This window comes from Triticum urartu, chromosome 2A (assembly GCF_056163025.1).
Source record: "Triticum urartu cultivar PI428250 chromosome 2A, HENAU_Tu73, whole genome shotgun sequence".
NCBI lineage: Eukaryota > Viridiplantae > Streptophyta > Magnoliopsida > Poales > Poaceae > Triticum > Triticum urartu.
In genome coordinates this window covers 239336166-239408254 of record NC_141874.1, presented here as the reverse complement: position 1 = coordinate 239408254, position 72089 = coordinate 239336166, and the positions used below count along the sequence as shown (strand labels likewise).

The window sequence follows — 72089 nt, the reverse complement described above, 5'->3', positions numbered from 1 at the left end:
TTTAAGTTTTCAGCAAAGATTATAACTAACCACATTCATAATAACGCTTAGGTCTCAAGTTTACTCATATCAATGGCATAATCAACTAGCGAGCAATAATAATAAATCTCGGATGACAACACTTTCTCAAAACAATCATAATATGATATAACAAGATGGTATCTCGCTAGCCCTTTCTGAGACCGCAAAACATAAATGCATAGCACCTTTAAAGACCAAGGACTGACTAGACATTGTAATTCATGGTAAAAGAGATCCAGTCAAGTCATACCCAATGTAAACTAACAATAATGAATGCAAATGACAGCGGTGCTCTCCAACTGGTGCTTTTTAATTAGAGGGTGATGACTCAACATAAAATTAAATAGATAGGCCCTTCGTAGAGGGAAGCAGGGATTTGTAGAGGTGCCAGAGCTCGGTTTTTTAAATAGAGGCGAATAATAATTTGAGCGGTATACTTTTATTGTCAACATAACAACCAAGAGATGGCAATATCTTCCATGCTACACACATTATAGGCGGTTCCCAAACAGAATGGTAAAGTTTATACTCCCCCTTCCACCAACAAGCATCAATCCATGGCTTGCTCGAAACAACGAGTGCCTCCAACTAACAAGAGTCCCAGGGGGAGTTTTGTTTGCAATTATTTTGATTTAGTTTGCATAAAGCATAGGACTGGGCATCCAGGTGACTAGCCATTTATCTCGTGAGTGAGGAGCGGAGTCCACTCCTCTTGAGAATAACCCGCCTAACATGGAAGATACGGACAGCCCTAGTTGATACATGAGCTATTCGAGCATACAAAACAGGATATTTATTTGAAGGTTTAGAGTTCGGCACATACAAATTTACTTGGAACGGCAGGTAGATACCATATATAGGTAGGTAATGGTGGACTCATTTGGAATAACTTTGGGGTTTATGGAGTTGGATGCACAAGCAGTATCCCCGCTTAGTACAGGTGAAGGCTAGCAAAATACTGGGAAGCGACCAACTAGAGAGCGACAACAGTCATGAACATGCATTAAAATTAATTGACACCGAATGCAAGCATGAGTAGGATATAATCCACCATGAACATAAATAACGTGAAGGCTATGTTGATTTTGTTTCAACTACATGCGTGAACATGTGCCAAGTCAAGTCACTTAAATCATTCAGAGGAGGATACCACCCTATCATACCACATCATAACCATTTTAGTAGCATGTTGGCACGCAACGTAAACCATTATAACTCATAGCTAATCAAGCATGGCATAAGAAACTATGATCTCTAGTTGTCATTGCAAACATGTTTATCCATAATAGGCTGAATCAGGAACAATGAACTAATCATATTTACAAAAACAAGAGAGGTCGAGTTCATACCAACTGTTCTCATCTCAGTCAGTCCATCATATATCATCATAATTGCCTTTCACTTGCACGATCGAATGATGTGAATAATAATAGTGCACGTGCATTGGACTAAGCTAGAATCTGCAAGCATTCAATAAACAGGAGAAGACAAGGCAATATAGGCTCTTTTGTCAGATCAACAATAATGCATATAAGAGCCACTTCAACAATTTAATTTATGGTCTTCTTCGACCCCCAAAGAAAAGAAAAGAAATAAAACTATTTACACGGGAAAGCTCCCAACAAGCAAAAGAAGAACAGGAAATCTTTTTGGGTTTTATTTTTAATTACTACTACAAGCATGGAAAGTAAATTAATTAAAAGCTAAAACTAATTTTTTTGGTTTTTCTTAAGTTTAATTAAACACACAAGAAGAAAGCATAAATAGGAAAATAAACTAGCATGGATGATACAATGAAAAAGTATGAGCACCAACATCTAGCAATGAGTGTGTGAACCTGAATGTAATGTCGGTGGGAAATACATACTCCCCCAAGCTTAGGCTTTTGGCCTAAGTTGGTCTATGGCCACGGCTGGCCTGGCGGATATCCGTAGTAGAAGTTGGGGTTGTACTGAGATGCAGCGGCTATCGCCTCCTGAGCTCCAGCATGGCGACGAGCGGCCTCCGCTCTCCTCTCGTACTCATCTGCCTCCTCCCTGGCAATAACATATCTGCCTTTTGCCTGATGATCAAAGAAGGCAGGAGCAGGGAGAGTAATATGGACAGCACGGCGTCTGTCAATGATTAGTTGATACTGGAGAGGTGATTCATTCCTCTTGACAAACTGGTGGTGAACCATAGCATTAAAGTCTAGGTAAGCAGGAGGTAATTCAATATCATCTTCGCGTATGGCTACACCAAGAAAATTAGCTATGCGGGTTGCATAAATTCCACCAAAGAAATCTCCATTAAATCTATTAAGATGCAACCTACGTGCAACAATGGCTCCCAGATTATAAGATTTGCCTTCTAACACAGCACTCCTAAGAATACTGAGGTCAGGGACACACATGTGACATGCCTCATCTTTACCGTTAATGCATCTACCTATGAAGAGAGCAAAATAATGTATGGCAGGAAAGTGAATGCTCCCTATGGTAGCTTGTGTTATATCTCTAGATTCTCCCACAGTTATACTAGCAAGAAAATCTCTAAATTCAGATTTGCGAGGATCCCTTATACTACCCCATTGTGGAAGTTTGCAAGCAGTGCTAAAATCCTCTAAGTCCATAGTGTAAGAATTTTCATAAAGATCAAACAGGACAGTTGGAGAATTACATGAAGATGAAAATTCAAACCTCCTCACAAAGGAACTAGTGAGATTGTGATACTGGCTGCACTTCTCTTCTTCAAAGCTCACAAGATCAGCGTTACGCAAATATGCATTAAATTCTTCCTTAATTCCCACTCAATCCATAAAGTTCTCAGAAGGCCATTCACAAGGACGCACTGGAGCGTCTCTTGGTGGCTCATCATCAGCATCACGCATTGCAAGCCTGGGTCCTTGCTTCCTTGAAGAACCACCTTGGAACATTTCCCTAAGCATATTTCTTCCTCAAAGAACAATCTCCCCAAGCAGTTTTGTGAGAGGTGCTTTGAGCAAGGAGATCGAAAATGGCAGCAAAACGAGCTTGGACACGGGTTTGAGCTAGTTATTCATGTTTGGGGGAGGAAGAAGAAGTGTATGGGTGAAAGGATAAGTGGAGGAGGGCCACCAGGGGCCCACGAGGCAGGGGGCGTGCCCACGGGGTAGGGCGCGCCCTCCACCCTCGTGGGCAGGTGGTTGACCCCCTGTTGTGTTCTCAGTGCCAAATATTCTCAAATATTCTGGAAAAAATCATATTTAATTTTCAGGGCATTTGGAGAACTTTTATTTTCAAGGTATTTTTATATTGCACAGATAATCAGATAACAGACAGAAAAATATTTATTTTTATTTTATTTAATATGAATAACAGAAAGTAAAATGAGGGTACAGAAGGTTGTGCCTTCTAGTTTCATCCATCTCATGATCATCAAAAGGAATCCACTAACAAGGTTGATCAAGTCTTGTTAACGAACTCATTCCGAATAACATGGAACCGTAGAAATTTCGAATAACACTATGTTACCTCAACGGGGATGTGCACATCCCCAATAATAAGGATATCATATTTCTTCTTGACAGTAGGAAGAGGAAATTCAAAACCTCCAAATATAATCGATGGAATCTTTCCAATAGAGTTGATACTATGAACTTGAGGTTGTTTCCTCGGAAAGTGTACCGTATGCTCATTACCATTAACATGAAAAGTTACATTGCCTTTAGTGCAATCAATAACAGCCCCTGCAGTATTCAAAAAGGGTCTTCCGAGAATAATAGACATACTATCGTCCTCGGGAATATCAAGAATAACAAAGTCCGTTAAAATAGTGACGTTTGCAACTACAACATGCACATCCTCACAAATACCGACAGGTATAGCAGTTGATTTATCAGCCATTTGCAAAGATAATTTAGTAGGTGTCAACTTATTCAATTCAAGTCTACGATATAAAGAGAGAGACATAACACTAACACTGGCTCCAAGATCACATAAAGCAGTTTTAACATAGTTTCTTTTAATGGAGCATGGTATAGTGGGTACTCCTGGATCTCCAAGTTTCTTTGGTATTCCACCTTTAAAAGTATAATTAGCAAGCATGGTGGAAATTTCAGCTTCCGGTATCTTTCTTTTATTTGTAATTATATCTTTCATGTACTTAGCATAAGGATTGGTTTTGAGCATATCAGTTAATCGCATACGCAAAAAGATAGGTCTAATCATTTCAGCAAAGCGCTCAAAACCCTCGTCATCCTTTTTCTTGGATGGTTTGGGAGGAAAAGGCATGGGTTTCTGAACCCAAGGCTCTCTTTCTTTACCATGTTTCCTAGCAAAAAATTCTTTCTTATCATAACGTTGATTCTTTGATTGTGGGTTATCAAGATCAACAGCAGGTTCAATTTCTATATCATTACTAGGTTGAGCATCATCATGAACATTATTATTAACATTATCACTAGTTTCAGGTTCATTACCAGATTGTGTTTCAGCATCAGAAATAGAAATATCATTTGGATTCTCAGGTGTTTCAGTAATAGGTTCACTAGAAGCACGCAAATTCCTATCATTTTTCTTTTTCTTTTTAGAAGAACTAGGTGCATCTATATTATTTCTCTGAGAATCTTGCTCAATTCTCTTAGGATGGCCTTCGGGATACAAAGGTTCCTGAGTCATTCTACCACCTCTAGTCATAACTCTAACAGCATTATCATTATCCTTACTATTCAATTCATTGAGCAAATCATTTTGAGCTTTAAGTACTTGTTCTACTTGAGTGGTAACCATAGAAGCATGTTTACTAATAAGTTTAAGTTCACCTTTAACATTATCCATATAATCACCCAAGTGTTCAAGCATATTTGAATTGTATTTCAATTGTCTACCAAAATAAGCATTAAAATCTTCTTGCTTAGCCATAAATTTATCAAACTCATCTAAGCATGGGCTAGCAAACTTAGTAAATGGGATTTCAGCTTTATCATATCTATAGAGAGAATTTACCTTTACTACTTATGTTGGGTTATCAAGACCATGAGTTTCTTCAATAGGTAAAGGATTAAGATCATATGTTTCTTCAACAGGCGGTAAATTAAGACCATGTATTTCTTCAATAGGAGGTAAATTCTTAACATCTTCAGCTTTAATACCCTTTTCTTTCATAGATTTCTTTGCCTCTTGCATATCTTCAGGACTGAGAAATAGAATACCCCTATTCTTCGGAGTTGGTTTAGGAATAGGCTCAGGAACTGGCTCCGGAGGTGTCCAATTATTTTCATTTGCCAACATATTATTCAATAGAATTTCAGCTTCATCCGGTGTTCTTTCCCTGAAAACAGAACCAGCACAACTATCCAGGTAATCTCTGGAGGCATCGGTTAGTCCATTATAAAAGATATCAAGTATTTCATTTTTCTTAAGAGGATGAGCAGGCAAAGCATTAAGTAACTTGAGAAGCCTCCCCCAAGCTTGTGGGAGACTCTCTTCTTCAATTTGCACAAAATTATATATATCCCTTAAAGCAGCTTGTTTATTATGAGCAGGGAAATATTTAGCAGAGAAGTAATAAATCATATCCTGGGGACTACGCACACAACCAGGATCAAGAGAATTAAACCATATCTTAGCATCGCCCTTTAATGAGAACGGAAATATTTTAAGGATATAAAAGTAATGAGTTCTCTCATCTTTAGTGAATAGGGTGGCTATATCATTCAGTTTAGTAAGATGTGCCACAACAGTTTCAGATTCATAACCATGAAAGGATCAGATTCAACCAAAGTAATTATATCAGGATCAACAGAGAATTCATAATCCTTATCAGTAACACAGATAGGTGAAGTAGCAAAAGCAGGGTCAGGTTTCATTCTAGCATTTAGAGATTGCTTATTCCATTTAGCTAATAATCTTTTGAGTTCATATCTATCTTTGCAAGCTAAAATAGCTAAAGAAGCTTCTTGATCAAAAACATAACCCTTAGGAATAACAACTGACTCTTCATCATCACTTTCATCAGTATTATCAGATTCAATATTTTCAATCTCTCTAGCCCTAGAAAGTTGTTCATCAAGAAAATCACCAAGTGGCACAGTAGTATCAAGCATAGAAGTACTTTCATCATAAGTATCATGCATAGCAGAAGTGGCATCATCGATAACATGCGACATATCAGAACGAATAGCAGAAGCAGGTTTAGGTGTCGCAAGCTTACTCAAAACAGAAGGTGAATCAAGTGCAGAGCTAGATGGCAGTTCCTTACCTCCCCTCGTAGTTGAGGGATAGATCTTGGTTTTTGGATCTCTCAAGTTCTTCATAATGATAAGCAGATATATATCCCAAGTGACTCAAAGAATAGAGCTATGCTCCCCGGCAACGGCGCCAGAAAATAGTCTTGATAGCCCACAAGTATAGGGGATCGCAACAGTTTTCGAGGGTAGAGTATTCAACCCAAATTTATTGATTTGACACAAGGGGAGCCAAAGAATATTCTCAAGTATTAGCAGCTGAGTTGTCAATTCAACCACACCTGGAAACTTAATATCTTTAGCAAAGTGTTTAGTAGCAAAGTAATATGATAGTGGTGGTAACGGTAGCAAAAGGTAACAGTAGTAAAAGTAGTGTTTTTGGTATTTTGTAGTGATAATAGCAATAGCAACGGAAAAGTAAATAAGTGAAGAACAATATATGGAAAGCTCGTAGGCAATGGATCGGTGATGTAGAATTATGCCGGATGCGGTTCATCATCTAACAGTCATAACCTAGGGTGACACAGAACTAGCTCCAATTCATCAATGTAATGTAGGCATGTATTCTGAATATAGTCATACGTGCTTATGGAAAAGAACTTGCATGACATCTTTTGTCCTACCCTCCCGTGGCATCGGGGTCCTAATGGAAACTAGGGGATATTAAGGCCTCCTTTTAATAGAGTACCGGAACAAAGCATTAGCAGATAGTGAATACATGAACTCCTCAAACTATGATCATCACCGGTAAGTATCCCGACTATTGTCACTTCGGGGTTAACGGATCATAACACATAATAGGTGACTATAGACTTGCAAGATAGGATCAAGAACTCTCATATATTGATGAAAACATAATAGGTTCAGATCTGAAATCATGGCACTCGGGCCCTAGTGACAAGCATTAAGCATAGCAAAGTCATAGCAACATCAATCTCAGAACATAGTGGATACTAGGGATCAAACCCTAACAAAACTAACTCGATTACATGATAGATCTCATCCAACCCATCACTGTCCAGCAAGCCTACGATGGAATTACTCACGCACGGTGGTGAGCATCATGAAATTGGTGATGGAGGATGGTTTATGATGACGATGGCGATGGATTCCCCTCTCCGGAGCCCCGAACGGACTCCAAATCAGCCCTCCCGAGAGGTTTCAGGGCTTGGCAGCGGCTCCGTATCGTAAAACGTGATGAATCCTTCTCTTTGATTTTTTTTCTCCCCGAAACACAATATATAGAGTTGGAGTTGGGGTCGGAGAGGCACCAGGGGGCCCACGAGGTAGGGGGCGTGCCCCCCACCCTCATGGACAGGTGGTGGGCCCCCTGGCCTTCATCTTTTCCAAGTATTTTTTATATTTTCCAAAAAGTTGCTCCGTGAAGTTTCAGGTCATTCCGAGAACGTTTGTTTCTGCACATAAATAACACCATGGTAATTCTGCTAAAAACAGCGTCAGTCCGGGTTAGTTCCATTCAAATCATGCAAGTTAGAGTCCAAAACAAGGGAAAAAGTGTTTGGAAAAGTAGATACAATGGAGACGTATCATCGAGCATGTCATTAAGTCCTCGAAAGTGGCTATGAAGTGGGTGGTGGGTGGGACGTAAAATTCCCCGCTCTCAGCCCCTAGTCCACGATGGGCATAGTTCGGACGTTGCTCCTCTGTAATGACGAGGGATCGCATTAAGTCCAGAGCCTCGCTTAAAGGCGAGGTTCGGTCAGGGAGAAGAGAGATCATGGAGTGTGGCAAGAAGAGAACTCTTTGGCCGAGCTCGCACGATGATGACTCCGAGGGTTCGGGGCTAGCATTCGGAGAGGAGTCCAGCTTCGTGATGATTGCGGGTGATACTGCTTCCTCCGGCTCTCCCGTACCAGGCTTAATAGTAGCAGAGAGTCCAACGGGCTCGGGAATCCCGTCTTCGGACCTAGGGATGTGCTCTGGATTTAAGGCCAGAGCAGAGGTTGGGGTCGCGAACCCTTGGAAGATCAAGTCTCCTCGGATATCAGCGACATAATCCAGATTTCCAAAACTAATCTGGTGACCTGGGGCATAGTTGTCGATTTGCTCTAGATGGCCAAGCGAGTTGGCCCGCAGTGTGAAGCCACCGAACACAAAGATCTGGCCGGGGAGAAAGACCTCCCTCAGGGCCGCTTTGTTGTAGATGACTGATGGAGCCATCGAACCTTCTGGCGACGACACAATAGAACTCTCAATGAAAGCACCAATGTTGGTGTCAAAACCGGTAGATCTCGGGTTGGGGGTCCCGAACTGTGCGTCTAAGGATTGATGGTAACAGGAGACAAGGGACACGATGTTTTACCCAGGTTCGGGCCCTCTTGATGGAGGTAATACCCTACGTACTGCTTTGATTGACTTTGATGAGTACAGGGGTTACAAGAGTTGATCTACCACAAGATCGTAATGGCTAAACCCTAATTGTCTAGCCTGTATGATTATGATTGCCTCTACGGACTAAACCCTCCGATTTATATAGACACCGGAGGGGGCTAGGGTTATACAGAACTTGTTTACAGAGAAACGAATATTCACATCCGCACGCTAAGCTTGCCTTCCACGCCAAGGAGAGTCCCATCCGGACACGGGAGGAAGTATTATGTCTTGTATGTCCATGGCCCATTAGTCTGGCCCATGTCACATAGCCCGGACGCCCGAGGACCCCTTAATCCAGGACTCCCTCATCAAGGACCTCCACGTAAGCGGAGCGGCGCCGAAATCAATGAGCTGTTGAAAAACTGGGAATAGTGCCCCGCGCCGGGAAAGACAATGAAAAAGGTGCCAGAGCCGCTGCTGAAGGTATGGAAGACGAGGTCTGTGTTCTGGGACTTGGAGTACTGGCACAAACTCGACACACCTCATTGCCTTGATCAAATGCATATCTGTAAGAATGTCCTTGAGATCTTGCTCGCGACACTGATGAACATGCCGGATAAGACCAAGGATGGGCCGAAGGCAAGAAAAGACTTGCAAAATTTGAATATCAGGGAAGATCTGCACATGCCGCCCCCTAAAAAGACAGACAAGACAGAGACGGAGACAGGGGCGCGGGAGAAGAAGGGCAAGAAAGTAAAGGAAGAGGATTATTGCCCCCCTTCTTGCTTCACCTTAAGTCAGGCTGAGATCGATCAATTCTTTAAGTGCCTTATCGGAGTCAAAGTTAGTTCCGGTTACTGTGGCAAGATAAGAAGATATCTAGACACGGACAAGAAAAGGTTCAGCGGGATGAACTCCCATGACTGTCATGTGATGATGACACAGATACTATATGTTGCCCTTAGAGGGATAATGGACAAGCACGTCCGTTACACGCTTATTGGTCTCTGCAACTTTTTTGACGTCATCTCTCGAAAGTCAATCAATGTGAAGCAGCTCCGCAGGCTACAGGAAGAGATCGTTGTGATACTGAATGAGCTTGAGATGTACTTCCCGCCCGCGTTCTTTGACGTCATGGTGCATCTGTGTGTCCATATTGTGGATGACATAATAGATCTGGGGCTGTCATTCCTGCACAACATGATGCCGTTTGAGAGGATGAATGGGATCATCAAAGGATTCGTTCGTAACATGTCCCGTACGGATGGAAGCATCGTCCAGGGCTATCTGACACAAGAGTGCATCTTTTTCTACGAGAATTTTCTATATGGTGCAGACCAGCCGCCTGGTGTTGGTGTTGGTTTGCCTGTTAACAAGCACGATGGGAGACTCGAAGGAGAAGGTCACTCCAACGATCGCAGGGAACTGCATGTGGCATACTCAGATAGACGCAACGACTTTGACAGAGCAAACTTGGTAGTGCTACGACACCTAGACGAGGTAGATCCTTTCGTGGCACTACACAAAGAAATTATCGCAAAGAAGTATCGTGACCGGGGGGTATGCAGGACGAACGCTGAAGTTACTAGAGAGCACAACTCCACTTTCCTACATTGGTTCAAAGAGCATATTATTGCTAATCCCCCGGAGGAGGGCTCTAAGGACGGATTGCTCATATACGCCTTAGCACATGGCCCCTTGCCAAACCTCGTCACCTATCAGGCATATGATATCAACGGATACACGTTCTACACAGAGGCCAAAGATATGGACAGTGATGATTAGAACTCAGGAGTGACGATGGAATGCATGACCGGCAGCGACCACAACGCAACTAAGAGATTTTACGGAAGGGTCGAGGAGATCTGGGAGCTTGACTACTCTGAACTACACAACACGACGATGTTCCGTGTCAGATGGGCTAAGAATGTCGAAAGAGAAAACCGGTATTTCACTACCATGACTATACCCAACGCCAAGAGCGTTACCGTGAATGCTATCGCAAAAAATGAGCCACGGGTACACGCTAAGCACGTGACACAATGCTTCTTCATAACCGACCCGCGCAATCCCAGCCGTGTTGTCGTGAGGAGAGGCAAAAGAAACATCATTGGAATGGATGGAGTCGCCAACGAAGAAGACTACGATCAATACGGCAACCCAATGAGGGAAGATGACGATGACGATGAAGTATACGTCAAAAGAAGAATCAATACTACATTACCTAAGAAAAATCGCACTCCATGGAAACGCAAAAGTCACAATGAGGGGCTCAATTATTCTTCAACAAATAAGAAGGGAAAGAAGCTCACTAAAAAACAAAAACGTCAACGCTGAGGAACCTAATGTTATCGGTCAAATGATGTAATATATATGTTCCTATTTTGTATACACACTTAGCCATTATGCATGGGTCCAATGATGTAATATATATGTTCCTATTTTGTATACATACTTAACCGTCAAATGATGCAATATATATCACCTTCCCTTCGTTCACTGCTCTCAGAAAAAAAAAAGTGAGAGAAAATAAAGGAAAAAGAAAATAGAAGAAAACAAACAGGAAAACTGCTATAGGTACTGGTAATGGCATTAGCGCTTTTCTGAAAAATAGCTACAGGTAGTCAAGGTAGCAGTAGCGTTCACCGCTATAGCTACCGACCCCGACCTCGACCCCGGCCCCAGCGCTCGACCCCGACTCCGACCCTGGCCCCGATCCCGACCCCGACCCCTCCCAACTTCAGCCGTCGTCGGGCCTGCACCCTCTGTAAGCCCCCACTGCTCCTCCTCTCTCTGCTAGCTAGGGTTCTTTGGTTAATTTACTTAGGTTTTAGTTAGGGCAGTAGGTTAATTAGGTTATCTATTTAGTTATGAATTTAGCTAGGTTTTTTAGTTTAAGTAATTGTTTCTATTTAAATTTTATAGTGCTAGTTAGTTAATTAGAATTAGTATTTTTAAAAACAGAATTAGTTTAAGCAATTGTCCAAATCAACATCCCTTGTTAAAGCAAATTAGTTTAAGCAAATTTGAATTTTACTTTCAAATATTGTTATGACTTCTTGCATTTTTCTTCAAGTTCTATATTTTTCTTCCTTTTATATGCAAATTTGAAGTGGACATGTGATATGTGGACATGTGATGTTTTGGACATGTCATATTTTGAATTTGGATATGTCATTTGGACATGTGATGTTTTGGACATGTCATATCTGGAAAATGATGATTATGTGCAGGGTAAATGATCCGACTGGCCTATGTTACGCCGGAATGTTGATTCATTTCCGTTCTGGTGAATTTCAGGCGCTCGACATGTCCATTTTTTAGCGAAGGTCATGCCGAAATTTTCCATGAATTTTGGCATGACCTATGCTAGATAGTAGGCATATCGAGTGCCGGGAGTTGCTGGGAAACGGCATTCCAGCAAACATAGATCTTTCTTATGTCATTTCCCTTTTTATTTCATAGTTTTAGAATTAAACGAGGAGACTTAATCATAGGAAAGATGTCGAACAACGAAGAAACCGGGCCTTCTGACCAAGATGCAGACGAGATGGATTATGATGGTGAACAAGAGTACCTCGACTATTTGTCTGCTGAGCACATTCAAGGTTTGCAGGTCGGCCTCGATGATGGTACTGACATCGACATCGACACCGACGGCGCCGGTACCGATGGCGGCGCCGAGACCAGCGGGGGAGGTACCGGTGGGGAAGATACCGGCGGGGAAGGTACCGGCGCTGATGCCGCTACCGAAAAGAAGAAGCAGAAGAAGCAGAGGATACGAAAACCTAACAAACTAGGCATTGGACAACTAGTGATCACAAAGATGGCACCTGGCAAGTTTGAGCCATTAGAGCCGGAAGAACCTCGCAAGTGCTATGGGAACCAAGTAGGATGCATCCTACAGGAATGCGCGAGCATCAACGATGATGACTTAAGGAGTAAAGAACATTTGAGGCAGTTGCTCCTGACGAAGTTGCACAAGAGATTCAAGTTCCCCGACCGGGATGATAACATAGAACAACCGTGGGATGATCCGAAGATGAAAAAGATTAACAATCACTCCATGGGCATGTTCAGCAATGATTTGGCCTCCTGGAAAGGGAGGGTGAAACAAGCTATTGAGGCTAAGGAACCCCTGTCCAAGATTCTGGAGGAAAATCCGACACTTATGGAAGAGTAGTTCAAAAAGTTCAAGGACACTTATGCTACCGAGGCAACCAAGGCTAAGGCTGCGAAATTCAAGAGCCTTCAGCAAATGAACACGGGAAAGCATTGCCTGAAAAGTTGTGGCTACCTCGGTAAAAGGCCCATATGGGATAAGGAGGACGCGAAACATGAAGCCGCGGGTCTCCCAGACCCCTTCACAAAGTTCAACAACCCCTTGGAGCGTGACTTCATCAGGGCCCGCTACAAGTGGGACAAGGAAAAGAAGGTTTTTTACACGGACCAGATCACGAGGAAATTGATTAGACTACTAGTAATTATTCTTTTACCACCTTACATTTAGCTCCAGATCTAGTCGACTATACATTCGTAAACGGTTCATGTTCCTTCTGCAGGAGAAGCAACACCAGCTTGCGGCCGAAAGCCCTACTTCTCCGATGAGGCCCAAGTGGGACACCCCTATCAACCGGGCCTTGAACGAACTTAAGGGACTCCCTTTGGGACATCGGCCGCAATATGGTCATGTGCACGGCGCCGGAGACGGTGCCACGTGGAAGATGTTTTACAACGAGGGCCCGGAGGCCAAGAAGCAGAAAAGGAAGTTTAGTTAGGCGGACATCGACGAGAAGGTGAAGCTTGCGTTCGAACAAAAAGCAGATGAGGACGCAAAAAAAGCAGAGGAGAAAAATGAGTTGCTACAGCAGGCAGTCAATGCCGCTGTCACTGCCTGCAGAAATGATTTCGCTACTAACTTGGTCCCGTCTATCATCAACTAGATCAAGGAAAGTCCAGACAAGAACGTACATGATTTCCCATTGCCCAGTTTCGTCGCGAGCAACTCCGTGAACAACAACACCACCGCACCATCACTTGCTCACGCAAGCGGGCCTCCTCTCGCACCCGCACCTGCTCATAGCAGCTCGTCCTTAGTCTTTGGCGCGCTAGGCAGGCCTTCGTCTTTGGCTGAGCTCGACGCCCTCACGGTAATTACATGTCGCACGAACATATATATCTAGAATATTCCATTTCTGTTGCCTTTCGGATGTTTAACGCTGCAGACATGTGTTTGCAGGCCGACGAAACCCCATGCACCGTACTCTACTTGATCAAAGGCCAGAAGGTGGACGTGGGAAAGGGGTGATAACGAAGCCCTTGGATCTCATGTTCCACAACCAGCTGATGCCCGCTGGGCACTTCAGGGTTACCTTGTCGAGTGTGACATCGGGGCACGAGGATTTTCCTCCTCCATTACGCCTAGGGGAGACGATGACGAGATCCCGCCACGGATTGGAAGCTGCAAGGGTTGGGTGCTGCTATGGCCGAAGAATCTTCTTTGTCTAGAGTCGGCCGAGAGCACACCAATAACCACACATCAACAAGCATGTATGGAGACCACCACCCCACCTACGCAATTACCAGCTCCTGTAGTGCCGGGTGAGAGCGGCGAACGATGTGATGAAGGGGGTGCAATAGTACTAGCTGATGTAATCGGTCCCGTAGAACAGAGAATGGATGATGAGACGGAGGAGACAGAGGACCCAATGGGTTTCTTCAATACAAACGCGTATGAGGGTGACTTAGATATGATGAGTCAACCATATGAAGAATCGGGCTATCAGCATGCTAATGAGGATATGGATGATCTGCCCGGGCAAGAACGTCGTAGTAGGGATTGCAAGAAGTCTCTCTCCATGAAATCCTCACAGGACACGCCTGAAGATGCCGCCTCAACACAGTCTCAACTAGCCGGGGGGTCGTACAGTGCTTAGCCCGGCAACACTGGGGCAGGGGTTAAGGAAGGGTATGGAAGGTGTGCCCAAGAAAAAGGAGAGGAAGAGACCGGGGAAGATAGCTGCCTCCAAACAAGCCAGAGCACATAGCAGCTAGACGGTGGATTCTGAAGAGCGTGTACCCATGAAAGGTGCGGCCATGTTCCATCTCATGCGCGAGCCGATGCTACCGTCGAAACCGCTAGAGGCACTATTAGGGGGTCTCAGGAGACTGCACGACCATGTGCTGTTGACTGAGAAAAGCCTACTAGCCTCGAAGGATCCAAGATATCTGATATACGTAGCTCGTGAGCCTGAGGGGAAGTGCTACGTCGACACACGGCCCACGGAGGTGTTCTTCATGCGGTTTGACCATATGTTTGAGATGTTTCTGACAAGGCGGCTCGATTTTACAATCGTCCACCTTTTTGCACTACATATGAGCTCCGTCATGAAGAGAGAAGAAGTCTCGCAAATCTGTGTTGCAGATCCGTACTACATGCACGAGTCTTTCTTAAGTCTCGACGACTTTGAGCGTGATACTGCTAGGGACTACCTCCAAAACTTCATGGTACAGAATAAGGACCAGGAAATTGTCCCCCTGCCTTATCATCCAAAGTAAGTCAGTTCCGGACAAGTACATTTCAATCATTCCTTCTCGCTCATATGGAGAATAATTTGAGGTGTCTTTTCCCCGCAGCAACGGGTGCGCCGTGCTTATCGTTCTTTACCCGCGAGTCTCCCACGCCGTGTATTTTGACCCTACCAGAGACTACGAAAATAAGGACTACACCCACATAATGAATATTCTAGATGATGCTCTCCAAGGCTTCAGCATTAGGGGTGGCCACCTGCAGATCAGGAAACAAAGGAACAAGAAGTTGGGTTTCTCACATAAAACTAACTTTTGATGCATCCATGTCCCAAAACCAAGCAAGAAAGATGGATTCTACCTCCTCCATCTCATGATTGAGTCCAACACGGATCACCAAAAGCTTCGTATGACAACCAGAAATGATGATCATATCCGCAAATGGGTTGAATCTCATGGAGAAGCGGATTATAAACTTAGAGATGACTTCTTTCGCATCCAAAGGGACATTGCGACGATCATCATGAAAGAAGTCGTCGATGAGAAGGGGATGTTCCACCACGGCCCTATATCGCAAGCTGACGTCCGAACTCACATAGGCATGCAATGTCATGACCTCACGCCATTCAAGAAGCTAGGGTCCATCCTTGATGATATGGAAGGATGGAACTTCTAGTGATTTACGATGCCGATGATGATGATATGTGTCAGTTGAACTTGTATACTTTCTGTAGCGATTAAACTTTGTGATGTCCGCGGTCCCTGCTGAACTTGCGTAACACTACTTTGTTAGTTTGGGTACGATGACATGCTTACCTCTAGTTAATTAGTTTGCGTACTATATGTTGCATCTAGTTGCTAACCCTTCGTTTTCGTGTTGCTCTGGTATATTTTGTTGCATATGATCGTACATTCTCTTGATGAAGATGCATCTCTAACAGGTACCTAGATTCTTGATGGCGAAGCAGTGCTATGTCATGTACGAAGGGAAGGTTCCGGGAGTGTACGACGAGTGATATGAGTGTCAGGCGCAAGTGGAGGGGGTCTCGGGAGCCAGACATAAAGGCTTCAAAAGTGAACAAGAAGCACAAGCTAGTTACTTGAGGTTCATGCTAGCGCGAGAGAGGCCTCATAACCGCCGCCTCATGTACTGCATAGTTCCGCTATCACTCATAGTGATAGCACTTCTCGCGTATATCATTGTTTAGATGGATGACGTTGTAGTTGCAAGTATTCGAGACTTGCATGTATCGCTATTTTCGAGATGATGACGAGAGACCACTTTGTGTTGGATGATGATTATGATGAGACTATTTGTATATATATGCTATGATTACATTTGTGGTCCCGCAGCCATTTGTATGTGTATGATGATGACATTTGTATGTGCTAAAGATTCTTGTATAAAGCCTGTTCAAATACAAAACAAATATGCAGAAAAAAAACTAATAAAATTAGCAGTAGCGGGTGGAGAAAAGTTAGCAGCAGCGTGCCGCTAGCAGTAGCGCGGCCTAATTAAGTGCGCTAGAGCTATTAGCAGTAGCACGCTTCCGTACTGCTCGCTGCTGCTACGCTTGCATAGCATTAGCGCGGGCGAACACGCGTTGCTGCTACAGGTTAGCTGTAGCGCCGTATCAGTAGCGCGGGTCCCCGCGCTACTGCTATACCTAAAACCCACGCTGCTACTAGGCTTTTCCCTAGTAGTGGTTGTAGCATTTTCGTGTGATAAATAGTGTCGAACCCAGAAAGAACTAATAGGAAGACACTATCAACCCCGCAACTATGTTGTCTACGTAGCTACATTCGCACCCAAACCTTAGTTCAGAAATAGCGGGATGATAATAAACGGGGGTTTTAACTAGACTACAAAGTAGGAGAGAAAATATACTAAACTAGAACACAAAGTAGAAGAGATTGTACGTGTATGATTGCATAGAGCAAAAGGCGGTATCCAGGCTTTCGGTCTCACTAGTACTAGAGGAGCGTCTTAGTGGCATACAAGTATTATAAACTACTAAATGTTCTCCTAGGGTTTGCATCCACAGGGCTGTCAATAATACACAATGGAATCAAAGGATCATGAAGTTCATCTATCTACACCGTGTAAGTGCATGTAACATACATGCAACGCGAAAGAGAGTAAATACTAAACTAAGCTACAAAGAATAGTTGTGCTTACTAGATCATACCTCAACCTAGAAACGAATTAATTACTCCAACATAGATGAACGGCACACAAAGAGGAATGATTTATTGTTGCCATCAACATGTTTAATCTTACAAAATACAAGTACGAGGATGGAGATGGAGATGGCCACCGGCGCGCCCGGCCTATGGCCGGCGCCCAGTGATGGCGGCGGCGCCTCCTTCTCCTCCTCTCGCGTGGCCTTCATGGTGATGGTGATGGAGAGAGAGAGAGAGAGAGAGAGAGAGAGAGGCCTCCCACAAGGTGAGATGGGAGAGCCTCCCGGCGGCCACGTGGACTTGTGTGGGAATGAGGATGATGGTTACAATGGCTAGGGTTGGAGCTCTTCATATACGAGGCCCCCTCAGGGTCTTCTCCATTGATGTAGCATCCTCCCTTTTATCCAAGGATTCTAGGGGAGTCAAATCTACGTTCAAAGGATGCCTTATCTGCCAAGGATACCATGGAAACAAACCGGGATGGAATTAGAGCAAGATCGGCAATACGAAGCTGTGTGGAGATTGTATGAGCGGCTTTGCTCGCATGGAAGGGTGCCATACGTTCTCTATTCCGGGAGCACTTTCGTATTTTGGTTGTCATTCCTTCATATGAACTTTGATTTTGACGTTCTTGGGCTCGTTGGATTGGTAGAGAAAAGCCCGATGTGTATGGGGCCCGGGATCTTCAATATGGGCACCTTAATAAATGTCAAAACATCAAAATACTCCATAGGGCCTTCATCTGGTGCCTGGAATTTCTCAGGTTTGACTCTCAACTTGGTTATTTTGATGTGCCAAGTCCATGAAGATGCCAATACACCTACAAAGACCACGATAGCGTTGGTAGGACGAATAGGGTAGATGTGTGTATACGTGGTACGCACGCACGGAGCCCTGGGCATGCACGTACGAGCGCATACACCGTAGCCGTATTTATGCGTGCGTACGGTACAGGGCGATGTCCGGGCAAGGTCCTCAGCCGCACGCGCGCGTGGCCGGGTGAAAATGGATCGGGTCCGGCTGATAAAACCCGCAGGAAGGCGTAAAGACCAACGCGCGGAATAGGTCAGGGTTTTTTGTTTTTTGCGTACAGTGTGCCAGTGTGCGTACGGCCTGGCTAGGGAGTGGTACAGTACAGTACCAGCCAGCGAGTCGGAGTCTATTGGCGGTGGGCACGGGAGAGAGAGAGGGAGACCAGCGACCAACCAGGCCTCGGGTCTGGGCTGAGCTCTAGCTAGGCCTAGGCCTAGGCGTAGGCCTGCGGTTGCACGTGATCCAAGGCCGCTTTGTCAGTCGCTCGCTCGCTCGCTGCGATCACTCACCGACTGAATAAAGTTGCTCTGCTGCCACAAGTGAAAGGCCTTCATATACTCTTCGCTTCGACTCTCACCTCACCTCACACAAACACGCTCTCGAGATTTTTTCTGCCATGCATGATCGCCCCTCTCTCTCTCTCTCTCTCTCTCTCTCTCTCTCTACATCTTTTTCCCACTGCCCTCTCGGTGTCAGTCACTGTGCGATCCGGGGGGCCCTGGATCGATCGATGGCCTGCCTCCGCGTGCAGACAAGGTTCCCAGTTACGATCCTCAGCACTTTTTTTTTTGGTGAGTGCGATATGGTGGTGTCTGGCGTGGCGTGGCATGCGCCAGTGCACCATCCTTAACACCGTGTATGTCTCGCGAAAATAATGATGCTCCAAATCCTACCCCGTCCCAAAAAGAAAACGAAAAAAAAATCTGTGTTTATGGTGAAATTTTCAGGCAGCGGGCATAGTGGTAATTTCCACCAATTCTCAGCCTCCAGTTGCTTTTGAGTGGCACCACTTCTTTTTTTTCGAAAAGGAGGCATACCCTAGCCTCTGCATCTCTTGATGCACACAGTCATTTATTAAAATTAAGTTACTTCTACTCTTTGGAGCAGTAGATATACAGTAATAATGGAAGAGGGCAAGAGGGGAAAAATACTTACTGGAGTGTGGAGTCTACAGGAGACTGGGTGCGTAGGCTAGGACAAGAGGAGAGATGAGACTTGTGACCATGGTTAAAAGCTGGGGTAGCATAGCTGATGAAAAAGGTCACGGGACAAAGGGGCCGTACTAGGAATCTACAGGAGTTGCACATGACCCCACGTACACGTACACCACACACACCAGTCAGTGGCCGTGCCCACCATGCCACTGTGTGCGGTCCGCTCCCCTTTCAGGTACCACCTATACAGTAGACAGACTGGACCCCAACCAATCACTTCCATGTTCCACTCTCTTTTCGCTCCTCCTTTTTCTCTTCACTTCTCTTTCGCACTCTCACAACATACTATGCGAGTGATCCATCCAAACCACACCGCAACATACTCTCTGCAAAACCACGAGCACCAGGGAGCTCCTTTTCAAAATAGTACAATTTTCCACAACGTGAGAAAAATCGAAATATCCTGTCAACACTCGTACACATGTTGTATATCACGTGTGCAAAATTTCTTAACAACATACTCCCTCAGTTTCTAAATGTAAATCTTTTTAGAGATTCTAGTTTGAACTATCTATATAGAATTTTTCAGGCAGCGGGCATAATGGTAATTTCCACCAATTCTCAGCCTCCAGTTGCTTCATATGTATTAGTTCATATTGAAATCTCTAAAAAGACTTACTCCCTCCGTCCCATAATATAACGCTCTTATATTATGGATGGAGTATTTAGGAATGGAGGAAGTACTTTCACACAAGGCATACAAAAGAAAAGACAAATATGTATTTCTAAAATGCCTTCTCAACTTTTTAAAATTTAAAGCACCAAGCTCCTTGGAGCTCGGTCACCAAAAGTCCACACTCCTGAAAAAAAAACACCTTATGTAGTGCTGCGTTAAGTTCAGCAAACAACATGGACACACCATGATTTCAACACGAAACCAACATTTATTCAGGACTCCACTTCGGAGCGGAAAAAACTCCAAAATTCTCCTTATTCGGGCATTACATAGTTTCACAGCGCAGATAACGGTGGCATTCCTCTATGTTCCTGATCATCTCGTTTTTCTAATGTTCAACGTATAACAGCTCACTCTACACGTGCCCATAAGGAAGTACTCATGTCTACTCCCTCCCTTCCTAAATACTTGTCTTTCTAGGCATTTCAACAAATGACTACATACGGAGCAAAATGAGTGAATCTACACTCTAAAATATGTCTACATACATCCGTATGTAGTAGTCATTTGAAATGTCTAGAAAGACAAATATTTAGGAACGGAGGGAGTATAACATATCCCCAGCACATACACACAAAACCATACAAGAACAAGCTGCTTATGTTGCTTGGCGGGTCATTCATTCTTCTTCTCGAATTTTGCCTTGTCAGCGCCACTGTACGGAGCAACGTGATACGCGTACTGCTGGAGAACTGAGAAAATGACCATTTCCAGGATAATCAACACATTCTGGATTGCCTCCTGGATGTGCTCCACGTCCAGCCAGAAATGGTGAGATTGAATAACCCCTACACCAGCCAAAACATCCAACGCACAACCCTGCAAAAACACAATACCATTCAAGATTCAGGAGTTTGATCATATTTCATTTGATAGAGAAAGTAACTGTGTTACAAAATGGAACAGGTGTTGTATTCGGATATTGCTTTTAATTCCCTACAGTGAACAAGTGCATGTTAGAATGTTGCGTGAAGCATCCATAGACAATAGGGTTCACTCACAGCTCACAATAAAAGTCCACAGGAAATCTCTACTGCAACGAAGTTGTGCGTTAAAAAGGTGAACCAGTTAACTGATTTATACTCGTAAACATTTACGGCAAGGCATGGGAAACTAAACTGCAGATGAAACTCCTAGATTGATAATCATCAGCTATAACAAAATAAGGTGATTAAATACCATGCAGAGCAAAATCCAAAGAGTGAGTGAGAGAAGAAGCTTTGCGCAAAATCATCACAAATATGGAAGGAACATAAGGTCTAAACTATCAATCAACATTACTAAACCAATATCGCTTCCTCAGCCAAATGTTCAGACGCAATAATTAAGACAAACTGGTGTACATTACATCAATAGCATTCAGATACACAGAAAACTAACCCCAAAGATATTTATAAGAAAATTAAGTCTTTCCAGCCAGCAGAGGATGTGATTTTTACCTGCCAGAAAGAGAAGAAGACTATCCCTTTGATGCACAAGAACTTAGCAAGAGGCTTGTGAGGTGCCAGCTCCTTAGCAAACAAGTGATAGAATATGACCAAGGCATATAATGCCATGGAGACTGAAAAGTTAAGTATAATTGTGAAGGTCCAGCTGACCCAGCTGGGGTACAACCCAAGCAGCTGAAGTGCAACAATCAGAATGGAGCATACTGGCCTAACAACAACAAATTGCCAGGTCCAGTACTTCAGAAGCTTAAGTGTCTTGTGCTCCAACCGAACATTACGGGGCTGCCAAAGTGAAGCATATAGGTTACTTTCAGTACACACAAAGTAAAACTACTGGACAAGGTGTAAAGCCTAAATCAACAGTATTGCCAATAGCTTCCAGATTACATATGCCGGTTATAGGTGCAAATATGCAATTATGGACAAATGATGCAAAGGAAGGTTCAGAAGACAACAACATTCAAATGCATATATGAAAATTTAGTGAACAACACATGAAGAAATGGAGGTTAAAATCATAATTTAAGCATGCATGACTACACATAGGTACATGCTTCAATTAAACAGATATTACTAACTGAATTAGTACTTTGTGGATGGAATATATAAACCTTTCTGTTAACACCATGAATCCTTTTAATATTATTGAGTAATACAGCATCCTTCAGATATGGTAAGGCTCAGTATGGGTATGCACCTAGGACCCCTTATTAATTTGTCATTAATAGTGCAGGTTGCATTACAAAAATTCAAGAGCAGATTACCGGAACACTCATCAAATATTCTATAAGTGTATAGAAGGGTGTAAGAAAGATACCAGGAAAAGAGAAACAGGGAAAGAATGATGAAGCACCCTCCCTTTGATTTCATCAGGTACAATGTTTCTACTGATAGATATATTTAAGTAGCTGTACATCAATGCCAGAAACTTAGCAATAACCTGCAGAATTGAAATAAAAAATAGAAGGAAAAGTGAGTGAAATCACAAACCTCAGGTGAAAAAATGCCATCAACCTAAGAGGACTCACCAGTGCTTCATAGCATTCTTTAACAGACTCCAAGCATGTAAAAAATGTTTTGCTTCCCTTAATATCCAGAAGACCAGCAAAGGAAGTTATAGCATACAATGGAGGCATCAGCACTATAATGAGTATAGCCTTCTGCTCTTTGGGATTTTTCCAATAGAAAAGATGCTGTGATACCAGCTGTACTGTGAAATGCATAGACAACATTACACAACAAGCTGCTCCAAGGAGGGTAAGAGTTGGAGGATCCATTTTCGTAAGATCCATCCCCGGGAACATCGACATAGTGCCTGAAGATATAGATACCCATATTAATTCATCAGTGATATGAACTTAAGCTAATGATTATTCAAAAATACATAGCATGAGAACAACAAAACACCAAGATCATTCCATTTGTATGATCATTTTTTGAACGCAAGTTGGGTTCTAGGTTCATACTCTAAACTGCTTCACATAATAATGTTTCTGTGATTAAGTTTGGTTGGCGAGGCATTTTTTAACTCCATTTTCATAAGCATGGAAGCAAACATAAAGCAGAACACAATGAACACATAACTCAAAACGTAATGAGCCGATATTCAAATTATCTTATGCCATACTAACAAATGCATAGCAAGATATGTCAGAGATTTTCTACACTAATGAAAGCAGGTCAAGATATTCCTCAAAGAACTTCCACCATGTGCAGTAATTACATCACCAACCCAGTGATTACAGGTAGGTGGACTGAACTGTCAGTTGATTGGTATGAAACAACAAAAAAGAAGGCACCAGGTGGGAATGAAATACCTTGCAATTGTGATATTTTTATTGATGAAAGTTCTCTGGAAAATGAGCAAATAAAGAACGGACACTTTATGATACTATTATTCATTTCCAGTATTAATATTTTGATAATGGACGCTTCTATTTATAGAAGGGGAGCCTCGGCGCAGCGGTAAATCTGTTGCCTGGTGACCATGAGGTCACGGGTTCGAGTCCTGGAAACAGCCTCTTGCAGAAATGTAGGGAAAGGCTGCGTACTATCGACCCAAAGTGGTCGGACCCTGCGGAAGCAGGAGCTACGTGCACCGGGCTGCCCTTTTTTATGCTTCTATTTATCTCATCCCCGCGTCAAGCCAATACAACCACACAAGACTTTAAACAGACATGTCGCTCCCGCGGGCGACTCCGGGAGCCAACCCTAGCACCGCCTCTTCTCGACCCCCACCCCAGCCTCTTTCTCCCGCGTGCTGGAGGTGTATGTTGCGGGGCGCGACCTCCTGCGGCGACGGCGTCTGGCCCTCCCCTCGACGGCCTGGCGTCCCGGTGGTGTTGCTCCCCCTCCCTGCAGCAGCTCGTGGGGTTCCTGGGTGGGGTGGGGGGGGGGGGGGCGTGTGGGTGGTGGCGGGGCAGCCGGCGGGGTGCGACCTCCCGCGGCGACAGCATCTGGCCTTCCCCTCGACGGCCTGGCGTCCCGGTGGTGTTGCTCCCCCTCCCTGCAGCGGCTCGTGGGGTTCCTGGGTGGGGTGGGGGGTGGGGACTCGCTGGCGGCGGATCTGGTCCCCCCATCCTAGATCCGGGTGGTGGCGGGGCAGCCGGCGGCCAGGCTCCTCCTTTCAGGGTGGAGGGGCGTTGGGCGTCCATGGCCGAGGGTGGGGGGGGGGGGGGGGCTGCGTCTTCGGCAGCGTGCCGCAGCTGCTGCAAGGTGGCTCGGGGCTGCTCCTCGGGGACTCGGCGTGGATGTGGGTTGTCACAGTGTGGTGGTAGCTCATGGTGGTGGCCTGGATCGTTTCACGATGGCGGCTGGTCTCCTCCGGCGTCAGCCCGTCGATGAGCGGCCTGTGTCGCCTTCGATTCCTCTCCTCGTCATCCGGGCTCTACCTCCGTCGAAGGGCTGGCCCGCTCCCAGCTGCAGTCCATTGCTCGTCTCACGCCCGTGGCTGCGGGACAGAGCTCGTCTCGCGCCCAACAGCAGGACCGAGCTCGTCTCGTGCCCGGCGTCTGGACCGAGCTCGTCTCGTGCCCGGCGTCTGGACGGGTCGATGGAGGCCAATTTTGGTCGGCCTTTTGGGTCTCGGCGTTCGGGCCGCCCAGGGGTGTGAAAGGCAAGGCCTTTCCACTCGTCTCTTTGGTTGGGGTAGTGACGGGCCTCGGGTGAGGTGGTGTCAAGGTCTTGGATGCCGGGGCGGCGGCCCTGGTGGTGGTAGCACGGTGCTCATGGGTAGAGCCCGTGGCTTGGTGCTGCCCGGTGACCATGGCCGTGTGGGCGTCATGGTGGACGGGGTGTGGCGTTTGATGGCAGTAAGTGCTGGCTGGGGTGAAAACCTGTTCTATCTTCGGACGGACCGGCGGCGGCGTAGCGCGTTCCCTTCTTGAAGGTGTCGTCGCGGCTCTCATCGGTCATCGTGTTGCTCCAGGGGAAACTCTGACCTCCGGGTCGGGCAGTGGCGGCGCGTTGGCATCGTAACCTTCTTGGAGGCGCCGCCTTGCAGCACACGGTTCGTCATATGCGGCTTCATCTCTTCGCGGTGGCGTGTTCACGGTGGAGGACCACGATTGCTCTTGTAGTGTTAGGGGTGGTGTTGCTGCGCTTAGCGCCTATGTATCCTGCCTTGGGTGTGTGTATGTGTTGTCATGGGGTGCGTTTGTACTTGGGCTGTGGTTGATCATTGCTTTATATATAAAGTGGGGTGAAAGCCTTTTTCGATAACAGACATTTTATGGAAGCACAAACACCCAAAGCCCAATGAAGAAAAAACTAGACTAGTAGGGGGAGAAGCCCCTGCTGATTTTTAATAAAGAAGGAGATGTGAGACCCATGTAAGAACCGAGGGAAAGGCTGCGTACTATAGACCCAAAATGGTCGGACCCTTCCCTGGACCTTGCGGAAGCGGGAGCTACATGCACTGGGCTGCCCTTTTTTATGCTTCTATTTATCTCATCGTCGCGTCAGGCCAATACAACCACACAAAACTTCAACAGACATTTCATGGAAGCACAAACACCAAAGCCCAATGAAAAAAAAAACTAGACCAGTAGTGGGGAGAAGCCCCTACTGATTTTTAATAAAGAAGGAGATGTGAGACCCGTGTAAGAACCGAGGTTCGAACCCGCACAGGCTAGGAGGCAGCACTGCACTCTGAACACTGAGCTGAGAGCTCATCCACAGCCCAATGGTACTTTTTTACTCCCAATTCGAAGTTTTTCGTGGAAGTTTCAACCCTTCGGTTTCTTAGGAACCATCTGCTTTGGGAAATTTTCGATTAAGAATTTGTACGAGTAATCGTACAAACCATAAAGGGGCTAATGTCTACATGCTTAAATAAAAATAAAATGTGCATACGTAGGAAGCTGAACCGGACAAGGATAGTGCTGGATAGTAATTGCACTAAACCATATCAAATCCAGAAGCTGTCGGCGAAACAGACAGTAGGGAATACCGACTCCGCTTATACCCCCACCCACCACAAATAATTTTAAAGGACAAAGCTACCATGTTGCCTGAAGTGGATCTAGAAACTGGGTACCACCAGAAATGAGCATAACTGCATAAGCAAAAGATTTACACTACAGCTTAGATTGTTCCATTCAGACTGACTAAGCTCAGCTTCTTTCCAACAATGTTGAGGTACTATGGCTTTAGCACCTGGAACAAGTGCATCAAATTGAGAATCAGCTATGACTCAAAGCTGAATGCTGGCACACAATCAAGTAGTAGCGCTGGCACACAAGGAAGAATTATCTACTCCATCTGACTGTTTCAGGTTTGAGTCCTGGGCAAACCAAGGGATGTATGCAGGGCAAACCATTTATTTATTTTTTGCGAAGTCAGGGCAAACCATAGCATGACACAGCTACTAGCCGAACAGGCTACTCCTCGTTTCCCACATCAAACTTGCTTCCAATTTTCATGAGGCACTTATATCATTATAAGTGCAGTTAGTAGAATTGGCATAGAAATTCTCTGCATCACTCTGTAAATGTACTACTTTCCGCCACAAGCATATGAGCAATCAATACAACAAATAAGGTCCCGTTTGCGAGACAAGTAAGTCTTGACACTGTAAACTGTATACAGGGTATATTAAAAAAACATCCAATAGCATGTGTATTTCCATTCCTTGTAAAACGATGTTTTGATGGACAGTAAATTGCATTTGCAGGTAGCCAGGTACTGACACGAGAAAACACTACCAAGAACTTCACCGAAACACTGCCTAATTGCCAATTCGCCCATGCCATCGCCGTCGCCGCACACAGCAAACCAGAGCGCGGTGCCGAGGGAACCCCAAGAGCAGATACAGAGCAAGAGCAGGCCACCGCATCCAGATGCCAGCGGCGACGAACACAGCCTCCTGGAGAGTGAGCGGCGGGCACAGCTGAATCAGTGCATATTGGCCACGGCGACCGTGCTGTTGGTGCACGGGCGGCAGCGAAATCGGAAGCCGGCGGCGGTGAAATAGGGAAGACGGCGACGGGGTGGCGCTGAAATCGGGAGACGGCGATGGGGCGGCGTCCGTTGAGCAATGGGCAGATGCAGGGATCCGCGTATTCTGCTGCCTATTCCATTCCTGGAATCGAGATTCGCAAGAAGGCAGGGATGGACGCGCTAAGCGGATCAAAAGCAAGAAGCCCCGGAACCAAGGGAAGGGATCCACCGACAAAATGAAACCACCGGGGTGCTGTCTGCGGGGAGAGGAGCGAGAACTCTCACCTTGTTGGAGGATCTCCATGCGGGGCTTTGGCGCAGACGGGCAGTGGACTCTCTCTCTCTCTCGGTTCCTGCTCCGGTGCAGAGACTTGTTTGGCCTCCTCGCGACCCGCGTGGGAGCAGGTGTTTTTTTCGAGGACTCAGGCCAACTCCATCGCTTTGTCCGAATTTCGTCCGTTTGAGATGGAATTTGAGATCATGTCCGGACATGTCTTAGGATGCGGTGATCGTGCTGGACACACACGGCCGCATCCATTTGCCTCATTCTATCCGTGTCTATTTAAAAAACCAAATGAACGTTTCAAATGCCAAGTCCTAGTTTAGGTCAGCGGCCTACACGTCCATTGCCGGCATCAGCTAGCGGCCGACAACACAGTCAGCCTCCAAAATGAATAGTTGTCCTCGCCGGCAACGCAGGCAGCGGCCGGCAATACAGCCGGCTACCAAAATGAATGTTTCTCGCCGGCACACAGCCAGCGGCTAAGCGGGGACGCGGCACCCATGCCAGCATCCAAAAAGAATGGCCACGGCCGATCGGACGACCTAGTTCAGGTCTTCGGCTTCGAGCATCTCATTCTGCTTGGCCTCGAACCAGGCCTCGTCTTGTCGCTCATCTTCGACAAGTCCACGCTCATGATCGCAAGGGCCACCTCCTTCGCTTTGGTGGCGGCGTTCGTGGCCTCGATGTCGAGCTGCCTCTGCCTGGCCTTGACGTTGTCGGCCTCGATGTCGAGCTGCCTTTGCCGGGTCGCCTCCTTCATTTCGATCTTCCTCCTCTTGACCGCCTCCTCCATCTCAAGCTTCTTTGTTTGAAGGTTTAGGTATTGCTTCATTTGCTTCTCCTTGCTTTGCCGCTTCTTCTCGTCCCTCACATCTTTTTGGGATATCATGTCATGCAAAGTGTCATGCAATGCCATGGATGAGGCATCACGGATGTCATCAACCTTGGAGTTGGTCTTGCCCCTCGGCCTCTTCAAGGCCTCGCCATCTCCACCTCCGGCATACTTGGTCGTCTTTAGTCCTCTCTTCCTTTGTAGTTCATGGTATTGGTCCTTGAACTTAGGGCAATTGTTGATAATCGTCCAACAATGCGTAAGAGTGAATGGCTTGTCATTGTGCCGGGCCTTGAATGCCTCCAAAGATTGAAATGCCTCAATCACATGATCAACAACAAGTGAACATGCAAACATATACACGGCCGAAGTGTCATGGCCGTAGCAAGGAAAGGGCTAGGAAGAGGAGAGCATACCATGTCCCCAACGTCGAGACCACTCACGGGCCGTGCTTCAACGCTCTCTAATGCGGCGCAATACTTGTTGCACTCTTGTTGGATGAACAACCATCTCTTTTGAATCGAGTCGATGCCACGATTACTTGTAAATTGGTAGGGCTCAAACATCTTCCTTTCATGAAATGTTTTGTGGACTCTCGTCCAAAATACAATGCCCTTTTGTTGCGCGTCGGTCCTCGGATCTTGGCTACTCTCCATCCAAGCTTGGCAAATCAACTTGTCATCATCTTGTGTGTATGAACCCGTGCGAATGCTCTTCCTCTTCTTTTGTGCTTCCGCTCTTTGGGTGAGCTCGTCGATGAACAATGGCTCGCCACTAATATCAACGTCATTGCCTTTTTCTTCATCACCTTCGACATAGATGTCATCGTCTTCATGCCACGAGTCACCATGGTTGTAGTAAGCACGGTCGTCGGCCTCTTCATCGGGCACGTACTCGGCGCGGCCATCCTGACTTTGGGTCTCCTCGGGGTCGTAGGCACGGCCGTGCCCACCCTCAAAGATCACGTCCTCCATGTACTGGTTGTGGAAGGGGTCGTCGACCGTTGGCGTTGGGGTTGGCATTTCGTCAAACAAGACGCGGGGGGGGCGGCATGGTACCCGTGCCTGCTTTCTTTGCATCTCGACGGACGGACGGCCGCCGCTGCTGGACCCAGGCGTGACGTTGAGGTCGATGACGGTTGCGGGGCGCGGTGTGGATGGTGCGAACAACCCCACGTCCGGCGACGCCGAGAAACGGGTCTGGTCGTCGTGCCTTGGAGGAGGAAAGCCGGGCGACATGGGCGTGGCGCGCGACGTCAGCGACTGGCAGTGCGTAGGCCGGGCGACCGACGAGCCTCTGCTCGCCGGGCCGACGGCAGCTGCAGGGAACCCGGCCGGACGGCCCATGCCAAGCATCAGGATGGTGTGCGCTTTGTTGACGAGGTCCTCCTTCTCGTCGGCAGCGGCCTTGCGCCGCGCGGCCTCCAGCTCCTCGCGCTGGGCGGCAAACTTGGCCGCGGCGGCATTGACCTTGACGACCGCTCTCCGTTCCCTCCTCTTCGCCGATTTCGCGTCCAATTTGGCGATCTTCTCCGGCGTGCACTCCGACCGCGGCTTCCTTGGCGCCTTCTTCTTCATCTTTGCGGGCGGGTCGACAGCCAGGCCGCCGGAACTCGGCGGGTCGACGGCCAGGCCGCCGGAACTCGGCGGGGCGTCGGCCATGGCCGGGGAGAGAGGGGCGGCGGGAGGGACGTGGAAGGGTTTGGGGGAAATGGCGGCAAATGGGTGTGGGGGGTTTTGGTTTCTCCCACCGACAGGCGGGCCAGGGGAGGACAAGCGCGCGCGTCCCGCTCGTCCACGCGCTATCCGTTTCACCCCAAAACCGGCGCAAACTTGGGCCGAGAATGGGTCGAAAGCGGACACAAAGCGGACAAAAGTCCGTTTGCGCCCGCACGCTGGGCCGTCTCGTTTGTCTATTTTACCCCAAACGGACAGGGGCAGACAGGATAGGGTCACGCGATGGAGTTGGCCTCAGATCGTCTTGGCGGTCTACGTCCAAGCAGAGCCAACATGGGCACGGACGAATTTAATGTTAATCTCCAACAGGCCTGCCGACCTGCCGCCCAACAACATGCCTTCGTCATCATTATAGTACAGGTAAGCCACAGTGGGAGTAACTTCAGCAGTAACATCAAGTCCAACTCAGCAAATTTGCTTATGTGGCAATGAGTTAATGAAGAGAAAGGTGGTTGTAGTAACTTAGTTAGTTACTGTAACATCACATATCCCAATGCACTATGAGTCTATAACCTAATAAATGAATCTTTGCATGTTATCACACTTAAGTTACTACCCACTATGAAGATAGTAACATAGTCTAGAGATATGTGTATGTTATTAGTGTATGTTACCATCCATTGTGGCTAGTCAAAAAAACTCATCATCATCTATATTTATTTTTTGATGAGGGGAAAAAACTCATCATCATAGTTTAAAGAGAAACGGCGGAATATTTATAGGTTGGATCACCGGTTTACAGTTTGGTTTTAGACCATGAAAGATATTCTTTGTATGTTGAATATATTGTGTATGTGTATATTGTGTCTTGGGCTCACCTCCTATTTTCTCTGTATAGTTGAGATTTGTGGCCCCTTTCTGTACTCATGTATACGTGCCTGATGCATCGATCAATACATTGTGTTGCACATCCTATTCACATGGTATCAGTTTAGCACGTCGATCCTAACCCTAGCTTTCACTTCTCTAGCCGCCGCCACCGCAGGTCCTTGCCGCCGCCGCGCCATCCTCCTCGCGCCGCCGCCGCAGGTCCTTGCCGTCGCCGCGCCATCCTTTTCGCGCCGCTGCCGCACTCCTTGCCGCCGTCGCATCTCACCTTCCTTCGTAGCCACCGCACCTCCTGCCATCGCTGCACTTCTTCTCACCCAGCCCGATCGCTACCTAGTCAACCAGATCGCTAGTCAAATCCATCTAACTGTGTGCCTGGGTGCTTACTAGCAGATCACCGAATCCATCTAGTTGTGTGTCTGGGTGCTTGCTAGCTTATACGTGCCCGTGTACTTTGTTAGCCGCCGTTGTTTTCTTTTTCTTGCCCTAGCCGCCGCTGACCCACTGCTATGGCCTCCCTTGGCTCTTCCAGCGACCCCGTTAGGTGGACGACCGCCTTCGGACTTCGGCAGTTCTCCTGCTGTGGGACGAGCTGCGACTCGCGCCCCCACGACGTCCTCGCCGACTCCGTCAGGAGCCTCGGCATCGCCCGCCTTGCCGACAGCCACTGCTTCGCCGGCATCTTCGCTGGCTGACTCGGCCGGCCCCGCCGCCTCGAGTGCCTCGGGCGACACCCCTGCCTCGCCCGCCCCCTACGCCGTGGGCATGGGCGCTTCGGCGGCCTCGGGCGCCACTTCTTCACCGACCATCTCACCGGCTGCCTCGCCGACCGCCTCGCCGGTCGTCGAGTTGCCATCTCGCCCCGTCACTCGGGCTCGAGCCAACGTTCATCGCCCGAGTCTACGGTACTCCAGCGACGAGTATCTTCTCGCCGCCTCCACCACTGAGCCGTCACCAATCCCTGCCTCCACTCGCGCAGCCCTTCGTGATCCTCACTGGCTTGCCGCGATGCAGGAAGAGTTCGACGCTCTTCAGCGGAACCGTACCTGGACATTGGTTCCTCGGCCTTCTCGTGCCAACGTCATCAGCGGCAAGTGGGTCTTTCGCCATAAGACCCGCTCGAATGGTACACTTGAGTGCTACAAGGCTCGTTGGGTGGTCCGTGGTTTTCAACAGCGTGCTGGAGTCGACTTCACTGAGACGTTTGCCCCAGTTGTCAAACCAGGCACGATCCGCACAGTTCTCCAGCTGGCAGTTTCCCGAGGCTGGCCATCAGATGGATGTCTCCAGCGCCTTCCTTCACGGCCATCTTGAGGAGCAGGTTTACTGTGAGCAGCCGACCGATTTCATCGACGCATCTCTTCCTGGGCATGTGTGTTTGTTGTCCCGGTCTCTCTACTGGCTCAAGCAAGCACCTCGCGCCTGGTACCAGCGTATCGACCAGCGTATCGTCGGGTTCCTTCAGACACTGGGCTTCAGCGTCACTCGCTCGGATGCCTCGTTGTTCGTCTATCACCGTGGAGACACGACTGCATATTTGCTCCTCTACGTCGATGACATCATCCTGACGGCCTCCTCCGCGGCCCTTCTTCAGCAGATTACTCTCCGGCTGTGTGATGAGTTTGCCATCAAGGACTTGGGCGCTCTACATTATTTCCTTGGCATTGAGGTCGTTCAGCGACCCGACGGCTTCTTTCTTCATCAGCAGAAGTATGCGCACGAGCTACTTGAGCGTGCCGGCATGCTCAACTGTCACCCTATTGCTGCTCCTGTTGACACGAAGGCCAAGGTTTCTGCTCTCGAGGGCTCTCCCGCGTCGGATGCTCCGTTCTATCGGTCCATTGTTGGTGCTCTTCAGTATCTGACTCTCACCCGGCCGGATTTACAGTATGCTGTTCAGCAGGTGTGTCTGCATATGCACGCCCCTCGTGACTCCCATTGGACCCTCGTGAAGCGGATTCTTCGTTACATCCGCGACACGATGGCTCTTGGGCTTACTCTCACGGCGTCCACTTCTCTAGAGATGGTGGCCTACTCCGACGCGGACTGGGTCGGCTGCCCCGACACCCAGCGGTCCACCTCTGGCTATTGCGTTTACCTTGGTCCTTCACTCGTCTCGTGGTCGTCCAAGCGACAACCTATGGTTTCGCGCTCTAGCACGGAGGCTAAGTACCAAGTTGTGGCTAACGTCGTCGCCGAGTGCACCTGGCTACGACAGTTACTTCAGGAGTTGCACCATGACGTCTCCCAGGCTACGGTTGTCTACTGTGACAATGTTTCTACGGTGTACCTTTCCGCCAACCCCGTTCATCATCGTTGGACTAAGCACATTGAGCTGGACATTCACTTTGTGTGCGAGCAGGTGGCTCTTGGACGTATTCGGGTCCTCCATGTTCCGATTGCACAACAGTTCGCCGATGTAATGACTAAGGGACTGCCGACTTCCACCTTTAAGGAGTTTCGTTCCAGTCTTTGCGTCTCCGGCGCCGCTTCGACTACGGGGGGAGGGGGGTGCTGAATATATTGTGTACGTGTATATTGTGTCTTGAGCCCACCTCGTAGTTCCTCTGTATAGTTGAGATTGTGGCCCCCTTCTGTACTCATACATACGTATCTGGTGCACCGATCAATGCATGGTGTTGCACAACCTATTCTTTCCCTTCTACATTGTACACTAATCTATACCTTTACATAGATACTCCCCTGTAAAAAAATAGATAGTATATGTATTTTCTGTTTCTTTATCCTTACTAAATAACTAGTAAATTCGTATGTGCAACGCACGTGTAATCTTCTTAAGCCTCCCATCTTGCATCAAGATGCCCTTTGTCCTTCGGAGAACACATCTCTAATAGTATATTTGTGTCGTAGTGGTTATATGCGGACATATGTGCAACCTTCAATTATCTCTGACATTTGCCAAATTGATGAACTATTAAGAAATGAATTAATATCACTACATTTGATCCATGAATGTTATTTAATAGCAGGTGATACCTAATACCACATGCCTATACTTAATCCCGATCTTGACAAACTCATCATATGAAACCACAAAAGAAAACCCATTCAATCAATTACACAAAACACAGACTTATGAACTATTTAATAGCAACAAAACAAAGAGTAGGGCATTTTGGAGACCGACCTCCATGGAGCCCTTTATTTAGAATTTTTTCCATAAATTTCAGTTTTAAAAAAATCAGAAAAAAGATACACATGTATGCAAGGATGTAAAGTGCATGTGTGAAAAAATTCAGGATGAAATACCTTGAATTGCCAGCTGCACAAAAAAACCATGGACTTTGAAGATGAACAATGCATATGCTAAAAGCCCCAGATTTGTCTTTTTTTGTGTAGCTCACATTTTAATGTTTTTCCATCTAAAAAATTCCACACATGTACATTATGTATCTAGGTATATGTGTATTTATTTATAGAATTTTTTGAAATTGAAAAGTTCAAATTTTGAAGTTTTCAAATAAAGGCCTCCATGGAGCTCGGTCTCCGTTTGGCATTTTTGCAAAATAAAACTGTAAATTAACTTTGCATAAGCCATGACTTGAGTACGCGCAAATTCCAATGAAATCAATCATCCGACCCACTCTAGTGGAGAAGCATGAAGATATTTTACTGATCTTGATGCCTAGTAGAAGGAAAAAAGTAGAGCACATAGACTTACCAATCGCTAGTTGTCACGATGTTTTTTTCCAGATTACCATAAGTTACATACGATAAATACGCCATCTCTGAATTTATTGTACTGACATCACTGACTATCTTCTAAAAAGGATAAGACCTGAGCAATGAGCTATCAATTTTCCTTCACCAATATGATGGACCTCTCAAATGGGGCTTGTTGCAACCAGCAAAGATCCTACATCTTGTCACCTCAGGTTCAGAATATTAGCTTCAGCATAGCAACCACTCCAAGATTTGCAGTACTACTATCTACGCTATCTTTGTGCCCTTTCATATAAGTAACAACATGTATCGGATCATCAATATGCACCTTTATAGTAAGGCAAAATGAAATAATAAGCATCTACATGATAACAGAAAGTTTAGTTTTATATCAGACTGCTTGTGAATGTACTTGATTAATGACATTGACTTGGTTTTATCATATGGACAATACTATGCAGTTCCCTTCATCTTAGTGAGAACAAATGCATAGGTAGACGTCTACACATTTGAAATTGCTAATTAGCTGAAAACGCGAGTCTGGTCAGATTCTGATAAACACAACGGAATAGAAAAGGACATCAGATCAATATGACACCTAGCTGCTGGTGCGTGGCAAGGGCATGTTACTGGCCAAACTTGACGCAATGATAGATCCAACGGCCATAGTCGTCGCTTGAGCCTGGGTTGGTTCCTGGCTGGGTGGATGCACCCTGTGGAAGCTGAGAACCCGGGGGGCAGAGTCAGCCGACACCTGGTCGATGTCGACCTCGGAAGGGCACCAAGCATGACAGATAGAGTGAGAGCCGAACAGGGAGACCACCGCCGACTCTATTGCTCGCCATTCTCCCCTCCAAGAAGGAGATCAAAGGATCCGGTTGGAGGATGTCGAGGCTGCGAAGCTAGTGAGTCAGTTGTCTGCGGAGCCGCCCGGATGGACGTGAATAACACCGAGGAACATGAGGCGTCCCCGATGACCTGCTAGGCGGTGCAGGAGGCGGCTTCCAGACGGCTGGATGTAGGAGGATGTGACGTCCCTGGCACCAAGCCAGGTGGTGTAGGAGGAGGCGTAGCCGCCAACGACCGGCCAAGCAGTGTAGGGAGGCGGTGCCGCCGACGACTGAGGCAAGGCGAGGCGATGGGTTGGGGCAACACAAATATGGGAGAGGCGGCATCCTTCAAGGTGCGGCGGCTCGAGGCGATGGGGGAGGTGTCGTGAAGGTGCGGTGGCCGAAGGCGATTGGGGGCGATGTGATGATGCTGTAGTTACTTTCCTTTCTTTCTTTCTTGATTGACGTGGGCAGTTTATTTCCTTTGGTGCCAAAGGAATGTGACCACAGAAGAGAAAGTACTTTCCTTTCTTTCTTTCTTGACTGATCGTGGGCAGCTTCTTTCCTTTCGTGCCAAAGGAAGGTGATCACAGAAGAGAAAGTTGTGTTTAGCGCTAAACGCGTTTAGTCGCTCACCATTAGGACAATAACAACTGTTGGATGAATGCGAATGGATGGCCGAGATCTGTTGGATCTACTTCACTGGGTCTTGTTATATTGGTATAGATAAAGGGATGAACCTTTCTTGATTGTAGATTCATCTCCAATTTTCCAAGCGGTTTTTGCACAAATGCTATAGATCGCTTATAGCAACCACAAACCGTAACGATTGCCCATTGTATGCTTCTTGTGGGGTGACCCATTAGTGGTTTTCGCGAACATTCTAGGAAACGGGTCGGGACCGGTTTGTGAAAACTTCTAATCACCTTTAGGAAGGTTTTTCTTTTTAAAACTCGTGAAAAATTTATAAGTTCATGAATGATTCTCGGTTTCATGAATAGTTTTTCTAATTTAAGAACATTTTCAAATTTGTGAACTCTATTAAAATTACGTGAACATTTTTGTATTTCATAAACTATTCCAATAATTAGCGAACATTTTTAAACTCATGAATAATTTCCAACTTCGTGAGCATTTTTTAAATTTGATTTTTTTTGAATTCATTAAGAATTTTCCAATTCACAAAAAATAGCAAACTTATTTTTGAATTCACAAAGATTTTTCTAGAACTCATGAATTTTTTGTAGTTCATGAATATATATTTTGAACAAATTATTTTTTAATTCGTTCACATTTTTTGAATTCATGATCATTTTCTAAATTGGCAACATTTTTTGTATGTGGAAGTTTTTGAATTGTTGAACAATTTTTCATAGTTCAAAAACATGTTTATAATTGACAAATTACTTATAATTCACATACAATGATTTTTTAATTCATTAATTTCTTGAACTTAAAATTAAACTTGCCAAATGAAAAAAAAAGTTTTTGAACATTTTTTTGAGTCCACCAACTTGTTTTGATTTCGCAAACATTTTTTGAATTTGGGGACATTTTTTGAGTTTGTTAATATTTTTTAATTCATGAAGATTTTTTAAATTCCTGAATAGGTTTCAAATGCATGAATTTTTTTAATTCAGGAGAAGTAGTTTTAAATTCATGAATGTTATTTTAATTCATGATTTTCTCTCAATTTAAAGTTAACCAGGCCATAATATAAAAAGGCGTGAGCTTTTCTGTCGCAAACTCTGAGTATTCTCAATTGTCTAGGGCGACCAACATGCTACGGGCGATACCTAGCGCCAAATCCTATGTGGAGCCTTCTGCAACAGTTAAAAGTGCATGGGAGCTCCTATGTGCCACATTCTGCGGCAAAAAGATGCCCCATCGCACAGGGTGCGCTGGCCCATTGCAGTGTGCTACGAATGCGTTTGTGAAAAATCGCATAAAGTTACGTGGTAACAGGGATTCAAACCCGTGACTGCCTGCTCACGCGCGCTTGCTGCTACCACAATGACCAAAGAGAACCGGTGGCAGATATTCATCGCAAGAATTAAAAACTAATAGCGGTAGCCAATGCTCCCGTTAGATGGGCCAAGCCAAAACTTTGTGCTTGTTCGGCTGGTTGTACCGGAACCTAACACTATTTGAAAAAGAATCCTGAACAACATTTCAAATTTTGAGTTATTTTCTTAACTTATTTTCTGAAATAGCAAACACATTTTCAAATTTCCAAACATTTTTCGTAATAATGAACATTTTTCGAATTTGTGACCAAAAATTCAAAACAGGAACAATCTTTAAAATCATGAACATATTTTGAATTTTTAGACCAAATTTCGAAAAGGAGAAAAAATTTAAAAAAATTGAAAAACGAGTATTTTTAAAACATGAACAAGAACATTTTTTTGAATTTTTTTATTTTTTAAAAAACAGGAATACTTTTTGAAATCCGGTCATTATTTGAAAAGTACTGACAATTTTGAACAAAAAGATTCCGATTTTTTCTAAATGCGAACATTATTCGAATTTATGAACAATTTTTTAAAACACGAAGACTTTTAAATAATTTTTAAAAAATAGAAGTACAGACATTTTTTATGTTTCCGAACAACTTTCGAAACATGAATTTTTTTAAAAATATAAATATACTTGAAAACTAAAAATGGAACGAGAAAAGGAAAAAAAGAGTAAAGGAAAAGAAAAGAAAAAAAATCTGAAAATAAGAAAAAAGAAAAAACATTAAAAACCAAAAAGAAACAGAAAAAAGGTAAAAGAAAAATAGCCGGTTTAAGGAACCTTTTAGAAGGTTGCAAAACCAAAAAAACTAATAGGAAACTCTACAAGGCTCCCAAGACCAAAAAACGCTGCAACACGTTAATCGGCCGGCCCATGTCACCTCTGGATCCGTTGGGTCGACATTTCCGCCTGCAGTGTACTCCCTCTACTGCGAGATGGGCCGGTCCATTTAGCGTTTTGCTAGCGTCGAATAGAACCGACACGTTCAAAGCGCACTGTGCTAACCACTACGACCATCGCTAGCTTATGCATGCTAACTTCTTGCATCCTTCTTATTCTTTCTCCAGTTCACATTTTCTTTTTATTTTTCTTTTTTTCTGTTCCTTTTTCTTTTTATCTATTTTCCTTAAATGCGTGATTGTAAATCGATGAACTCTTTCTTCAAAATCAACGGACGTTTTTTCAAAAATCCATGAACTGCTTTCAATTTTTGTGAACTTTTCTAAAAAAATCATGAACTTGTTTTTCAAACTTGATCAACTTTCTAAAAATTCAATGAACTTTCTAAAAATTCAATGAACTTTCATCGAAAATTCATGAACTTTTTTCAAGTTTGTGAACTTTTATAGAAAATTGATGGTTTTTTTGAAAATCCATGAACGTTTTTCATTTTCGATGAACTTTTTTCAAATTTGATGAATTTTTTCAAAACCGATGAACTTTGTGTTTAAAAATGGATAAACTTTTTTTTTCAAGTTTGTGAACTTTTCTCGAAAATTGATAAACTAATTTTGAAAATCCATGAACTTTTTGTTTGAAAATTGATGAACTTTTTTCAGGTTTGTATAATTTTCTTGAAAATTGATGAACTTTGTTCGAAATCTATGAACCATTTCAAATTCATGATTTGTTTCGTCAAATAATTCAAAATATAGTAATTGGTACAGTTATTACACTCTTTGCGCTGTCACCTACCACTATTGGCAAGTATTCCTAGTGGTTAGCATACTCGTACGCTAGAGAAACTGCACGAGTTCGAAACCTGTCCAGAGCATCAATTTTTAAACGCTATGATTTTTCGATCTTGTACACGTTTGTTGGGCCAGCCCAAGTTGGCGGTGTAGTAGGTGCCAGGGACGCTATGATTTTTCGATGTTGTACACGTTTGTTGGGCTGGCCCAAGTCGGCGCCCAATAGGGAATTCCGTATGCGCCGCTAGCTGCGGCAAAGTGTCCAGCAATCGCACGGCCCACTTACAGATATACACAGTCCGTCCAAACGGTTTTGGGAACCTTCTAGAAGGTTCCCTGAACTGGGTTTTTTCGTGTTTTGTTGCTTTTCTGGTTTTTCCGGCTTTCTATTATTTTTTCATTTTTCTTATTCATTTTTTCTGTTTCTTTCTCGTTTGCTCTTTGTTTTTTCAAGTTTATTTTCCTTTTCAAAAAGTGTCCAGAAATTGCAAAATTATTGCATTTTCCAAAATTTTGTTCCAAATATATGAAAATGATCTTTTTTTAACAATTTTTCTTAAAGATGTACAAAATTGAAAAAGGTTTGAATTTCAAAAAATGTTCGCATTATCAAAATTTGTTCCAAAATTCAAAATTTCTTCGGTAATTTCAAAAAACGTTATAAGTTCTAAATTTTGTTTGTGTTTTCAAAATTTGTTCCCGTTTTAAAAATTTGTTAGGAATCTTATTTTTTGTTCTGAAAATTTGTTCGGAATGTTAATTTTTGTTCTCTTTTTTTTTCCAAATTTTGTTCATGTTTTTCGTGTTTTCAAAAGTTTGGAGTCCAAAAATTGTTTTGAATGTTAATTTTTGTTCTCATTGTCTCAAAATTTGTTTAGAACTTCAGAATGTGTTCCACTATTTCAAAGATTGTTCATCTTTGCAAAAATATCATTTTTAAAGAAATGTTCACATATTCAAAAGATGCTTGTTTATAAAAAATCTTTGCGGATTTCAAAAAAATGTCCGTGTTTCCAAATTTTGTTTGGAATTTAAATGTTTCAATTTTCAAAAAAATCACATATTTAAAAAAATGTTTGTGATTTCGAAATTTATTCAAGTTTCAAAAAAAATGCGGAATAAAAAAGGTTTGAAAGTCCAAAAAATGTTTTTGTTTCAGAAATAATATTTGGCATTTAAATTTTATATGCAAAATTTTCAAGAAACGATCAATGATGTGTAAAGATTATTTTTAAATGTAAGCACTTAGGTATTGAACTAAAAGATATAACGTTTTCAACAAAGCAGAAGCAGTCTTTTTTTGCCATTTTTACGAGAAATAAGTCCATTTTCACCCCAAAATGCGGTCCGAGGGACAAATACCCCCCTGAAGTCGATTTTGGTATGATTTTAACCCTCAAATCATCAAAACCGGGTAAATTACCCCCTCAAGTGGTTTTGCTCAGTTTTTAGGCGGTTTTTCGATATGAGTGTGTGACCTGGTGTGTAGGTCGAGAGAGTAAAGGGGTGTTCACATGGCATGGTTGAGTTGAGTCAAGTTGAATGCAGCGTGGCACTTCTCCCAGGTCGCTTCGCCTCCCCTGCTGTCTCCAGTCCCCGTCGCCGCCGTGGGTCGCAGGCTCGCAGCCGACACAGGTCACGGTCGAGCTAACGAATTACTGAAAAAGATCGAAACGAAAGGTCTCTATGCATGGTTTGCAAGGCGACTTGACCCGCGATTCTACGTTGTCGTGGTGATGGTTGGCTGCGAATATGAGAACGATGGTGCCGCTCGTGGGAACATGAGCTATGTCGCTCAACCGCCGGGTGGCCCTTCTCCCCTCTGGACTCTGGTCGCCGCCGGCTCTCGTCATCGGCCTGCCTTCTCGCCGTCATCGCCAGCGCTTGCCACGGCTGGGAGATGAGGCGCTTGCCCACCACCATTTGCCGTTGTTGCCACTGGTCGTGCGCTCGTGGCCATGGCAAGACGGCTACCCTCGCTCCTGCGTGGCTTCGGAGGAAGCGCGGCCGCTGGCTTAGGCTAGCTGCAGAAGAGTCGAACGCTGCACTGGCGGCCAAGGCGTGTGCAGGAGGGCCACGCGGTCCACATTGCTGCCAGCGCGGCCGCGGCATGCATGGTGCCATGGTGGTCGCCATCGTGGGGACGGCCGGCACGGCGGGCGTCTTCGGGCGCGGATCTTGGAGATGGTCTATCATCTGCGCGCGCGGATTGGACAGATTCAGCGCGTGGATCGTGACGGCGATGGCCGGCGCGTCAGCCATCTCCAATGGCACCAATGGTGGGTACTACGACGCCAAGGACTACGCACACGCTTCCTGTGGAGCCGGTGACGACGCATACACCGACGCTGCAGGCTTCTAGGGCAACTACGCCACTGGGCTAGCCGAGGCTGGGAACAGAGCCGGCTCCAGGTTGTGACCCACGGCGGCGCCGACGACCGGAGAGAAGGGGAAGAAGAGACAAAACAACCTGGGAGAAGCGTCTCAGAGCGTTAAACCAGATCCAACCCAAGCATGCCACGCCAGCACCCCTTTACTTCCGTTACCTACACGCCGCGTCAAAGACTCAAGCCAAAAAACGCCTAAAATCGAAACAAAACCACTTAGGGGCGATATCTATCTGGTTTTGAGAATTTAGGGGTTAAAATTGTACCAAATTTGAGTTCAGGAGGGTATTTGTTCCTCAGGCCACATTTGAGGATGAAAGTTAGACTTCTTTCTTTTTACGAAGCGCTTTCCTTTCATTCGCTGCTAGTGGGCTGGCCCAGTTGCTGGTCCTCTGTGCGTCTGGGTGCTGTTGGACCCAAAGAGCGTCCAATAGGAACTCCCACCCAATAGGAGCTCCAAGGTGCTCCGATCTGGGCCGGCCAATCTAAGGTGGAACGGGAGAGAGCAATTCCAGAAGCTTCCCTGACATTGTTTTTCTTCCTTTTTCTGAATAAGTTTTTTGGACCGATTTTGATTGTTTTTTTCTATCTTTTCCTATTACTTTTAATATCAATTTAGTTTTAAAAATTGTTCACTCATGTAAAAATGTTAATTTGATCTAAAAAGAAGTGTTCACTAATTTTAATTTTTTATGTTGCATGACTTGTCAAAAATATTCACCCTATTTTAAGACATGGTCATGTAATTATTAAAGTTTTAATACATGTAACTTGTAACTTAATGGAAAAGAAAAAAGTAAACAAAATAGAAAAGGAGATAATAAAAAATAATAGAAAAAGGAGTATGAAAAATTAAGAACGAGAAATGGAAACAAAACAGGAAGAACAACATGGGGAACCTACCCATGCTAATCCAAAACAAAAAAAAAAACCCGCAAAAAACGTACCTGCCTGGGCTACCCCACGACAATCCATGCTAAAACCAAAAATAACCCTAGTGCTAGTAGGCAACATTGGATGCCGAAATCACATTGCCGCTCTGCGTTTTTGGACGTTATAGATAGTATATATCATTTGCTCATTAAATAAGGAATCCATAGGAATCTCCTATTCTTCATTTATTGTGAAGGATTGGAAGGAAAGAGTAGAATTACACCAGGGCAAGTGCATGAGCCGGCAGTAGGAAATTTGGCGTACGAGCGGTGGCTATTCTACAGGTTCTTTAACTGCGAGTTTTCCATTCTATGTTTTCCTCTACCTTTTTATTCTATTTTATTTTAGATTTTTATTTTTTTCACCTTTTCTTTTGTTTTTTTTCAAATGCTTGAACTTTTTTCAATTTCAAGAATACTTTTTCAAATGCGTGAAATTAATGAATATTTTTCAAAGTTTTCAAATTATTTTTGAAATGCATGAACTTCTTTGATCAAACACATGAACTTTTTTAAATCTTTAACACCCCTGATTGCGGGTTCTGTTCATAGCACCAGATTTTTTAGCCACACGAGCGGTAGATAGTGGGCCGTCCCAAGTGCACGTTTGTCAATAGTTGGTTGCACAATACATATATAATGGATGGACCCGCCACTCTTTGTGAACAAGAGCAACCTTGTATCCTTCTTGTGGCTTTTGGTTCGGCCCACCCACAGTACCCGTTGGTAATTTTTTTGCTTTTTTCTTTTCTCTTTTTGATTTTCTATTCATCTGTCTTTTTTCTTTTTCTTCCCGGTTTTCTGTGGGCTTTAAAATTATTAAAAAATTTGCATTTATTTACCTTTTCTATTACTAAAAATCTTCTAAAAAATTGAACATCTCCTAAAAAATTTAACAGCATTTAAAAATTTCTGAACACTTTTATAATTTAGTAACAATTTTATAAATATCATGAACATTAGTTAAAATATTCCCATGCCTTCTTTAAATTTGGGGAAAATTTACAAAATCACAACCATTTTTTAAAAGAGATAAATTTTTTTAACTTTTATAATTTTCAACTTTGGGCAGAATTTTTTTTAATTGCGAGCATTTTTATTTTATTTTGGGAAATTAAAACTAGTTTAACCTGTTTGTGTCCCCTGCACGTTCGGATTAGAAGTTCATATAAAAAAAACTCGGTCAAAACCAGTGGCTATGGCTAGGTCACGCACTTTTTGGGCCACTGCTTACTGCGTTTGGTTCAAAGAAAAGCCAGGTTAAAGGAAAAACCATCTGAGATCCAGGAATGTGCCAAAACTGTTGAAATCATGTTGGTTACCTCACAGCGCAAAATTGGAGGGCTCTGCACGGCAGCCCGGAAAACTAGTCTTGGGTTTATTTATTTTGGCATTGGATTATTTTGGGATCGTACTTGAGCATCATGCGACGCGAGAATCGGCTCTATATCGACGGGGCCATACCAACCAGGGGCGTGCGCCTTTTTTTGGAAAAGATAAAATCTCACGCCAGATTTTTGATTGTCTCACGCTAACACATTAGTTGTTGTTGGATCGAGAGCACTAATCTTGGGGCACATGCACTTGCCACGTCATCACAAGGTGTCATTTGTTCCAGAGACCGTACGAGTGAACGCCGCAACCTATCACTTCATCTCTCCCTCACCTCATCGAAGTGGTCGCGCATTTCATTCTCTCACCCAGTTTCTTTTTTCCCGGCGATCCACAATTAGCTTGATCCTGACCAATACTCAGGCGAGTTGTGGTGGCTAGCCGACAAATCAGGACCAGATCCCCCGAGCATGATGGTGGCGGCGGTATTAGGCCTGCCCGCGCGACACGTTGTGTGAGGCCAAGCAACTGGCGGCGGTGTGATTTGCACGGCCGTAGCAGACCAGAGCCTCGCGAGCGTGCCATTGCCCGGGAGCGAGGGGTGAGTCCCAGTGGCTCGAGGCTGGGCGCTCTCGACAACGTGACGGTCCTCGAGGGAGCCGACGGTTATGGTGGCTCCGTTTATAGACCATGTCAAATAATCTTATATTTTTTGCAATCTAAACATTACAAACATGTTTCATTCCTTTTTCAACAAATTTGCCACGATCTTTTTAGCGACTATTTTTAAAAAAAGTAGTAGTTAGACCATGGCAATTTTCCAACACATGGCAAATTTTATAATTAGACCATGGCAAAATACATGGGAAACGTTCACCTCACAATTTTTTTAGTCAACATGGTAAATATATGCATGCACTAATGTCTCACCATGGCAACTTTTTAACTCTGCATGCATTTTGTATTGTATCAAGTCATTTTATTTTCTGTGTAGGTATTTTATTCATGTGCACATATTTTTTTGTTTTAAACCATGGCAATTTATTTGTATGTACCATGGCAAAATTAAGTTTTTACATGTAGGTGAATATTTTTCTTGATTTTCATGGTAATTTTCTCTTAGTTCTTATATATAACTAGCAAAAGGGCCCGTGCGTTGCAACGGGATGATAAAATAGCGCCTTCAAATCAAATCATTGAGAATATAATACTTACAATTGTTGGGGAATGTAGTAATTTCAAAAAATTTCCTACGCACACGCAAGATCATGGTGATGTATAGCAACGAGAGGGCAGAGTGTGATCTACGTACCCTTGTAGATCGACAACGGAAGCGTTAGCACAACGTGGTTGATGTAGTCGTACGTCTTCACGGCCCGACCGATCAAGCACCGAAACTACGACACCTCCGAGTTCTAGCACATGTTCAGCTCGATGATGATCCCCGGACTCCGATCCAGCAAAGTGTCGGGGAAGAGTTCCGTCAACACGACGGCGTGGTGACAATCTTGATGTACTATCGTCGCAGGGCTTCACCTAAGCACCGCTACAATATTATCGAGGACTATGGTGGAAGGGGGCACCGCACACGGCTAAAATATGATCACGTGGATCAACTTGTGTGTCTATGGGGTGCCCCTGCCCCCGTATATAAAGGATCAAGGGGGGGTGCGGCCGGCCAGGAGAGGGCGCGCCACGAGGAGTCCTACTCCCTCCGGGAGTAGGATTCCCCCCTTTCCTAGTTGGAATAGGATTCCCCCCTTTCCTACGGGTTCGAGAACAATGTAGACATGACCGAGACACGTCTCCGGTCAATAACCAATAGCGGAATCTGGATGCTCATATTGGCTCCTACATATTCTACGAAGATCTTTTATCGGTCAGACCGCATAACAACATACGTTGTTCCCTTTGTCATCAGTATGTTACTTGCCCGAGATTCGATCGTCGGTATCTCAATACCTAGTTCAATCTCGTTACCGGCAAGTCTCTTTACTCGTTCCGTAATACATCATCTCACAACTAACTCATTAGTTGCAATGCTTGCAAGGCTTATGTGATGTGCATTACCGAGAGGGCCCAGAGATACCTCTCCGACAATCGGAGTGACAAATCCTAATCTCGAAATACGCCAACCCAACATGTACCTTTGGAGACACCTGTAGAGCCCCTTTATAATCACCCAGTTACGTTGTGACGTTTGGTAGCACACAAAGTGTTCCTCCGGTAAACGGGAGTTGCATAATCTCATAGTCATAGGAACATGTATAAGTCATGAAGAAAGCAATAGCAACATACTAAACGATCGGGTGCTAAGCTAATGGAATGGGTCATGTCAATCAGATCATTCACCTAATGATGTGATCCCGTTAATCAAATAACAACTCTTTGTCCATGGTTAGGAAACATAACCATCTTTGATTAACGAGCTAGTCAAGTAGAGGCATACTAGTGATACTCTGTTTGTCTATGTATTCACACATATATTATGTTTCCGGTTAATACAATTCTAGCATGAATAATAAACATTTATCATGATATAAGGAAGTAAATAATAACTTTATTATTGCCTCTAGCGCATATTTCCTTCAACAATAACTATACTAATATGCAATTTAGTTGTTAAAACATTTAGATTATTCAACCAATAAATTGGAGATACTATCTCTTCATCGCAATGTCCATGCTTCTTTGCGGAGAAAATGTTTGAAAATTACTTTTTTAGAACCATATGAATTTTACTTGTGTTATGAAACAACTATTTCATTTAAATTTATAGAAGGGAAATTTCTCATATTGAACAGTGAACAAAATTGTGGTTCAAAACGGGTTAAGAGAGTGCCTGATTCGTTTCTTCCGCATCAATTCTCTGAGGTTGTAAATTGCAGCCAGACCGAGACCGATTCTTTTCATGATTTCTATCATGTTTTTTTTTGCATTGCACCATGTCATCATGGCATTAAAATTTGCAACTAATTTTTAAACTCAAATAAATAAATTGCATAGATCTTTTGATCTACTTAAATTGAGGGAATTCACATGGTGATTTCTCTTTATAACATATCCTCCCGATATTTTATGGAGCTACTATTAAATATTTCATTAATTTAGAATTGACCACAACACACCTGCAATTATTCCTGTGCCTTTTCTACTTCAAGTGTGGCCTCCAAACTTTGCCAAAAATTCTTTCATTGCATTTCAGAGCTCCACCATAAGTTTCAGCATTTCTCGATATTCTTAGTTTGTATCTCTAGTTCAAATCCATTTGAATTTAATTCAAATGAATTTGAATTCAACTTGTCCAAAATTGATGGAATCAATTTGTGGGCATATATGCATAAATCGTAGAGCTCATACGAATTATTCCACCAAGTTCTCATCTTTGAATACTTCACGTTCTTTTTTTCTTTTCCTGCTCTAAATAGAAAGGAAACAATTTTTTCTTTCAGGTCGGCCCAATTTCGACCAAGAACCAGTCAGCTCCCCTGTCCATTTTAACCTAGCCCGATTCCCTCCACTCTCTCTCTCTCTCTCTCCCACCCTCCCCCCTCCCTCCCCCCGCTCTCTCTCTCTCGCTCCCAATCCGTCGCCAGCCTCAATGCACCAACGCGCTGGCGAGGCCGCTGCCTTGATCCGACGACCGCCGGTAAGCCCAGGCCGCCATCGCTCCATCTTGCCTCCTCCATGCGTCCCCACACTCCTCGCGACCGATGCCTCCTACCCTGCCACCGCTTCGGCCCGCAAGCTCGCCACCAGCGAAGGTCGCTTCCGGAACACCCCCTCTGTTCCTCCTCGCGCGTGCGCCACACCCCATGCCTCCATCATTCATGCTCGACCTCCTCCTTCCTCGTCTGACCCCGCCTTGGCTCACCTCGGAGCCATACGCCTCCTCCTCGCCTCGGTCCTGAGCTCCGAGCTTCTGCCACGATCGTCGGCCTCGGGAACCTGTAGGGCTGGCCTTGCAACAACGCCGTCCATAGCTCCTTTTCTTTCCCCCTATTGAAACATTTTTATAACATTTAAAGCCATAATGAAGACTATAGGGGTGTTTCTACAAAAACAAAACATTTTTCTGTTTGTAACACTTAAAAAGGTACTACAGGTTGATTATTGAAAACTGCAGGAACTTTTCTGTAAAATTGCTAACGGTGAACGGCAGAAGCAATCCGTACTTTATTAGTAGGTACAAGTATAGATATCCGTTTGTAAGAAATCTTGACCATAGTAATTTCTTTTGTTACCTACTGTATCGGATGGACTTTTTCTTTCTTTTTAGGGAAACGTTTATACAAGGCGCACCAGCTGAACCGTTGCGCCGGACGCGCGCGACGCGTTCGATGAAGGAGCGATCCTGTGGCCCAGCGCACTCGTCCCCCTGTAGGCCCACCTTATCCCCTCCTGGATGTCTTCCTCCTCAACCCGTCTTCTTTCTTTTTTGCATCTCCATGGCCTGCTTTCAGCCATGGACGCGGCACCCTCAAGCTGTCCTCTCCCCCTCTTCTATCTCTACCTCGCCACCAGAACCAGGGTTATGCATGTAACGCCCGGATAATCAAGCTACAGTAACCTCTGCTAATGATGCCTCGTCACCACTCTTACTGTTGTAAACCTCGCGATGATTCAATCCCATTCGAATTCAAATTTCAAAATCAAAGCAAACAATAAAAGTTTTTTAAAATTTAAAACAAAAGTGTTCGGGAGATGCCATATTTTACATAGGTCAATATGGTGTAATAAACACAATTTTATAGACTGTCTAAGTATTTTAAAATAAATAAAGACAGAAAAGGAAAATAAATAAAAGAAAAAAAACTAAACTAACAAAAAAAAAGAGAAAGCCCCCCCCGCTGGGCCAAGTGGCCCAGCTGGCCTCAGCCGACCGAACGGGCCGCCCCCCCCGGCCCAGCCGCCCCCCCACGCACCCCCACTCCCTTATCCGATCCCCCTGGACCCTCGAAACCCTAACCCCACCCTGTCGCCCCACTCACCCCCCCACTCCCCACTCGCTCTCCCCACCCCCCTCGCGCTGGATCTGGATCGGGAGGAGCCCGATCCCCTTCTCCCTCGCCCGGCCCCCAACACTCGTCGACCGTCGCCGCCTCCCCCCCCTACCGGCGCTTGACCCCCCCGGATCCCGACCACCGCCGCCCCGTCGCTCGTCCTCACCCCCTCCTCGCCGGACGCGGTGGACGCGCGCCGTCCCGCCGCTGCCGAACGCCTCCTCGTCCTCCTCCTCGCCGGTCTTCCCCGACCGCCCCCGAGCCCACTGCCCCGTTGCCCTACTTCCCCCCCCCCCACCCGTGAGCTCCGGCCCCCCTCCCTCTCTCCCCTGGCTCTCTGTCCCCGGCCATCGAGGCCCACTACCGCGCCGCCCCGCCCCGCTCCCTGCTAGCGCTGCCGCCTGCGCCTGCTGCGCGCTGCTCAGGGCCGCCCGCCTCGCCACTGCCCGCGCTCCTCTTGCGCCCCTGCCGCTGCGTCCGCCGGGCCGCACCCCTTTCCCCACCGCTGGCGCTGCCGCCGGCCACTCCCTCTGCCCCGCTGCTCATCGCCATCGATCCGGCCGACCGCGCCGCGGTCGCCGCGATCCGTCCCCGTTCCTTGCCGCGCGAAGCACCTCGCCGGGCCGCGCTTGTCCCAGCCACCGCCGCACCCGCACCGGCCCGGCCGCGCCCCCACCTCCAGCCCGCGCCGCCCCGCTCCGATCCGTCGCCATGGCCGACGCCCCACTGGGCGGCCACGGGTGCACGCGCGGGCGCCCACTGCCCGCGAGTACCCGCGCCCGATAGGCCCCCTGGGCCACTGACACGGGGGCCCCATGGCCCTAGAACGTTTTATTAAAAAAAAGGAATTAAAATAAAAATAAAAATAAAATAAATATAATTAATAAAAATAAAAATGATTTAATAAAATTATTAATTAATTAATTAATTAATTAATTAATTAATTAAGTTAATTAATCCGGTTTAATTAATTTAATTAACTAGTTAAGTTTAATTAAACTGTAATTAGATTAACCTAAACCCTAATTAACCTAATTAGAGGATGACAGGTGGGTCCCCCCTGGACCCACATGTCAGGTTGACCAAGTCAACTCTGTTGACTGCTGATGTCAGCATGACATCATGCTGATGTCATTAAATCATTTTCGAATTAATTAAATAATTAATTAAATTTCAGAAATTAATAAAATCTTTAGAAAATCATATCTTTTAATCCGTAACTCGGATTAAAATATTTTCAACATGAAAGTTGCTCAGAACGACGAGACGAATTTGAATACGCAGCCCGTTTATCCGCCACGCATCCCTAGCATAGCGAACACGCAACTTTCCCCCTCTGTTTCATCTGTCCGAAAACGCGACCGGGGATACTTTCCCGGATGTTTTCCCCCCTTCACCGGTATCACCTCATACCGCGATAGGGCACCCCTAGCACCGATACTTGTCATGTCATGCATCGCTATGCATCTGTTTGCTTAAATATTTATTGTTTCTCCCCCCTCTTCTCTCGCTAGACACCGGGACCGACGCCGCTGCTACCCAGTACGACTACGGAGTTGACGACCCTTCTCTCTTGCCAGAGCAACCAGGCAAGCCCCCCCTTTGATCACCAGATATCGCCTACTCTTCTCTATACTGCTTGCATTAGAGTAGTGTAGCATGTTACTGCTTCCCGTTAATCCTATCCTGATGCATAGCCTATCCTTGCTACTACTGTTGTTACCTTTACCTGCAATCCTAATGCTTAGTATAGGATGCTAGTTTTTCATCAGTGGCCCTACATCCTTGTCCGTCTGCCATGCTATACTATCGGGCCGTGATCACTCGGGAGTTGATCACGGGTATATACTATATACTTTATACATGATACATGTGGTGACTAAAGACGGGTCGGCTTGAGGAGCACCCGCGAGTGGATTTTTGAGGCGGAGCGACAGGGCAGGTTCCGACCACCTAGGAGAGAGGTGGGCCTGGCCCTGGTCGACGTTCGCGGATACTTAACACGCTTAACGAGATCTGGGTATTTGATCTGAGTTTGGCCATTTGGTCTATACGCACTAACCATCTACGCGGGAGTAGTTATGGGTATCCCGGCGTCGTGGTATCAGCCGAAGCCTTCGTGACGTCAGCGACTGAGTGGCGCGCGCCGGATTGGAACGTAAGCCTGCTCTTGTATTAAGGGGGCTAGTTCTGCTTCCGGCCGCGTACGCAACGTGCAGGTGTGCTAAGGGCGATGGGCCCAGACCCCTGTGCGCTTAGGTTTAGACCGGCGTGCTGACCTCTCTGTTGGTCTAGGTGGGGCTGCGACGTGTTGATCTTCCGAGGCCGGGCATAACCCAGGAAAGTGTGTCCGGCCAAATGGGATCAAGCGTGTTGGGGTATGTGGTGCACCCCTGCAGGGAAGTTAATCTATTCGAATAGCCGTGATCTTCGGTAACAGGACGACTTGGAGTTGTACCTTGACCTTATGACAACTAGAACCGGATACTAAATAAAACACACCCTTCCAAGTGCCAGATACAACCGGTGATCACTCTCTCACAGGGCGACGAGGGGAGGATCATCGGTTAGGATTATGCTATACGATGCTACTTGGAGGTCTTCAGTCTACTCTCTTCTATATGCTGCAAGACGGAGGCTGCCAGAAGCGTAGTCTTCGAAAGGATTAGCTATCCCCCCTCTTATTCTGGCTTTCTGCAGTTCAGTCCACCGATATGGCCCTTTACACATTTACCCATGCATATGTAGTGTAGCTTCTTGCTTGCGAGTACTTTGGATGAGTACTCACGGTTGCTTTCTCCCTCTTTTCCCCCTATCCCTTCTACCTGGTTGTCGCAACCAGATGTTGGAGCCCAGGAGCCAGACGCCACCTTCGACGACGACTCCTACTGCACCGGAGGTGCCTACTACTACGTGATGCCCGCTGACGACGACCAGGAGTAGTTAGGAGGATCCCAGGCAGGAGGCCTGCGCCTCTTTCGATCTGTATCCCAGTTTGTGCTAGCCTTCTTAAGGCAAACTTGTTTAACTTATGTCTGTACTCAGATATTGTTGCTTCCGCTGACTCGTCTATGATCGAGCTCTTGTATTCGAGCCCTCGAGGCCCCTGGCTTGTAATATGATGCTTGTATGACTTATTTTTATTTGTAGAGTTGTGTTGTGATATCTTCCCGTGAGTCCCTGATCTTGATCGTACACGTTTGTGTGTATGATTAGTGTACGATTGAATCGGGGGCGTCACAAGTTGGTATCAGAGCCGACTGCCTGTAGGAATTCCCCTTCCACACTCCTTGGCCGAAGTCGAGTCTAGACATTGCAAAAACTTTTACTAACTTGGCTGTGTGCCTTACGGGCCCACGTCGCCATCGGGTGATACTAGGATCTTTTACTCCTCGACCTTTACTCTGGGACTCTGAACTCTCTTCTACTTGGGTTAAACGAATTTACTAACTCTGACACTAGGATCCCGTTATGACATTCACCCCAAAGTTGGATAAGCCCTAGTTATTCTTTAGAGTAGTACTTGAACATTATCCACATTGTCATTTGACTCCTGTGAAAACATCTTTGTTTTCAGATGGAACCCACGGGGCAGGTCGTGCGCCACACGACGGCCATTGGTGCCTCAGGATCACCTGCTGTGTTGGTTGAGATGATGACCTATCTAGGTTATCGCTGGCACCCTGAGTACACCGTCTATGAGGAGTATCAGGACTTCAACCAGGAGCAGTACCGTGCCATCGTCCACCTCTACTCTCGGGAGTATGACTCCACTATCGTGCTGCACACTGCTCATGGTGTTGGAGTGACTATCGATATGGCGGTCCACGATGCTGCTTATGCTGCTCTGACACGTCTCCGTGGAGAGTATCAGGAGTTGGATACCTCCCCCTTCAGGCACATTGCTATCGCATCCGATGTTGGTGCGGAGGGTTACTACACTGCTGCCTACTCCACTGTCACCCGAGAGCCCTTCTACCATCAGAACCTGGTTCTGCATGCTGATGGGCTGGATCGAGCTAACCGAGCTCTTCGCCACGAGTTGTACACCACTCGTCAGCACCTCTACCGTGCTCTGACGATGTTGCACCCCTTCGTCGGATCTGGGGAGCTGTCGCGTTCTGCTATCTACCCAGCCAGGACCGTGATGCCCCAGGGTGTCGGTTGGCCAGAGGTGGGAGGCTACTCTCCCGCACTTGGTCCTCTTCTGCCACTTGAGCGTCAGGTTCTGCACCAGAGTACCCGCGGACCCCAGGTTGCCGACGTGGTGTACCCGATGCCACACTACCAGCTTTCAGGCTACAGCTACCTCCGCAGTACCGCGTGGGACTGATGTAGACTTTCTTGTTAGTGTTAGATGCATTCGCCGCGAGCCTGCGTGCCGCCTATGATGTCTTAGTCTATGTACCAAACTCTGTGTAACGAACTCCATGCATGATCTCTTTTGTAAGATATGCCAACTACTATGTAGTATCTATCATGCTGCTTTCGTTGTGCATGTTTCATCATGAATGATTCTCGTCTTTGCAAATTTCTCAATACTGAACTACCCCTGTTATATATTAGCAGGATGGTTAGACCAGGTGGTCGTGGTCGTGGTGGCAACGCCCCACCACCGCCTGAGTACATGGCTGGGATGATGCAACAGTTTGAGTTGAATCGTCAGTTCATGGAGAATATTATGGCTCAGTTTCCTCGCCCCAATATGAACCAGCAGCCAACCCAAGTGACTCTGCAGGATATCATGCGCCTGAACCCAACTGTGTACCGCAGCTCAACTCAGCCTCTAGATGCTGATGACTAGCTCCGTGACATCACCTATGAGATGGAGTCTGCTGATGTAGCCCCTGCCAGCTATGTCACCTTTGCTTCCTTCTTCCTGAAAGGACCCGCAGCTCAATGGTGGGACAGCCACAGGCGTACTCTGGCAGCTGGAACAATCATCACCTGGCCAGACTTCCAAGCTGCCTTCCGTGCTCGCTTCATTCCTCAGGGAGTTATGGACCGGAAGAAGCGTGAGTTCCGCAACCTCACCCAAGGCAATAAAACTGTGGAAGCTTATCAGCGGGAGTTTCTGGACTTGTCCCGCTATGCTGAAGAAGACATTGCAACTGATGCACGCAGACAGGAGAAGTTCCATGATGGCCTTCAAGCTGACATCAAGCTCGCACTTCTAGTGCATGACTTTACTGATTTCGCCACCTTGGTGAACAAAGCCATCAACGTCGAAACTGGTCTGCAGGAATACCAGAGCTCTCACAAGCGCAGCCGTGACACGGGCTCATCTTTGGGCCCGTCCTCGCAGAAGCGCAAGATATGGATCCCCAACAGCATGTACCAGCCGGATGCACCTGCCCCAAGGCAGTCCTATGCTGCACCTCGTCTGCCTGCTCCTCCAACTAGGCAGACAAGACTTCCAGCTCCACCACCACAAGCTCCTGTTCCCACTCCCAATAATGGCCTCTGCTACAAGTGTGGTCAGCCAGGTCACCGTGCTAGGGATTGCAATCAAAACCATAATCAACTGGCCCTCCCAGCAACTGGCCGTGGAAGCAACCAGCCTCGCAACAACAGTGCCAAGTCTTATGGTCGTGTTCATGCCAACCATGTTGATCTCAATGAAGTTCTAGACCAGCCTGCTACCGTGATGGGTACACTCCTCGTAAACTCAGTACCTGCATCTGTTTTATTCGATTCAGGGGCATCGCATTCATTCATGTCAGAAGATTTTGCATACAAGCATGACGTTAAATGTGAGGAGATGAACACTTCGGTATTGATAAAAACCCCCGTGGGACAATGTCAAACCTCACTGGTTGGCATCGATATCCCCGTGGAAATCGAAGGGCTGGAATTCTATGCCTCTCCCATTATCCTGAAGTCGTCTAACATCGACCTCATTCTGGGAATGGATTGGTTGAAAGCGCATACTGCTTCTATAGTTTGCGCCACTAAGGTCGTCCATCTGCTACACCCTTCTGATGAAATAATAGCTTACCAAGCTCATCTAGTTCAGAACGTCGAGGCACGACTTTATGCCTTGAATGTGTTGAACGCTGCACCACTCGAGGGCATTGAAAACATTCCCGTCGTTCATGAATTCCAAGATGTCTTCCCAGAAGAACTTCCAGGGATTCCCCCTGTTAGAGCTGTCGAATTCATCATCGACTCGAAACCCGGCACCACCCCTATAGCTAAACGACCCTATAAGATGCCGCCGCATGAACTCATTGAGCTTAAGGAGGAAATCGACAAATCTCTTGTCAAAGGTTTCATTCGCCCAAGTTGCTCTCCTTGGGGAGCACCTTCTCTCTTTGTTAAGAAGAAGGATGGGACAAACCGATTAGTCCAAGACTACCGTCCTATAAACCAAGCTACCATTCAGAATAAATATCCTCTTCCTCGAATCAATGATCTTTATGATCAACTGGCTGGCTCATCAGTGTTCTCCAAACTTGAATTGAGGTTGGGTTACCACCAGATCCGTGTTCGTGAGGAGGACATCCCAAAAACCGCCTTCGTGACTCGGTATGGGTCATACGAGTACACCGTCATGTCATTCGGCTTAACGAATGCTCCCGCCACCTTCTCTCGTCTGATGAATTATATATTCATGGATTACCTCGACAAGTTCGTCGTGGTTTACCTGGACGATATCCTTGTATTTTCCAAGAACGAGGAAGAACATGCTGGACATTTGCGTCTTGTGCTGGAGAAGCTTCGAGAACATCAGCTATATGCTAAGTATTCCAAGTGTGAATTCTGGCTCCCCGAAGTAACCTATCTTGGGCATGTCATCTCCAAAGATGGTATTGCCGTCAACTCTGAACGAGTTCAGGCTATTCTCGATTGGACTCCTCCGAAGAATGTGAAGCAAGTCCGAAGTTTCCTCGGTCTCGCCAGCTATTGCCGTCGATTTGTCGAGAACTTTTCCAAGATTGCCAGGCCCCTGACTAATCTGTTGCATAAGGGTGTCAAGTTTGACTGGACAGACAAGTGTCAGGAAAGTTTCCAGGCGCTCAAAGACAAGTTGACTTCTGCCCCCGTGCTTGCACCACCTGATACTAAGAAGGACTTCGTCATTTACTGCGACGCTTCCCGCCAAGGATTAGGCTGTGTCCTAATGCAAGAGCGCAGAGTGATTGCTTATGCCTCTCGTCAACTGCGCCCTCACGAAGAAAACTACCCGGTTCACGACTTCGAGCTTGCTGCTGTCATTCATGCACTGAAGCAGTGGCGACATTACCTTCTCGGTAATCCTTGCGAGATCTTCACCGACCATCAAAGTCTGAAGTATCTGTTTACTCAACCAGATTTGAACCTACGCCAGCAAAGATGGATGGAGACTGTTGCAGACTTTGACGTGGGTATATCCTATACCCCCGGCAAGGCTAATGTAATGGCTGATGCCTTGAGCCGCAAGTCTTAGTGCAACCACCTCCAGGTCCACAAAGTTCAGCCCTCGCTTGCCGAAGAATTTAGAAGGCTGAACCTCCATATTGTTCCTCCGGGATCACTCGCTCCCCCTCCCGAAGGTTTCCCCAAACGGAACCTCCATGTTGTTTCCAAGGGTTCTCTCAATACCCTGGTTGCGAAACCAGATCTTGTGGACACCATCAAATGGATACAGAAATGTGACGATGAAGTCCTCAAGATTAAACGCGACCTCAAAAAAGGAAAGCCCTCATTCTTCACTGTTGCTGACGATGGCGCCTTGTATTTCAAAGGCCGCCTAGTGGTACCATGTTCGAAGAAAAACCTGGATAAGACTAAAAGGGTTATGCAAGAAGCCCATGATACGCCTCTGTCCATCCATCCTGGTAGTACAAAGATGTACCAGGATATTCGTCAAAGATTCTGGTGGTCTAATATGAAGCAGGACATTGCTCGTTATGTTGCTGAGTGTGACGTTTGTCGCCGAATCAAAGCAGAGCATCAAAGGCCTGCTGGGACTCTGCAACCTATCTCTATTCCTGAATGGAAATGGGACCATGTTGAAATGGACTTCGTCACTGGATTTCCCAAATCGCAGAAAGGTAATGATGCTATTCTTGTCGTCATTGACCGGCTTTCCAAAGTTGCCCATTTTCTGGCGGTCAAAGAGACAATCACTGCTAGTCAGCTTGCTACTCTCTACATGGCCAGAATTGTTTCACTTCACGGTATCCCACTGGTTATCAGTTCAGACCATGGCAGTTTATTCACTTCAAGGTTTTGGGCGAGTTTCCAAGAAGCTATGGGAACTCATCTGTCGTTCAGTACTACATTTCATCCTCAGTCGCAAGGACAGGTTGAACGTGTCAACCAAGTTCTCGAAGACATGCTTCGAGCTTGTGTAATATCATTCGGCAAGAAATGGGAGGAATCTCTTCCATATGCCGAGTTCTCTTATAATAATAGCTATCAAGCTAGTCTGAAGATGTCCCTCTTCGAAGTGCTATATGGACGAAAGTGTCGAACCCCTCTGAACTGGTCAGAAACTGGGGAACGTCCACTCTTCGGTCCGGATATTATCCAACAGGCCGAAGAACAAGTTCGCATTATTCGCGAGAATCTCAAGACTGCTCAGTCACGTCAGAAAAGTCAGTATGACCGTCATCACCAAGACATGGTCTATCAACCTGGCGAAAAGGCTTATCTTCGAGTTACACCAATGAAGGGTGCACACCGCTTCGGGATCAAAGGAAAGTTAGCTCCCCGCTATATTGGTCCCTTCACTATTCTCGAAAGGCGTGGAAAGGTGGCATATCAACTGGAGCTTCCGCCGAACCTTTCTCAGGTTCACGATGTGTTCCATGTGTCACAACTCCGCCGTTGCTTCAAGGATCCAATCCGAGCGGTGGATCATGAAGAGCTCGAATTGCAACAGGACCTCTCTTATAAAGAGCATCCGGTCCGCATTCTTGACCAAGCTGAACGCCGCACACGTCAGAAGGCGATCAAATTCCTCAAAGTCCAGTGGTCGAATCACTCTGAGGACGAAGCCACCTGGGAACGCGAGGATCGTCTTCGCGATGAATACCCTGCACTGTTTCCTCCTACCTCCTAAATCTCGGGACGAGATTTCTTGTAGTGGAGGAGATTTGTAACGCCCGGATAATCAAGCTACAGTAACCTCTGCTAATGATGCCTCGTCACCACTCTTACTGTTGTAAACCTCGCGATGATTCAATCCCATTCGAATTCAAATTTCAAAATCAAAGCAAACAATAAAAGTTTTTCAAAATTTAAAACAAAAGTGTTTGGAGATGCCATATTTTACATAGGTCAATATGGTGTAATAAACACAATTTTATAGACTGCCTAAGTATTTTAAAATAAATAAAGACAGAAAAGGAAAATAAATAAAAGAAAAAAAACTAAACTAACAAAATAAAAGAGAAAGCCCCCCCCCCCCCCCCGCTGGGCCAAGTGGCCCAGCTGGCCTCAGCCGACCGAACGGGCCGCCCCCCCCCGGCCCAGCCGCCCCCCCACGCACCCCTCACTCCCTTATCCGATCCCCCGGACCCCCGAAACCCTAACCCCACCCCGTCGCCCCACTCACCCCCCACTCCCCACTCGCTCTCCCCCACCCCCCTCGCGCTGGATCTGAATCGGGAGGAGCCCGATCCCCTTCTCCCTCGCCCGGCCCCCAACACCCGTCGACCGTCGCCGCCTCCCCCCCCACCGGCGCTTGACCCTCCCGGATCCCGACCACCGCCGCCCCGTCGCTCGTCCTCACCCCCTCCTCGCCGGACGCCGTGGACGCGCGCCGTCCCGCCGCTGCCGAACGCCTCCTCGTCCTCCTCCTCGCCGGTCTTCCCCGACCGCCCCCGAGCCCACTGCCCCGTTTCCCTACTTCCCCCCCCCCCGTGAGCTCCGGCCTCCCTCCCTCTCTCCCCTGGCTCTCTGTCCCCGGCCATCGAGGCCCACTACCGCGCCGCCCCGCCCCGCTCCCTGCTAGCGCTGCCGCCTGCGCCTGCTGCGCGCTACTCAGGGCCGCCCGCCTCGCCACTGCCCGCGCTCCTCTTGCGCCCCTGCCGCTGCGTCCGCCGGGCCGCACCCCTTTCCCCACCGCTGGCGCTGCCGCCGGCCACTCCCTCTGCCCCGCTGCTCATCGCCATCGATCCGGCCGACCGCGCCGCGGTCGCCGCGATCCGTCCCCGTTCCTTGCCGCGCGAAGCACCTCGCCGGGCCGCGCTTGTCCCAGCCACCGCCGCACCCGCACCGGCCCGGCCGCGCCCCCACCTCCAGCCTGCGCTGCCCCGCTCCGATCCGTCGCCGTGGCCGACGCCCCACTGGGCGGCCACGGGTGCACGCCCGGGCGCCCAATACCCGCGAGTACCCGCGCCCGATAGGCCCCCTGGGCCACTGACACGGGGGCCCCATGGCCCCAGAACGTTTTATTAAAAAAAGGAATAAAAATAAAATAAAAATAAAATAAATATAATTAATAAAAATAAAAATGATTTAATAAAATTATTAATTAAGAAATTAAGAAATTAATTAAGTTAATTAATCCGGTTTAATTAATTTAATTAACTAGTTAAGTTTAATTAAACTGTAATTATATTAACCTAAACCCTAATTAACCTAATTAGAGGATGACAGGTGGGTCCCCCCTGGACCCACATGTCAGGTTGACCAAGTCAACTCTGTTGACTGCTGATGTCAGCATGACATCATGCTGATGTCATTAAATCATTTTCGAATTAATTAAATAATTAATTAAATTTCAGAAATTAATAAAATCTTTAGAAAATCATATCTTTTAATCCGTAACTTGGATTAAAATATTTTCAACATGAAAGTTGCTCAGAACGACGAGACGAATTTGAATACACAGCCCGTTTATCCGCCACGCATCCCTAGCATAGCGAACACGCAACTTTCCCCCTCTGTTTCATCTGTCCGAAAACGCGAAACACCGGGGATACTTTCCCGGATGTTTTCCCCCCCTTCACCGGTATCACCTCATACCGCGATAGGGCACCCCTAGCACCGATACTTGTCATGTCATGCATCGCTATGCATCTGTTTGCTTAAATATTTATTGTTTCTCCCCCCTCTTCTCTCGCTAGACACCGGGACCGACGCCGCTGCTACCCAGTACGACTACGGAGTTGACGACCCTTCTCTCTTGCCAGAGCAACCAGGCAAGCCCCCCCTTTGATCACCAGATATCGCCTACTCTTCTCTATACTGCTTGCATTAGAGTAGTGTAGCATGTTACTGCTTCCCGTTAATCCTATCCTGATGCATAGCCTATCCTTGCTACTACTGTTGTTACCTTTACCTGCAATCCTAATGCTTAGTATAGGATGCTAGTTTTTCATCAGTGGCCCTACATCCTTGTCCGTCTGCCATGCTATACTATCGGGCCGTGATCACTCGGGAGTTGATCACGGGTATATACTATATACTTTATACATGATACATGTGGTGACTAAAGACGGGTCGGCTTGAGGAGCACCCGCGAGTGGATCTTTGAGGCGGAGCGACAGGGCAGGTTCCGACCACCTAGGAGAGAGGTGGGCCTGGCCCTGGTCGACGTTCGCGGATACTTAACACGCTTAACGAGATCTGGGTATTTGATCTGAGTTTGGCCATTTGGTCTATACGCACTAACCATCTACGCGGGAGTAGTTATGGGTATCCCGGCGTCGTGGTATCAGCCGAAGCCTTTGTGACGTCAGCGACTGAGTGGCGCGTGCCGGATTGGAACGTAAGCCTGCTCTTGTATTAAGGGGGCTAGTTCTGCTTCCGGCCGCGTACGCAACGTGCAGGTGTGCTAAGGGCGATGGGCCCAGACCCCTGTGCGCTTAGGTTTAGACCGGCGTGCTGACCTCTCTGTTGGTCTAGGTGGGGCTGCGACGTGTTGATCTTCCGAGGCCGGGCATAACCCAGGAAAGTGTGTCCGGCCAAATGGGATCAAGCGTGTTGGGGTATGTGGTGCACCCCTGCAGGGAAGTTAATCTATTCGAATAGCCGTGATCTTCAGTAACAGGACGACTTGGAGTTGTACCTTGACCTTATGACAACTAGAACCGGATACTAAATAAAACACACCCTTCCAAGTGCCAGATACAACCGGTGATCGCTCTCTCACAGGGCGACGAGGGGAGGATCATCGGTTAGGATTATGCTATACGATGCTACTTGGAGGTCTTCAGTCTACTCTCTTCTATATGCTGCAAGACGGAGGCTGCCAGAAGCGTAGTCTTCGAAAGGATTAGCTATCCCCCCTCTTATTCTGGCTTTCTGCAGTTCAGTCCACCGATATGGCCCTTTACACATTTACCCATGCATATGTAGTGTAGCTTCTTGCTTGCGAGTACTTTGGATGAGTACTCACGGTTGCTTTCTCCCTCTTTTCCCCCTATCCCTTCTACCTGGTTGTCGCAACCAGATGTTGGAGCCCAGGAGCCAGACGCCACCTTCGACGACGACTCCTACTGCACCGGAGGTGCCTACTACTACGTGATGCCCGCTGACGACGACCAGGAGTAGTTAGGAGGATCCCAGGCAGGAGGCCTGCGCCTCTTTCGATCTGTATCCCAGTTTGTGCTAGCCTTCTTAAGGCAAACTTATTTAACTTATGTCTGTACTCAGATATTGTTGCTTCCGCTGACTCGTCTATGATCGAGCTCTTGTATTCGAGCCCTCGAGGCCCCTGGCTTGTAATATGATGCTTGTATGACTTATTTTTATTTGTAGAGTTGTGTTGTGATATCTTCCCGTGAGTCCCTGATCTTGATCGTACACGTTTGTGTGTATGATTAGTGTACGATTGAATCGGGGGCGTCACAATGCATGCCCTCACCACCGCTGCTGCACGGCCCATCCCTGCTACTAATCCAAGCTTTCTTTGTCGGGCTTCTGCAGCCGGCGACGGCGCTCGAACGACATTTTTTTTGCTTCAACCGAATGGCGGCTGTGAAACGAGACTAGGGCAGTGCTACAGCCGGCAACGTTGGAAGCTACAACCAGCTTTGGTGAAAGCTACAACCAAAGAGTAGAAAATTGGAACCAGAGACAAAAAAGCTACAACCACCTATACGAGCGTTACAACCATTGACAAAAGAACTTCAAGTATATATATAAAAGCTTCAACCATCAACAGGGGAAGCTTCAACTAGCCACTATCAACTGAAAAAGCTGAAACCGTTAAGAAAAAAACTTCAACCTTAGGTGAAAAAAGATTCAACCGAAAGACATACAAAGTTTCAACCGGGCACTGCAAGACGAAAAAAGTTACAACCGTTTACAAAATAAGCTTCGATCGTAGTTGAAAAAAACTTCAATCGACATGATGAAAAGCTTAAATCTGCGAAAAAAGCTTCAACTGGCATGGAAAAAGCTTCAACTGGTGTGATAAAAAGCTTCAACTGGCGTGCCAATGGTGCGAGCGGCGGCGTTGAGAGCTGCGATCGGCGGCACGATAGTGCAGCGACGGGGTGTGGTAAGACTGGCGGTTACTAGGTGCCGCAACGACAGCGGGCGTCGGCGTGCTTCAAGGGGGCGTCATTTTTTTTGCTACAAAGGGAGTGGCGGCTTCCTGCTGGACCCGCGGCGACGAGGGCGGCGACCGACGGCGACGAGGACGGCGAGCGCTTCCAGCAGCGTGGGGCGGCGGAGGGAGGGGTTCCAGGTGAGGGGGTGGTGGCCGGCGGACAGGAAGACGTCTAGACGACAGGGGCTGCGCGCGGAGAGGAAGAAGGAGATGGGGGAAGTCAATGCGGGCAGATTGAACGGCTGTGACTTGTTGCATCGGACGGCTTGGGTGCGACCGGCCGAACTATTGGGCCGGCGCACCAACCCCTAGCACCCGCCTTCTTTTTTGCTAGTGTCCCTTTTAAGGCTGTCAAATACTCTTTTTTAGGCTTTTAGTGGGACAAAAGTGACGGCCCTTTTAAGGCACTTTTTTAGTTTAGCGCAGATTTGATTTTAAGTTAGGCCAGGGGCTTCGCACGCGCTTTAGTTCGCGCTAATGTACATGTGCCAGTGAACGACGTTTGATCGTCGACCATTCAGCGCGAACAAAACGTTTGCTCGGGATGGCTCCTAAATCGAATGTCAAATCGATATTGAGGTTTGTCTAAAAAAAGATCAATATTGAGGTCCACCGTTTATTTATTTATTTACCCCGCCGAGCGGATATGTGAAGTTGTTGTCCTGCATTTTTCTTTTGAGGATTTGTCCTGCATATATTCGACCCGTCTAATCATCAGAGATCAGCTGATCAAATGATCCTGCAACCACCCCTAAAAAAAATTTGATCCTGCAACCAAAATCGTAAATGGTTCGACCACCACGAGGAAATCATGGAGGTTGCGGGAAGAAGCTTCCGGCCCGGCTCGTATTGTTTTCTCCATTTGTCTTTCTCCAAACGACAGAAGAACATTTTATGAGGTAGACGTGTCTGTCGGGAGGGACGAGATGCTTGCCAGCTCTGCACAAACTGTATGGCAATCGACGTCTCCAATAGTGTCTCGCTGAATTCTACTACTAATTTGTTACTTTAGATTTGGTTATTATCATATACCGTCCCTATCACATAAAAAAGCTAGCCAAGCTAGTGGAATAATCAGAAGCGGGCTGGAGCTTGTTGAAGGCTTACGAGATGCATCATGCTCAACTCAGTCTGCCTACAACCACATCATTAGGACGACGACGACCTCCTAGCCCCCGCCGCCGGCCACTACGGTCGTGGCGGCCAGCACACTCGGTCGTGGTGATTACTGTGCTCCACATCCCGCTGCAATGCCCCTCCCCTCGCGTCGTCTCCTCTGGGCGACACCAGGGGCCCCTCAACCCTAACATCGTAGGCCATCCTTCGCGCCTCCTTCTGCCGCCGCTGCCGCCGGCATGGGCCGCGGTGGCCGCGGGCCCGTCACCGAAGGCACCTGGGCGGACGGAGGCTGTGGGATCCCATTTGAGGCGGCAGGGGTGGCACCTCTCGTGGGAGCCCGAGGGCGGCGACCCTATGCCACGCGGCGGTGGCCGCAGTTCCATGGCCGGCGGAGCGGCGGCCCTGAGATGAACGGCGGCGGTGGCAGTGCCCCATCCGGCGGGGGTTGACTGATCTGTGCGGAGATGGTGACGGCGGCGACTACGGATCCAACACCCCGATTGGATCCGCCGTAGGGTGGCCTTGCGCCGACCGGCGGCGCGTGGAGGGACCGGTGAGGAGATGACGGATCTCCGCCGGAGTACCGACGGCGGCGCACATCTTTGTGACGAGACTCCGCTCGGTTCCAACCAACCGAGAGAGATCGGGACGACGTGGCTTCCGGTGAAAATCGCGACTGAGTGCGATCTTGGCAGACGATGGCGGCGTCTCGGACGTCCTCGAGGCATCGTCGTTGCAGGTCATGTCAACCTGATCCGGATATTCAGGGGGAAACCCTATATCTGGGTCTACCGGATCGGACGATGATGTCGATTTCGGTGTCGTTCTCCCTCCTGGGGGCACCGTTTTGGAGCAAATGCTGGCTGGAGGGGACAAGAGGAAGAGCGGTGTTTCATCTTGCCCATTTATGGCGGCAGATCTCGACGACGTGGCGCAGTGGAGATTCAGCGCCCGATGCACGGAGATGGACTCGCGCAGGATGATGGCGTCGTCTGGCGTCGTGGTGGCGTCGACGGCAGCTAGGCCGGGCAAGGTAGATGCAACAGTACATCACTGAGGATGGATTGATGGCAGGTGGCTGCGGCGGCCTCATAACCGGCAGACGTCCTGGTTGAGGAGTGCGCCGGACTGGTAGGTGCCCCATACCTGGCAGGCGTCCTGGTTGGGACCTCAGGTCTTAGATGTTAGGTTTGGCTGCGAGGTCTGTTTGGTACTAGGCCCAGACTATCAGCACCCCTTCATCATTTGGATAGGAGCAGCGACACTTTTGTTACCTAAACGGTGGCTTTAGTCTTACTGTTGTATGACTTTATAAAGTTTTGTGTGAATAATTAATAAAGTTGCTGCATGCATCGTCTAGATGAAGAGGCCGGAGATCCTCCCCCATTTCTAAAAATAAAAATAAAAACAATCCGCTCACTCCGATCGCAGTATCCACCGACCATGTCTCTAGCAGCTCAGGATTTCAAAAAGGGTCAGAAATTTAAGGAGGAAATTTGGAGAGTTTGGGGTGTCCGCACTAGTGCCGTGGAATCAAATAATTTCGATGAATTCCCATTGGTGATGGAATTCACCAGATCCAAGATCAAGCTCACCATGCAATCGGTGGCCACCACCTTACTTTCATGCTTTGGAGGTTTCGCTTGCCTCTACAAGGTAGAGATGCTACAAAATTGCTCATTCAAGTTCATTGTCTCACCATTATCAAGTGTGCTAACATTTCTCTTCCTAAATTCAATATCAATTTCCTTCTTTTTAGTGATGGAGGTCCAAATTCTAAGGTGGAGCTAGATCTATACGTGCAAGAAAAAGCTGATGCATGGACTCGTCTTTTCAATTATCACATACTAGAAAATCATATGCCCAAGTTCTTAGATACCCTAGTGTTTTTGTTATCCCACTAGATCCAAATTCCCATTCGATTGGCATTAATGCGTTAGTTCCTGCCGAGGATTCAGCTCTCCGACGTGATCAACGTCATGAGCTGTCCACGAAAATTAATGCAAGGGAGGGAAGAAACCAAATTCAAAACTCCGGCTCTAGGCCAATGGGGCGTGACGACCCATTTTATGTTCACTGTCTCCTCTCGGGCCACTTGAGGCCCAACTGCACCAATGATGAGTGATATTTTTACACTTATGTCAACTTTGTTTAAACCAAGATATTTTAATTAAAAAGAGATATTCGCTCTGACATTGGTATTAATGACTAATGAATGCAAAGGATTCCACAAATCCTCTTTTTGATGTGTTTTCATAGGAAATGGGCTAAAAAGGGAAGAAATCATGTATGAAAATGGAATGAAAGGAGAATAGAGGAAGAAGAAATCAACAGGAGACATTTGCGCGAAGACAGCACAAAAGACATCGTTCCATACGGGCGCGGGCGCCCCATATGAGCCCCCGTTTGGCATGAATTCCGAGGCAGATAGTCCACCTAAACAACCTTTGTTAAAAGGACCCCATCGAAATGTCAACAGAGAGACAAGCACAGAAGCCAGAACCTCTTCATCATCATCCTCACCCGCAAACCCTGGCCACCGCCATCTCCATAGTCATCTTCACGACCACCATAGTGCTCATCCATCTCATTCATACTTGTAATCATGCATCGCACAAGGCATCCATTGTAAGACATATTGCAATCGATCATTCTCAAGATGTGTTCTTCAATGTTTTCTTCCCGCGATCTGATCTCCATGTGTGAGTAGTTCCGTAAGGTATGGGTTGAGGCATAAGCCTTGCAACCCGAGGTTTTTGTTTAGGGGATCAATGGAAGACTTTGACATGACGTCCCGTATGTGTGAAATAAAATTGTTCCATGAAGATGTCTCTTGTCTTATCTTCATCCCTGCCGGTGCCCAGGATCATGGAGATCAAGCACCGGTGAGTCTAGAATCAATGAGACAGTGAAGTGTTACACCGAACACCGGTGACAGTAAGTTTCAGTAGGGTAACATGGATCATATCCTTGGGGAGAAATGAGGTGTAGTCATTAAGCGCCCAAAGCTCTTGTGTGATTTCATTATCTTAAGTATCGAGGCAACCCCGCGCGACGGATAGGGCTTGCGGTAGGACAACTGATTCTTGATGCAGGACTTGTGTCGGTCAAGATGTTATTTGGACACATCCCCCACTTCGATCCGTAACAAGCACATCTCGATGGGTGACTTCCAGCGCACAAATTAATATCTTATTTAATCCCAGCGTAAATACAAGGTTGTAAGCATAAGACCTCATATCCGTACCTCTTTTATTTATAAGTGTTTGAATCACTATTTGCTTACTGATCAGGTCAAAAGCTGGATTTGACACTTTGACGAAAGCTTGCTAGAGACCATCGCTTCAAGGGAGTCTTCCTCTCGTGGGTTCGATAACCCAGGGTCACCTCTGGGGAAATAGGTGTGGGATACTCTTTTCTGTTCCAGTATCAGATCAATAAAAGGAGGTATCAAGCCCTTTTTCTGGCGCCGTTGCCGGGGAGGAGTTTAGTATTCCTAGTCTTTGTGTTTAGAGTTTTTGTTAAAGTTAAAGTTAATTTTCAGTTTTTGTATTTACTTTTCTATTTTTAGTTTATTTTTTTGTTGCAAGTCTTGTCAGTTGAAAAATCAAAAGATTACTATGGCTCGTTGATGACCCACAAGTATAGGGGATCTATCGTAGTCCTTTCGATAAGTAAGAGTGTTGAACCCAACGAGGAGCAGAAGGAAATGATAAGCGGTTTTTAGCAAGGTATTCTCTGCAAGCACTGAAATAATAGGTAACAGATAGTTTTGTGATAGGATAATTTGTAACGAGTAACAAGTAACAAAAGTAAATAAAGTGCATCAAGGTGGCCCAATCCTTTTTGTAGCAAAGGACAAGCCTGGACAAACTCTTATATAGAGAAAAGCGCTCCCGAGGACACATGGGAATTATCGTCAAGCTAGGTTTCATCACGTTCATATGATTCGCGTTCGGTACTTTGATAATTTGGTATGTGGGTGGACCGGTGCTTGGGTGCTGCCCTTACTTGGACAAGCATCCCACTTATGATTAACCTCTATTGCAAGCATCCGCAACTACAACAAAAGTATTAAGGTAAATCTAACTATAGCATGAAACATATGGATCCGAATCAGCCCCTTACGAAGCAACGCATAAACTAGGGTTTAAGCTTCTGTCACTCTAGCAACCCATCATCTACTTATTACTTCCCAATGCCTTCCTCTAGGCCCAAATAATGGTGAAGTGTCATGTAGTCGACGTTCACATAACACCACTAGAGGAGAGACAACATACATCTCATCAAAATATCGAATGAATACCAAATTCACATGACTACTAATAGCAAGACTTCTCCCATGTTCTTAGAAACAAACATAACTACTCACAAAGCATATTCATGTTCATAATCAGAGGGGTATTAATATGCATATAGGATCTGAACATATGATCTTCCACAAAATAAACCAACTAGCATCAACTACAAGGAGTAATTAACACTACTAGCAACCCACATGTACCAATCCCGGACTTGGAGACAAAAATTGGATACAAGAGATGAACTAGGGTTTTGAGAGGAGACGGTGCTGGTGAAGATGTTGATGGAGATTGCCCTCTCCCGATGAGAGGAGCGTTGGTGATGACGATGGCGATGATTTCCCCCTCCCGGAGGGAAGTTTCCCCGGCAGAACAGCTCCGCCAGAGCCCTAGATTGGTTCCGCCAAGGTTCCGCCTCGTGGCGGCGGAGTATCGTCCGGAAAGATTGCTTATGATTTTTTTCCTCATCGAAAGACTCCATATAGCAGAAGATGTCCATCGGAGGGCCACCAGGGGGCCCACGAGGTAGGGGGCGCACCCAGGGGGGTAGGGCGCGCCCCCACCCTCGTGGGCAGGGTGTGCCCGCTGGTGAACTTCTTGCGCTCAGTATTTGTTATATATTCTGAAAACGTCTTCCGTGAAGTTTCAGGACTTTTGGAGCTGTGAAGAACAGGTCTCTAATATTTGCTCCTTTTCCAGCCCAGAATCCCAGCTGTCGGCATTCTCCCTCTTTATGTAAACCTTGTAAAATAAGAGAGAATAGGCATAAGTATTGTGACATAATGTGTAATAACAGCCTATAATGCAATAAATATCGATATAAAAGCATGATGCAAAATGGACGTATCAACTCCCCCAAGCTTAGACCTCGCTTGTCCTCAAGTGAAAGCCGAAATCGAAAAATATGTCCACATGTTTAGAGACAGAGGTGTCGATAAAAATAAAATACGGACATGAGAGCATCATGATCATTCTTAGAACAACAACTTATATAATTCTTGTCATATGATCTCTTATGCTAGAGTAATAATTCAATCACAATTTCAAGTATGAATCATAAACTTCATTGAAAATTAACAAACTATACTCTCAGTCATTGGAGCAATTGCAATTTATCATAACATAGGAAAGAGTCAATATAAGAGCTTTTCAGCAAGTCCACATACTCAACTATCATATAGTCTTTCACAATTGCTAACACTCACGCAATACTTATGGGTATGGAGTTTTAATCGGGCACAAAGAAAGATAGGGGCTTATAGTTTTGCCTCCCAACGTTTTACCTCAAGGGTAATGTCAACAATAATAGTTTATGAAAGCTCACATCCAATTAGCCATATATACCAGGATCTTTCCAACATGTTGTGCTTGGCAAAAGATAAAATGTAAAAAAGAAGGGTGAAGATCACCATGACTCTTATGCAAGGTAGGAGATAAAAGTAAAAGATAGGCCCTTCGCAGAGGGAAGCAGAGGTTGTCATGCACTTTTATGGTTGGATGCAGAAAATCTTAATGTGAAAGAATGTCACTTTATATTCCACTTGTGATATGGACCTTTATTATGCAGTCTGTCGCTTTTATTTCTTCCATATCACATGATCGTATAAAGCTTATTTTCTCCCACACTAATAAGTCATACATATTTAGAGAGCAATTTTTATTGCTTGCACCGATGACAACTTACTTGGAGGATCTTACTCAATCCATAGGCAGGTATGGTGGACTCTCATGGCAAAACTGGTTTAAGGGTGTTTGGAAGCACAAGTAGTATCTCTACTTAGTGCAAAGAATTTGGCTAGCATGAGGGGGAAAGGCAAGCTCAATCATGTTGGATGATCCAAGACAATATAATTTATCTCAGATGTAAGAAAACATAACCCATTACGTTGTCTTCCTTGTCCAACGTCAACTCTTTAGCATGTCATATTTTAATGAGTGCTCACAATCATAAAAGATGTCCAAGATAGTATATTTATATGTGAAGACCTCTCTTTCTTTATGTGACGCCCCGAGACTGATGCGCCAGGTGTCTTCCAGTTATTCGCTGTTGTTGCCTTGTCTTTTGCTTGCGTGATGCATCTTGACATGTCATCATGTGCATTGCATCATCATGTTTTCAAAACTTGCATCCGTCCCGGTCTCCTCGTTCTCTCCGTTGTCCGCTCTGAGTCCAGACACACTTGCACGCGCCCGCAACATGTCCGAAATAGTATTTCATAAGTGGCCGGAAAATGTTCTCGGAATGGGTTGAAAGTTGGCATGCGTTGTTGTTATGTTGCCAGTAGGCCGCCTGCCAAGTTTCATCGCATTCGGAGTCTGTTTGACGCCCCAACAGATAACTATAGCGGTAGTATAGCCGGTCTTTTCGTCGGACGTTTTCGGTCTCCGAAAACTGTGCCGGGCTACATCTCTCCCCTCTTCTCTCAGACCAACCCGCTCTCCACAGTCCACCTAGGCCCAGCCTACCCCTCTTTGCGCCGTGCATAGACCTCTCGTGCGCGTCCAAAACTTCCCCGGACCCGACCCGGGCAGTCGTCACCGTTAGATTCGGATCATCACCAAATGTCTATAAAACATCTGCGTTTCTTTGTTTGGACTCTCAAAGCATTTTATTTCCGATCGTCCGATTACGATCGGAGGGTTACTCTAGCCTCCTTTCTAAATTTCATTTGCTTTATATAGTAGACTAACCCATACCTATTCTAGTCAAACCCTAGTCCGAGGAGCCGTCCCATCCTTTCCATTCATCCCATCCGCCGCCACCTCCTCATTTTCCTCTCCTGCCAGATCCAACCAGCGGCCTCCGACCATCTCCCTTGATTTCTGCCGCCACCCAACCAGTGCATCCCTCCCGATCCACCAACCACAGCTCCTGCACCTCCTCCCTCCTCGAGCCCGAGGCCATGCCTCCTCTGCTCGATCTCCACCGCAGGCCGCAGCCGCGCCTCCAGCTCCCTCCTCGATCCAGATCGAGAAGGGTTCTATCCCCAGCCTCCCCGAGCCTCCCATCGTCCAGGAGCACGAGCTCGCTCGCCCCGCTGTCCAGCTGCCAGAGCCCCTCTTCTCCTTCCCGAGGCCGCCGCCGGCGCCCCAAGCTCTCCGCTCCGCCATGCCTCCTCCCCTCCACAGGCCCCATCTCATGGCGCCCTTCACCTTGCGCGAACTGCACGGCCGCCGGCCATGGAGGCCACCGTGCCGGACCTCAAGCGCGTCGTCCGCGCTCCTCCCTCGCCTCAGACGCATCGCCGACCTCTGCCTTCCCTGCTCTAGACCGAGGCGCCCCAGTTCCGCGCCTGCTGGCCGCCAAAACGAGCAGGAGCTCGTCCATGGGCACCTCCCTTTTCTCCCGTCCTCGAGCTTGCCGGAGACCTCCGACGTCAACGGAGCACCAGCGGAACCAGGACCCCTGCCTCGCGCCCTCCTCCTCGTCCTTCGTCGCCTGGTGCCGTCCCGCTGTGCCGAGCCCACTGCCAAGTCCCTGCGCCGCCACTCATGGTCTGCCTCGCGACCCCCTGCTAGTGCTCCTGCCTCCTCTTCGCCTTCGTCCTTAACATCCCGGCCGGATCCGCCACTGCCGCTGTTACCTGCTCCCCCACCGATCCTCGCTCCCGCTGCCATGCGGCCATGGCGCCATCCTCTGCTCCTCGAGCGAGCGCTGCCGTCTCGCGTTGACCAAAACACACCAAGCAGCGCACGCATCAGTTGCGTGGGCTTCATCACCCAGCCGGCTCCAGCCAGCTCCTGCACCGAATGGGCCAAGGCCCACTAGGTGAAGACACCCCAGCGCCTCCTTTTTGCCCTTCTGTTGGGCCATTTAGTTTTGGCCCATAATATTTTTTTCCTGCGCTGCGTTTTTAATCTTTTATTCCAGGTTTTCCAGTTTTGCAGAAAAACCCGCATACTCCATGCATATTAAAACTCAACAACCGTGCATCATATGTAAAAACATTATATATGTAAAATGCTTAGTTTTTCATCTAGTTTCATAATTTGCCACTTTTATCTATGTTTAAAATGTTGTTTGTTTAAATTTTCTTAGATAACTCGTTAAAATGCTTTATTCCATAACTAAATAAACGTAGCTCCAAATTTAATAAACTTTATATGTAAATGGGGTGGAAAAATGCCTAGTTTAACATGGTGACATTGCCTTGCATGTTTAACAACTATAAAATATGGTTTAGGGTAGAACAGTACCAAAACCTAAAATATGCACATGAGGAGTTTTTGGACTTGTTGTTTGTTGTTCCGGCCTCATTTAAACTTGCATAGATAGGTAGTTTTCATTTCCTTCACCCCTTGACATGTTAATCAACATTTAATTTTGTTGGGTACATAAACAAGAGAGAACTAAATAAGTCAAGTGGTGTTTTCTTCAATATGCAACTCCGTTGCATATTGAGCTCCATTTAATTTGTAGGATTGTTTGTGCATTTTGCCATGCCATGCCTCATTAAACCGGACATGCATCATACTTGGTTGCGCATCATGCCATGTCTATGTGGTGGTTGTTTACTATGTTGTGTGCTTCTTTCCGGTGTTGCTTCTTCGGGTTGGTTCCGATAACGTCGCGTTTGTGAGGATCCGTTCGACTTTGTCTGTTTGTCTTCTTCATGGACTCGTTCTTCTTCCTTGCGGGATTTCAGGCAAGATGACCATACCCTCGAAATCACTTCTATCTTTGCTTGCTAGTTGCTCGCTCTTTTGCTATGCCTATGCTATGATACCTACCACATGCTTTATCATGCCCCCCATATT

General features: G+C 46.6%; 1 protein-coding gene across 1 annotated transcript; it reads right to left on the bottom strand.

Moving 5' to 3' along the window:
* Nucleotides 1-20160: 20160 nt before the first annotated feature.
* LOC147984690 (protein LAZ1 homolog 1-like) lies at nt 20161-27306 on the bottom strand. The gene is made up of 5 exons (XM_087543703.1): nt 27148-27306; nt 22452-22738; nt 22241-22363; nt 21415-21705; nt 20161-20794 (listed from the first exon to the last, which is right to left on the bottom strand). The coding sequence occupies exons 1-5, from the start codon at nt 27164-27166 to the stop codon at nt 20591-20593; spliced, it is 924 nt and encodes a 307-aa protein (XP_087399829.1). The 5' UTR covers nt 27167-27306; the 3' UTR covers nt 20161-20590.
* Nucleotides 27307-72089: the final 44783 nt, after the last annotated feature.

Coding starts and splice junctions, on each gene's coding strand:
- LOC147984690 (XM_087543703.1), bottom strand. Junction 22,364..22,451: donor AAGAATGCTATGAAGCACTG/GTGAGTCCTCTT, acceptor TCAATTCTGCAG/GTTATTGCTAAGTTTCTGGC. Junction 21,706..22,240: donor TCCCTGTTTCTCTTTTCCTG/GTATCTTTCTTA, acceptor TCACTTTGGCAG/CCCCGTAATGTTCGGTTGGA.